Source organism: Lathyrus oleraceus, chromosome 6 (genome assembly GCF_024323335.1).
Source record: "Lathyrus oleraceus cultivar Zhongwan6 chromosome 6, CAAS_Psat_ZW6_1.0, whole genome shotgun sequence".
NCBI classification, from domain to species: domain Eukaryota; kingdom Viridiplantae; phylum Streptophyta; class Magnoliopsida; order Fabales; family Fabaceae; genus Lathyrus; species Lathyrus oleraceus.
Genome location: NC_066584.1, coordinates 23160331 through 23232419, shown reverse-complemented (window position 1 = coordinate 23232419; position 72089 = coordinate 23160331). Strand labels below are relative to the sequence as shown.

Below are 72089 nucleotides of genomic sequence, written 5' to 3'. Positions count from 1 at the left end.
GTTGCACCAAAGCAGTAATAGTATCAGGTAAACAAAGCATGGTTATCATAAAACAGGTCAGATGGGCAAAGATCAAAACAGAGCGAAAAACAGCGGCATCCATTACAACAATTCAAGGTATCCAGGCATACTTAAGTCCACATGCAAAACCTCAAATATATTTATGAATTCAATTATGGTATCACAGGTGAATTCGGAACATGAAGCGGCGATAGTAACGCAAACCTGTTTGCAATTGAATTGCAACCTTGAATCGGCCGATCGGATCGAATTGAGCGGTGCCGCCGGCTTTTCCTTCAGGGTTTCCTTTAGGGTTACTCGGAATAAGTTAAACAGTAGTCCTGAACACTCCACCACAAGCCGGTAGGATTTGTTCTTGGATTCTTCAACTAAACAACAAATTAAAACGAAGGAAATAAACTAGATCCTAACGTAAGGTTAGATCCGGTAAAAAGGTACACAATAGTTTCCGTTGTAGAAACTATTGTGCGAAAAAAAAATTAACTAAATGCTAAAAAGGAAATAGGAAATTGCAAGGGAAATAGTGTGGAACTCGTACGAAAAACAATGCCTAAGCTGCTGGAAAAGAAAATATGCAAAAGCGAAAACGGCAAAGGAAAAAATGTGGAAAAGCCCCCCCTTTAGGTTTTCAAGGTGGCTATTTATATTGGTGTCATTAAGTAACTGCCTGCTGCCAAAAGGTCTTCAACGTGGCTAATTGCATGGCGTGGATATAAGGCCCAATACTCCTCAACGTCTCTTCAAGTCTCTGAGGCGTTACTTGCGCCGCCCAAAAAGTAGGGGGATGGTGTGACGCTCGTCACACCATGTGTGACGTTCGTCACAAGGCTGTTTTGCGTGACGCTCGTCACGCCCTCTGTGACGTCCGTCACAGGCACAGCATTTGTGTCTTGCGCTTTGGGCTGGGCTTTGGCATTTGGTTCTTTTTCTCTCCTTTTTGCACCTCTTTCCCTCCATTTTTACTTGTGCTTCCAAATAAGCCACCTGAGACAAATAGGAAGACAATACCGCGTAATATCTAACAACATAAAGTGAACTGAAATAAATAATGATAAAATTTAATTGAATTAAGTCCTAAAATATGATATAATTTCATGTTATCACTAGGCAAGCGTGTAGCGAACAGGCCAGTTTGGGTCATTCGTGGGCTGGGCCTTCGTTCCTTTAAGATCAGTGTCATAAAAATGATTCGGAATGCCTTGAAAAATGTCTTGAAATATTAATGGGCAAATTTTGGGGTATGACAGCTGCCCCTGTTCAATATTCTTGAACCGAGAGAGTTTGAATGGTGTGTATGCCATTCGTGGTTTGGAGGTGGAAGATTATTGAACACTAAAATGCCCAAAAATTTGCGCTTGTCAATCACAGGTTAGTCTTGATGAAGATGGGCTTAAAGGTACCATCCAGGAAGTTTGATGATGAGAGCCTCAGAGTGCGTCATACGTTAGAAGATATCTGAAGTCATGGGTGTCACTGGGTCATACGCCAGATCGTATAGTGAGTCATTCATTAGGCCGTCGACTTCACTGGGGAGTTAGAAGGGGTCATACGCCGCTGGAGATAACAGATCAGAATGGATCATATGCTAGACCGTATCTGAGTTGCAGAACGGGCCGTTTGTTAGGCTGTATCTGACGAAAAGTAGTCGTACGCTAGACTACACCTCGGGATGTACCGTACGCTAGGTAGTATCTGAGGAATGAAGATCCGAATGGGTCGTACGCTAGACCGTATTGTTGGAGGAGTAATATGTTGGGCCGAATCAAAATAAGATAAGAATCCGAATGAGTCATACACTGCTGGGGATAAAGGATCAGAATGGATCGTACGCTAGATTGTATCTGAGTTGCGGAACGAGCCGTCCGTTAGGATGTATCGTTACTGGGGGTGAAGGATCAGAATGGATCGTATGCTAGATCATATCTGAGGACTTGAAGGTCTAATTGGGTCGTACATTAGACTGTATGTGAGCAGAATCAGCCGTCCATTAGGCTGGATCTGAGGATGAAAAGGGGGTAGTCGTACGCTAGACTACAATTCAGAAGTGTACCTGTCACTAGGTAGCATCTGAGCAGATGAAGGTCTAACTTGGTCGTACATTAAACCGTATCTGAGCGGTTGAAGGTCTAACTTGGTCGTACATTAGACTGTATTTGGGCAGAACCCGAGGACTTGACGGTCTAACTTGGTCGTACATTAGACTGTCACTGAGCAGAATCTGGTCTAACTTGATCGTACATTAGACTGTATCTGGGCAGAATCCGAGGACTTGACGGTCTAACTTGGTCGTACATTAGACTGTCACTGAGCAGAATCTGAGGGCTTGAAGGTCTAACTTGATCGTACATTAGACTGTATCTGGGCAGAATCCGAGGACTTGACGGTCTAACTTGGTCGTACATTAGACTGTCACTGAGCAGAATCTGGTCTAACTTGATCGTACATTAGACTGTATCTGAGCAGAATCCGACTTGAAGGTCTAACTTGGTCGTACATTAGACTGTATTTGCAGAATCTGACTTGAGGGTCTAACTTGGTCGTACATTAGACTGTATTTGAGCAGAGTCTGACTTGAAGGTCTAACTTGGTCGTACATTAGACTGTATTTGAGTGGCCTCTGAGGACTTGAAGGTCTAACTTGGTCGTACATTAGACTGTATTTGAGTGGTTGAAAGTCAGAATGGATCGTACGCTAGATCGTATCTGAGTTGTTGAAGGTCAGAATGGATCGTACGCTAGATCGTATCTGAGTTGTTGAAGGTCAGAATGGATCGTACGCTAGATCGTATCTGAGTTGAAGGAGTCATATGTTGAGCTGAATCAGAATGAACCGTACACTAGGCTATATCTGATAGTATTTGCATATGTTGTATTGGCAATGAATGTCTGGGATGTACTTATAGATGCCATCGTTAGGAGGATGTCAGAATGAATGTTGACATGGAGTATATCTGAAAGATGTAGTTGAATCCTGAATGTAATTGATAAAGCTGTCCGTCTGAATGGACCTTTGTTTTGATTGTATCAAGAGGATAATTAACCTGAAAAATAAAGTTAGCTTCATGCCATGTCATGATGCATGAGATGCAAATGTTGTATGCATGCGTTTGCTGTGAAATGATGTAATGAATGAATTATGCATCTGAAAAGTTCTTCCAGAGGACTCTACTGGGGAAAACAAATCTCAATCTTCTGGTTGGGAGATACTGGTATCGATGACCCTTTCTTAGCCGGGGATGCTTGATTTCTGTCTGACGATGGAAACACTCAACAGGGCCTGGCTGGGGATAGAAGAGACGACCAGTCTGTCTGGTGATGCCGACCTTTTCTGGAAAATAACTGGCTTTGCTGGGGGAATAGGATTAGCAACGAATTCATTGGAAAGCATGATTAGACCTTCTCCTCGATCCTGAAGTCTAGTAGTAATCGATCATATCCAAATGCATATATTAATTCGAATTAAATCAATGGACGTTTATGCAAACAAAACAGAGAAAGTAAAACAAAAGCATTTTTTTGAAACTAAAATTATATTGATTTCGAAAGAGGGCCTATAAACAGGCAATTTGTGTACAAGGAGACAGAAATCCTAGTAAGAGGAAATCGTCAAGAAAACAAAGAGAAAGCTATGCCGAAAACGTCCTATTGACTTTAATTCCACTACTGTCATTATGTCTTCAAGCCTCTCATCTCCCGCTGTCGGATATAAGTGATTAGCTTGTTCAGTCCTTTGAACTTGGATGAAGCTGTCTGAGAACGGGACATAGTCATACGCTTTAATCCTTAATTTTTGCCTGGACCGCCTTTTCAGGTTTTCAGTCCACCAGGATACCCCTTTTTGCCCAAGCCGCCTTTTCAGGTTTTCGACTTGCCGGGTGTACATTTTTTTTTATGTTTATCCCTAAATTTTGCCCGAACCCTTTTGGTTTGCCGGGATGCCCTTACTTTTGCCTAAGCCGTCGACCTAGCGGGTCTCTTTTATGCGTAGTATTTTTTGACTATGTCCGCGTTCACAGGATGCGGGAAATCTTCGCCGTCCATGGTAGCAAGTATCATGGCTCCACCAGAGAATATCTTCTTAACCACAAATGGCCCTTCGTATGTGGGAATCCGTTTGCCCCTGGGATCACCTTGTGGTAGAATGATACGCTTGATCACCAAGTCGCCAATTTGATATACCTGTCTCTTGACCTTTTTGTTAAATGCCTGGATCATGCGCTTCTGATATATCTGCCTATGACAAACAGCCGCGAGTCTCTTCAATAGAATTTATCTGATCGAGTCGAGTCTGAATCCGTTCATCTTCATCTAAACCCGCCTCCTTCATGATTCTTAGAGAGGGAATCTGAACTTCCACTGGTAAGATGGCTTCCATTCCATAGACTAAAGAGAAAGGGGTTGCCCCTGTCGAAGTGCGGTAACCATGAAGAGCAAAAGGTAACATCTCATACCAGTCTTTGTATGTTACTGTTATATTCTTGATATTGTTAGCAGCCTCCACGACGCCGTTCGTCTTTGGCCGGTACGGAGAAGAGTTATGGTGTTTTATTTTGAACTGCATGCAGAGTTCAGTTTAGTACCATTATCAGTGATAACTCTTTCAGGAGACAGCAGGTTTCTCGAATGTATATTTGATAAGATCCATCTTAGAAATCAATAAAGTGGTATGATTCAACATATACTGTCTTAGTCGGCGAGCAGCCCAAGCCAAAGCGCAGCAAGCTTTCTCGAGCTGTGAATATCTTGTTTCACAGTCGGTACCTTTTGCTAAGGCAGTGTATGACATGCTCTTTTCGACCAGACTCGTCATGTTGCCCCAGCACACCCTATTGAGTTTTCTAACACGGTCAAATACATAGTTAGAGGTCTTCCTTCAACTGGTAGCATCAGAATTGGAGGTTCTTGGAGATATTTCCTGATTTTGTTATTCATCATTCCATGCCATCTCTTGATTTTTCCTTTTTAGTAATTTGAAGATGGGTTTGCAGGTAGCAGTCAAGTGTGGAATGAATCGGGCAATGTAATTCAAGTGTCCCAAGAAACCTCTGACTTCTTTCTTGTCTATTTCAGTACCCAGATTTACAATTTCAATTGATTCCTCATGCGGCTGTATGGTCTTTTCTTCTTGTAGTACCGGTCTGGCAAGTTCTCCAGGGACTTCACAATCTTCCTCACTTCCATCCTCGGCTTGGTAGATCGGATTTTCAAAGTCATAATGAACAGTAGCAGAGTCATTACCAACAGGATCCAGAGTGGATATGGATCGGCAAATTGTTACGTGAGTGTGTGCAAGAAAACATAGCTTGTTTGAAAGATTACAGGAAAGATAAAGAGCGCAATATTTGAATGCAAAAAGGTCCATTGATTTATTGAATATGAATATGCTTATGAAAATGACAAAACCCTTTGAAAAATTAGCTTACTGTGCCCCGGGTATAGACACAATGCTTTAAAACACTAAAATAGCAATAACAATTACTCCTGACTAAAGGAAATCGGGATAGTGTCTTCAGCCTTCCAATTATTGAGTCCGTCGTCAATTGTTGGGAAAATCCAGCTATCCGAGTCATAATCGTTATCAGTATCTTCCACAGCATTGACAGTCTCGTCATGATTTGGCAGAGGAGCAGTGATGACATCAGGAGTCTCCGGAGGATCAGAGGTAGCCGCCTGTATTTTTCCACTTCGAATGCCGCTTTCAACATGTTCACCTGTTAATATAAGTTCAGTGAAACCCAATGAGGAACTTCTCAATAGATGGCTGTAGAATGGGCCAGTCAGTGTGCTCATGAACATGTCCACTAATTCTCGATCAGTCATAGGGGGTTTGACTCTGCCAGCCAAGTCTCTCCATTTTTGAGCATATTCTTTGAAGCTTTCTTTAGATCCCATAGTCATATTCTGCACCTGTAGCCGGGTAGGCGCTAGTTCAGAGTTATACTGGTAGTGCTTGTAGAAAGCTGTTGCTAAATCAGTCCAGGTGCGGATGTCAGAGCTCTCGAGCTGATAATACCATTCCAACTGTGTGCCAGACAGACTCTCTTGGAAGAAATGAATCCATAGTTTCCTATCAGTGGTATACGGCTGAATCTTTCTCACATAAGCTCTCAGATGCATCTGAGGACAAGATGCCCCATCGTATATAGTGAAAGTGGGGATCTTGAATTTGCGAGGAATGACCACATCGGAGACCAGTCCCAAGCTTTCGAAATCCAAACCGGGCGCCTTCTGGCCTTCCATAACTAGCATACGTTCTTCTAGCAACTTGTACTTGCCATCTCTTGGAGAGCACTGTTCATTCTCATAATCTTCATTGTCGTCCTCAGGGTTGAAGAGAACATTCTCATCTTCTGAATCTGTCGCTGTTTCCTCTTCTTGATCCTTCGGAATTCTGATTTTGACTCCTGTGGCCTGTCCTTTAAGCCTTCTTCCCGTGTTGATGTAACTCACAGGTTTCTTGTCCTTTTTCTTCTCGAGCAAAAGAGCTTTAAGTTCCTCCTGCCCCTTGGATAAGTTCAAGATCATCTCCTGGAGTTGAGCATTCTGAGCATGGAGGTCTTTGACAGTTTGTTCGAGGTCCATTTTTCTGTTTGGAGGAAAACCGTGAGAACATTGATCCCTTTAGAGTACCTGTTATGCAATGTTATGCTATGCAATGTATGAAATGTTTTCAAGGACTTTTGGAATTTAACTTTGCATAAACTACAAAAAAAAAGGAAACTTTTTTTTTTTTTTTTTTTTTTACAAAATAGAGCAAAGTTAAATCCCTAAGTCCCCGAAAGGGTTAGTTCAATGTTATGATGTCATGATGTTATGATGTTAAGATGTTATGATGTTATAACAAGCACAAGCAAGTCACACAACCATCATTCCTAGGTTTTAAGGCTTGCATGAGTTCCATAGGTAAGTACCCTCCCCACTGAAGTTTGGTTGGTTCAACCTGTCCTAGAATAGTAACCGGGTTCTAGAAGGATCTCAAATCATCGACCTTTCCTTAAGTCCACTTCAGTGCAACACCAAGTGGTTGACCGAAGCTTCCCTAAAGTCCAATCTCAAAGAGTGTAGTATCGAGTATCAACCAACCTCAGTCGGAACCGAAGCCAGTTATCTCACTACTTTCTAACGGCTAGGATGAGTCAATTAGGGTTCTAAAGGTCTGGTTAATGCTTTGACGACACCACGCGGAAGCCAAATTTTTCCTCAAGTAACATGAGGAACATCAGGACAACCAAAGTGTCACATTAACCGTAGCCATCATTTTAACCATTCCAGTATACAACGGATAGTCACGATGATCTATTGCTACTTACCTAAGGTACACTAGATCCGGGTGTAGGATCTTTCACTCAAGAATACCCAAGCAATCCCTTAAAAGTAAATCAGACAATTTTAAATAAGTGATCTTGTTTTTAAGGTAACCTCTCTTTTTAAAGTATCCCCAGCAGAGTCGCCAGTTCTGTCATACGGTGAACTGACTTGGGGTGTTTTGCTTTTTATCGCAATGTCGCGGATAGCAAGAGTCGCCACCGACTTTTCTTTTATCCAATAAGGAAAGGTGGAAAAGAACAGGAAAGACCTCAATAGATTTTGGGTTCGGGAGGTACATTATACAGAGGGAAGGTATTAGCATCCTTTGTATCCATGGTTATCCATGGGCTCTTAATTGCTGGATCACTTATATTTTTGTCTGAAAAAGTGTTGGTGAATTGCTTAAAAAAATGTTTGAAAGAGAGTTTAACTTTGTAATGATTCTCGTATGAATGTATACAAAGTATTTATCTCGTTTGATTTTGAAAATGGTTTAGAAAAATATAGCTCGGTAATGATTCTAGTATGAATGTATACCAAGTGGTGATTTTCTAGGATTTGTAAAGTGTAAAGTGTGAAGGGTGGAAAATGTTTTAGGTTATGATCCAGTAATTGAGAGTTATACCTTCCTGAGGTCGTTATGGGCATTTCCTATCCTTATGAGGGTAAAACTGTCCTTACTATTGAGAAGTCAGTAATTTTACCGTTTGGATGTTTAAGGGTCATCGTAGGGTCATCGATAGGTCATTGAAGGCAACAGTTGTAGGGCTACCTTAGCATTCGGAGGGACGATCATCATTTAACCGTAGGCTACACCGAAGGGTCATCGAGGGACAAAATCATATATTCGAAGGCAACACCCGAGGGACTATGATTTATTTTATGATGATTTAATCGAAGGGCCATTGCTAAGTGTATCCCCACGTTCGCGGGACATGACCGTAATACCGTAATATCGTAAGGCACAAGAGAGGTCCAAGATCACATATTTAAAGGCCATATTTTAAAGTTAAATAGGTGATTATGATAAATCTCCACATTAAAATCAATACATTAAAAATGATACATTAAAATTAATACATTAAAATTAATTATTAAAATTAACACATTAAAATTAATTATTAAAATTAATTAAGCCATTTAGGGCAGCTCTTCACAAGGGTATCCCACAAATAAAGTGGAATACCTAGCAAGCCACCTTCTTCGGGAGTATGTGAGCCCTTACAAAATTCCGCAAACAGGTCAGAATACCAAATGGGGTGCAATCAAGAGTTGCACCAAAGCAGTAATAGTATCAGGTAAACAAAGCATGGTTATCATAAAACAGGTCAGATGGGCAAAGATCAAAACAGAGCGAAAAATAGCGGCATCCATTACAACAATTCAAGGTATCCAGGCATACTTAAGTCCACATGCAAAACCTCAAATATATTTATGAATTCAATTATGGTATCACAGGTGAATTCGGAACATGAAGCGGCGATAGTAACGCAAACCTGTTTGCAATTGAATTGCAACCTTGAATCGGCCGATCGGATCGAATTGAGCGGTGCCGCCGGCTTTTCCTTCAGGGTTTCCTTTAGGGTTACTCGGAATAAGTTAAACAGTAGTCCTGAACACTCCACCACAAGCCGGTAGGATTTGTTCTTGGATTCTTCAACTAAACAACAAATTAAAACGAAGGAAATAAACTAGATCCTAACGTAAGGTTAGATCCGGTAAAAAGGTACACAATAGTTTCCGTTTTAGAAACTATTGTGCGAAAAAAAAATTAACTAAATGCTAAAAAGGAAATAGGAAATTGCAAGGGAAATAGTGTGGAACTCGTAGGAAAAACAATGCCTAAGCTGCTGGAAAAGAAAATATGCAAAAGCGAAAACGGCAAAGGAAAAAATGTGGAAAAGCCCCCCCTTTAGGTTTTCAAGGTGGCTATTTATATTGGTGTCATTAAGTAACTGCCTGCTGCCAAAAGGTCTTCAACGTGGCTAATTGCATGGCGTGGATATAAGGCCCAATACTCCTCAACGTCTCTTCAAGTCTCTGAGGCGTTACTTGCGCCGCCCAAAAAGTAGGGGGATGGTGTGACGTTCGTCACACCATGTATGACGTTCGTCACAAGGCTGTTTTGCGTGACGCTCGTCACGCCCTCTGTGACGTCCGTCACAGGCACAGCATTTGTGTCTTGTGTAACACCCTTCTAAATACCCCAAATAATTTAATTAAATATCAAAATACAACATCAGAGTAATTATGCCCTTTTAAGGGTGTCACACAAAATATTCACACCGTTCAACAATATAGAGGTCATGCTCTTTTATTAATTTAAAACTTGAACAATTGCATAAAACACAGCGGATATAATTTCATCAATCATGTAAAACATTACATGGAAAATGGTTCTCAACCAAGAATAAAAACATTCAAAACAAGTTAGGACAACCCATCCCGGTGTTACATCTATCAGAGCACGACCCACTACGGAGACTACACTAGACTCCAATAATTAGCTTCTACTCAACTCACTGCTTGTTACCTGAAAAGGAGTTGTAAGGGTGAGTTCCTCAATAAATATAACGAGCATTATACAACAATATGTAATGTTAAGTAAATAACGCATCAAATCACCCTAATCAGACCACATACTCAATAACAGCAGTATCAACTCAAACATCATACTTAACAATAACATATAGCATATGTATAATCTCAAACCATACTCAATGACCACACACAACAATACCGACACAAACACACGTGTAATATTGGAATACATCCATTCATATTACACGTCATACATATATTATGCAATGAGACTCCATGCATGCGGTACCGACTATGTTGTGAACATATAGTTCAACCTCACCGTCCAAATCCAGGCACGGCTACCAAGCTCACTAGTCCCACTCATTTGAGACATAGTGACTCACTCACTAATTCCTCACCATGGGAATTAGCTACCACCCCAAATGGGCCATGATATGCACGCTAATCACCTAGCATGCAAACAACAACAACAATCAACATGATTTACTCACTAATTCCTCACCATGGGAATTAGCTACCACCCCAAATGGGCCACAACATGCATGCTAATCACCTAGCAATGCAACATCAACAATAATCAAGAATAGACACATGCTCACACTCTAAGCCATAATACAGTCTATTCACACATGTATACATTCACATCATCATGTATACCATCACACATTATCAACATAATTAATCACAAAAGCATATCATATCATGCCACATAGTCAAACACAGTATTAGCACACTCTACTAATACCTACACCACTCAAAACAACGGGAATTGATCCCTACAACATCATATCCCAGCTAAGTACATCACTCAGCCTAAACAACCAAAAACTGCACAACAACAGTTCAGGAAAATCCCAACTCTGCCCATACGCGTACTGCCCATGCCATACGCGTATTGCCCAAACCTGGACAACTCCATACGCGTAATGCCCACTCTCATACGCGTATTGCGCCTTTCCTCGCTCAACTCATACGCGTATCACCTGTCTCATACGCGTATGCTACGCGTAACAATATCCCATTACGCGTACCACCAGAGACCAATTTACGTTCAAAATGTCATCTTTCTCTCCCATACGCGTAAGGCCTCCCCCCATACGCGTACCAACATCTCATACGCGTATTGCCTAGTGCCATACGCGTATGACCAGAGATCAGAGCTTGCAGATCTGCAATGGCTTTTCTGCTACGAGTTCTATCCGATCTAACCTTCCACAGTCCAATTTCGCACATAATTCCTTCCTATTGTCTAACACAACACAGATCCTATCCAATTCCACAACGTCTAACAATTTCCACGCCTAATTCCTACGAATTCTTCAATTATAATCCAATTTTCGTTCATCTCAACAGTTCAAAATTCAACATATATCATCCAAATCAGAGGTAAAACAATGGTCTATTACTACCCAGTACATATCATCCCATAATACCCGTTAATTGATGATAAACCCCCCTTACCTGAGTTAATCCGGCAGCTTCCGAGCTCCAAGCTTCTCCTCCCTTCAACCCTTGTTCTCTGGTTCTCTTTTTGCCCTTTCTCTTTCAGCCGCTTCTCTTTTCCTTTTCACGTGAAAACCTTTTTCCAAAAATTGGGACTTTTTATTAATCCAACTTATATATCCAATAATATTATTCCACTAAATAATTATCCCAATAATTATTATTCCAAAATAATAATAATAATTCAAATATTCTAATTAAATTAATAAACATATTATTAATTTAATTTAAATAAATACTTATTATTATCGGGGTGTTACAACTCTCCCCCACTAAAAGAGTTTTCGTCCTCGAAAACATACCTCAATCGAACAACTCCGGATAAGACTCCTTCATCTGGCTCTCAAGTTCCCAAGTCATATTGCCACCTGCTGGTCCTCCCCAAGCTACCTTCACTAAGGCAATCTCTTTACCCCGCAACTGCTTCAACTCTCGATCCTCGATCCTCATAGGTGATGTTTCAACAGTCAGGTTATCTCTCACCTGTACATCATCTACTTGGACTACATGCGACGGATCATGAATGTATCTCCTCAACTGAGACACATGGAAAACATCATGCAAATTCGCAAGTGACGGCGGTAAAGCGATACGATAGGCTACCTCTCCTATCCTCTCCAAAATCTGATAAGGACCCATAAATCGAGGTGTCAACTTCTTCGACTTCAAAGCTCGACCAACACCAGTTATCGGAGTAACACGAAGAAACACATGGTCTCCCTCTTGAAACTCAAGTGACTTCCTTCTCTTGTCATGATAACTTTTCTGACGACTCTGAGCAATTCTCATCTTCTCCTGAATCATCTTAATCTTTTCTGTAGTTTGTTGAACAATCTCCGGTCCAACCACAGCACTCTCACCGGACTCATACCAACACAAAGGTGTCCGACATCTCCTACCATACAAAGCTTCAAACGGTGCCATACCAATACTCGAATGAAAACTATTGTTGTAGGTAAACTCAATCAAAGGCAAGTAACAATCCCAAGCACCTCCTTTTTCCAAAACACAAGCTCTCAAAAGATCCTCTAGTGACTGAATCGTCCTCTCCGTCTGACCATCAGTCTGCGGATGATATGCAGAACTCAATCTCAGCTTAGTTCCCAAAGCCTTCTGCAAACCTTCCCAAAACTTTGATGTAAATCTAGGATCTCTGTCCGAAACAATACTAGACGGAATACCATGCAAACTCACAATCTTCTCAATATACAACTCGGCTAATCTCTCTAACGGATAATCCATTCTGATCGGAATGAAATGAGCAGACTTCGTCAATCTATCCACAATCACCCAAATAGCCTCAAAATTCTTAACTGTTCTCGGTAAACCCGAAACAAAATCCATACTGATACTGTCCCACTTCCACTCTGGAATAGCCAACGGTTGCATTAGCCCAGACGGCTTCTGATGCTCAATCTTCGACTTCTGACAAGTCAAACAGGAATACACAAAACTTGCAATTTCTCTTTTCATTCCCGGCCACCAAAATAACCTTTTCAAATCATGATACATCTTCGTAGCCCCAGGATGAATACTCAAGCCACTACGATGTCCTTCTTCCAGAATACTCTTCTTAAGCTTAGCAACATCCGGAATACACACCCGGTCACCAAATTTCAAAACACCGTTCTCATCAACTCTGAATTCACCACCTTGACCTTGATTCACTAAAGTCATCTTATCCACCAAAAGCATATCGGATTTCTGACCCTCTCTGATCTCATCCAGAATACCACTTGTTAACTTCAGCATTCCCAATTTAACACTATGGTGAGTACTCTCACACACCAAACTCAAGTCTCTAAACTGCTCAATCAGATCCAATTCCCTAACCATTAACATAGACATATGCAATGATTTCCGACTCAACGCATCAGCCACTACGTTTGCTTTACCTGGATGGTAATTCAAACCAAAATCGTAATCCTTCAAAAATTCTAACCATCTCCTCTGTCTCATATTCAGCTCTTTCTGATCAAACAAATACTTTAAACTCTTATGGTCACTGAAAACTTCAAATCTTGACCCATACAAATAATGCCTCCACAACTTCAGAACAAATACCACAGCTGCCAACTCTAAATCATGTGTCGGATAGTTCCTCTCATGAACCCTTAGTTGTCTCGAAGCATAAGCTATAACCTGCTTATTCTGCATCAACACACCACCTAAGCCCAACAATGAAGCATCACAATAAACCTCAAATAGTTCCGACGAACTCGGTAATATCAGAATAGGAGCAGTAGTCAACCTTTTCTTTAACTCTTGGAAACCTTCTTCACATTTTGAATCCCAAACAAACGCTTGTCCCTTTCTAGTCAACATTGTCAACGGTAACGCCAACTTAGAAAATCCCTCAATGAACTTCCTATAATAACCAGCCAAACCAAGGAAACTTCGAATCTCAGCTACAGACTTCGGAGCTTCCCACTTAGATACCGCTTCTATCTTAGAAGGATCAACAGCAACACCACCTCTTGAAATCACGTGGCCAAGAAAACTAACTTCTTCTAACCAAAATTCACACTTAGAGAGTTTAGCAAATAACTTCTTGTCTCTTAGAACTTCTAACACCACTCTCAAATGCTCAGCATGTTCTTCTTCAGATTTCGAATACACCAAAATGTCATCAATAAACACCACAACAAACTGATCTAGATACGGATGAAAAATCCTATTCATATATTCCATAAATACTCCAGGCGCATTAGTCACACCAAAAGGCATTACAGAATACTCATAATGTCCATACCTTGTTCTGAAAGCAGTCTTCTGAATATCCTCAGTTTTCACACGTATCTGATGATATCCCGACCTCAAATCTATTTTGCTGAACACACTTGCACCAACCAACTGATCCATCAAATCATCAATCCTCGGCAAAGGATACCGATTCTTGATCGTCACTTTATTCAGTTGCCTATAGTCCACACACAACCTCATAGTACCTTCTTTCTTTTTAACCAACAACACTGGTGCACCCCACGGTGACACACTCGGACGGATAAATTTCTTATCCAGCAAATCTTCCAACTGACTCTTCAATTCAGCTAGCTCAACAGCAGACATACGATAAGGAGCCATCGATATCGGTCTAGTACCAGGTACCAAATCAATCGAGAACTCAACTTCACGCTCTGGCGGCAATTCATTCACCTCTTCCGGAAACACATCAGGAAAATCACACACCACTGCTAGATCACCAATCACCAGTTTATCTTTAGCCTCCAAAGTCGCTAACAGCATAAACAACTCTGCCCCATCTGCCACTTCCTCATTCACCTGTCTTGCAGATAGAAATAAACTCTTTCCTTCTTCAATCTCAGGAAAAATCACAGTCTTATCAAAGCAGTTGATAGAAACTCGGTTGAACACCAACCAGTTCATACCCAGAATAACGTCAATCTGCACTAATGGAAGACACACAAGATCTATCCCAAAGGCTCTACCAAAAATATTCAAAGGACAACTCAGACAAACAGAAGTAGTAGTCACTGAACCCTTCGCAGGAGTATCAATCACCATACTACCCAACATCTCAGATATCTCTAACTTAAGTTTCACAGCACAATCCAAGGATATAAAAGAATGAGTCGCACCTGTGTCAATAATAGCTACAAGAGGAAAGCCATTAATATAACACGTACCTCGGATCAAACGATCATCTGCAGAAGTCTCAGAACCTGATAAAGCAAAAACCTTGCCTCCTGACTGATTCTCTTTCTTCGGCTTAGGACACTGTGGACTGATATGACCCAACTCTCCACAGTTGAAGCAAGTCACAGTCTTCAACCGGCAATCTGCAGCCAAATGACCACCTTTCCCACATTTGAAACACTTCTTCTCATTACTGGTACACTCATGGATACGATGTCCAGCCTGACCACACCTGTAACACTTAGCAGGAGCACTAGAATCCCCTCCACTAGGCCTCTTCATCCCACTCTGCCTCTGGAAACCTTTGCCAGCTGCATACGGTTTCCCACGATTAATCTGATTCTTACCTTTCCTATCAACCCTCTGCTGATAGCTCTCTGCTCTGGCTTTGGAATCCTGTTCAAAAATCCTGCAACAGTCAACCAAATCAGAAAACACTCTGATCCTTTGATATCCAATAGCCTGCTTGATCTCGGGACGCAACCCGTTCTCAAACTTCACACACTTTGAAAATTCCCCAGCAGCCTCAGCATAGGGAGTATAATACTTTGACAGCTCTGTGAACTTAGCAGCATACTCAGTTACAGACCTGTTACCCTGTTTCAATTCTAAAAACTCTATCTCCTTCTTTCCTCTGACATCCTCGGGAAAATACTTCCTCAGGAATCTCTCTCTGAACACTGCCCAAGAAATCTCAGCATTTCCAGCAGTTTCCAACTCAGTGCGGGTAGCAACCCACCAATCATCAGCTTCTTCTGACAGCATATGTGTACCGAACCTGACCTTCTGGTTATCAGCACACTCAGTTACTCTGAAGATTCTCTCTATCTCCTTCAACCACTTCTGAGCGCCATCTGGATCGTATGCTCCCTTGAACATTGGAGGATTGTTCTTCTGGAACTCACTCAACTGACGAGCAGCTCCCATTCCCACAACATTAGGATTTCCTCCAAGTACTCCAGCTAGCATACCCAGAGCCTCAGCAATCGCAGCATCATCTCTACCTCTTCCAGCCATCTCTATTCTGAAACCCAAACAACTAAACAATAAGTACTGATGGTGTTACACAACACCTATCCTGTACAGGGAAAACAGAAAACTACGACTCGACTCGACCGACTATGCTCTGATACCACTTATGTAACACCCTTCTAAATACCCCAAATAATTTAATTAAATATCAAAATACAACATCAGAGTAATTATGCCCTTTTAAGGGTGTCACACAAAATATTCACACCGTTCAACAATATAGAGGTCATGCTCTTTTATTAATTTAAAACTTGAACAATTGCATAAAACACAGCGGATATAATTTCATCAATCATGTAAAACATTACATGGAAAATGGTTCTCAACCAAGAATAAAAACATTCAAAACAAGTTAGGACAACCCATCCCGGTGTTACATCTATCAGAGCACGACCCACTACGGAGACTACACTAGACTCCAATAATTAGCTTCTACTCAACTCACTGCTTGTTACCTGAAAAGGAGTTGTAAGGGTGAGTTCCTCAATAAATATAACGAGCATTATACAACAATATGTAATGTTAAGTAAATAACGCATCAAATCACCCTAATCAGACCACATACTCAATAACAGCAGTATCAACTCAAACATCATACTTAACAATAACATATAGCATATGTATAATCTCAAACCATACTCAATGACCACACACAACAATACCGACACAAACACACGTGTAATATTGGAATACATCCATTCATATTACACGTCATACATATATTATGCAATGAGACTCCATGCATGCGGTACCGACTATGTTGTGAACATATAGTTCAACCTCACCGTCCAAATCCAGGCACGGCTACCAAGCTCACTAGTCCCACTCATTTGAGACATAGTGACTCACTCACTAATTCCTCACCATGGGAATTAGCTACCACCCCAAATGGGCCATGATATGCACGCTAATCACCTAGCATGCAAACAACAACAACAATCAACATGATTTACTCACTAATTCCTCACCATGGGAATTAGCTACCACCCCAAATGGGCCACAACATGCATGCTAATCACCTAGCAATGCAACATCAACAATAATCAAGAATAGACACATGCTCACACTCTAAGCCATAATACAGTCTATTCACACATGTATACATTCACATCATCATGTATACCATCACACATTATCAACATAATTAATCACAAAAGCATATCATATCATGCCACATAGTCAAACACAGTATTAGCACACTCTACTAATACCTACACCACTCAAAACAACGGGAATTGATCCCTACAACATCATATCTCAGCTAAGTACATCACTCAGCCTAAACAACCAAAAACTGCACAACAACAGTTCAGGAAAATCCCAACTCTGCCCATACGCGTACTGCCCATGCCATACGCGTATTGCCCAAACCTGGCCAACTCCATACGCGTAATGCCCACTCTCATACGCGTATTGCGCCTTTCCTCGCTCAACTCATACGCGTATCACCTGTCTCATACGCGTATGCTACGCGTAACAATATCCCATTACGCGTACCACCAGAGACCAATTTACGTTCAAAATGTCATCTTTCTCTCCCATACGCGTAAGGCCTCCCCCCATACGCGTACCAACATCTCATACGCGTATTGCCTAGTGCCATACGCGTATGACCAGAGATCAGAGCTCGCAGATCTGCAATGGCTTTTCTGCTACGAGTTCTATCCGATCTAACCTTCCACAGTCCAATTTCGCACATAATTCCTTCCTATTGTCTAACACAACACAGATCCTATCCAATTCCACAACGTCTAACAATTTCCACGCCTAATTCCTACGAATTCTTCAATTATAATCCAATTTTCGTTCATCTCAACAGTTCAAAATTCAACATATATCATCCAAATCAGAGGTAAAACAATGGTCTATTACTACCCAGTACATATCATCCCATAATACCCGTTAATTGATGATAAACCCCCCTTACCTGAGTTAATCCGGCAGCTTCCGAGCTCCAAGCTTCTCCTCCCTTCAACCCTTGTTCTCTGGTTCTCTTTTTGCCCTTTCTCTTTCAGCCGCTTCTCTTTTCCTTTTCACGTGAAAACCTTTTTCCAAAAAATTGGGACTTTTTATTAATCCAACTTATATATCCAATAATATTATTCCACTAAATAATTATCCCAATAATTATTATTCCAAAATAATAATAATAATTCAAATATTCTAATTAAATTAATAAACATATTATTAATTTAATTTAAATAAATACTTATTATTATCGGGGTGTTACATCTTGCGCTTTGGGCTGGGCTTTGGCATTTGGTTCTTTTTCTCTCCTTTTTGCACCTCTTTCCCTCCATTTTTACTTGTGCTTCCAAATAAGCCACCTGAGACAAATAGGAAGACAATACCGCGTAATATCTAACAACATAAAGTGAACTGAAATAAATAATGATAAAATTTAATTGAATTAAGTCCTAAAATATGATATAATTTCATGTTATCACTAGGCGAGCGTGTAGCGAACAGGCCAGTTTGGGTCATTCGTGGGCTGGGCCTTCGTTCCTTTAAGATCAGTGTCATAAAAATGATTCGGAATGCCTTGAAAAATATCTTGAAATATTAATGGGCAAATTTTGGGGTATGACAACATCATAAATGATGGATATTTTTCCTTAGTTCCTTTATCTGAGTAGTCACTACTTGAATCCTCATCAGTCTCCAACTCTTTAGATATATAATCTGAATCTGACAGACCCTTATCTACCATTTTTCCTTTAATGCTTTCAACAAACCCAAAATCAATTGTATTAATAATAATGTTCATAATAAACAAATTGTCCATTTGTCACCATCACACTTCCAATTTGACCCAAAATCAATTGTATTAATAATAATGTTCATATCATCAAATTGTCCCCCATGACGAAAATTAACATAAAAAACATCCATTTTGACAGAAAAGTTGTAAGTTGTAGAAATCACTAAATAATATAAGGGACCACATACAAAACCCTAGACCTCACACATATCTACCCCTAATCTATTATTTTAAATTTTAATAAGTAGTATAAGGGACCACGTATATATCTACCCATAATCCATTATTTTTATTTTTAATAAAATTAACAACTTATTTTATCTCACATATCACTATCAACACAATATCTATTGTATTTTAATAAATCATTGTCTTAAATTGATAGACAAAATCATTATTTCTAAATATTATTTTTTTTCTTTCTCCTTCTCACGATTTTTTTCTTTTTTTTTGTATGATTATTTAATACAAACAAATTTATATAATTATTGTTTATTTTTCAAATAAGTAAATCATTTCAAATTGTACATGTTTATGTAAATACATTTCATATCGTATCAAATAATTTTTTTTACCTTATGGATCATTAGCAGCACAATGTTTATTTTATTTTTAATTAACAATTTGCCTTAATTTAAAAGATAAAATTCTTATTTCAAAATATCAAAATTTCCTTTTTCTTTTCTTTCTTCTTCCCACGAGTCATTTTTTTTCTTCTTTCAACATGATTGTTTAATAGATTTAAGCTTATATAATTATTTTTTATTTTACAGTTAAGTAACTCATTTCAAATTTACATATGTAAATAAATACATTTTATATTGTATCAAATAAAATTTATATTTTACGGATTACTATCAGCATAACACCTATTTTATTTTAATCAACAATTATCTTAATTTTAAAGATAAAATCTTTATTTTCAAATATTAAATATTCATTTTTCTTTCCTTTTATGTGTCTTTTTTTATATATATTTTAATACAATTGAATTTATATAATTATTATTTATTTTAAAATTAATAGTTAATTTTAAATTTAGATACATATCTAAATACATTTTATATCGTATCAATTATTTTACCCGTGAGGGTTAATTCAAAGACGCGTCATGTTTTATTTTATTTTTCAAAAAAACATACCATCTATTTCCTCAATTTTTGTATACATCCGAGGGAAAAAATAATGCATAACGTGTTTTGAATCTCAACAAATGCAGTTTATTTTTTTTATTTTTTTTTTATTTTTTTTGTATTAATTACTATGCACTGTCAGTATAAAAAGATTTACATTGTCGATTCATTATCATCACCCGTTTGCATTATTTTATAGGTTTTCAAAATAAAAATCAAACTTATTTTAATATCCAACGTCTAAAATTAACTGACGTTGTAAAATCCTTTTACACTGTTAGTGTATTTCAATTAAATCCTTTTATTTTATATTTGTAAATTAAATGATATATTCCTTCGGTTTCTATAATAATCGAGGAATTAGATAATTAGATTTTACTCTAAAAGCAATCACTAAATAAATTTTACCATAAACCTAACTTATATATAGCCGTTTCGAACTCACACACATCATTCTTTGGGATTGATTGCAAGACAGAAAAAATCTTCAAGTTTATGTGTTGTATGTTGTTCTTCTAACACCTACCTTGAACAATGTTCTGCTTTTGCAATCTATCTCATATAATGTGATGTTGTTGAAATAACCTTCATATGTTGTCAATAAAAAACGCTTCCTACTTTATTGTTTTTCTCGGTTAACAACGTTGAGAAATTTATTTCTAAACATAATTTAAATTGCAAGCAATGTTATTGTTTAATAATACAAGACATTTGTTTGAATATTGTAGCAGACAAAGAAAGTGGCAAATGCTAAAAAAATAAAAAGGAAACAAGATATGTTACTTTCAATTTTTTTATCATTCACCATTTTTTTCAAGTAATATATTACCTCAGATATTTGATAAACCAGAGTGGGAAATCTCTATTTTATTTTATTTTTAATTAAAAAAGCAAATAGTCTTTCCCCATATTTACTCAGCTAACCAATAATAAATTTATGTCATACATTCATAAAGTAACAACACTCAAGATATTGTCAACACATCAATCCACAAGAAACTCTCTACATACAATAAGAACATAAACACCACCACTATATATCGTGTTTGCTATCTTGTGAAACTCAAATATCGATAGTGAAATTTCCATGGAAACAGTGAAAACATTGATAATGAATCTTGGAACAGATCTCTCAAATGGATTGCGAGTGCAAAAAAAATTCTAAGGTTGGTGTTCTTATATAATGTCTTATCTTTTAATTGAAATTTTATGTTATGTATCTAATTATTTTTTATGTTATCTCGGAAATTAGATGCACGCAAAATCATTGAGCTTGAAAAACATGTGCACAATGGGTATGCAAATAAATCTAGATTTATTGTTCTCCAAGAATAACAACAATGATTATGAATCTGATTTGTCAAAATCTGGATTTGTTGTTCTTTAGGAATAAGAAACTTTGTATTTAAGATTTATTGATCTGAATTTTTAAAGGTTTCTAGAAAAATTAGAAGAACCAAATGAATCTTTGAAATTTTTTGGAAAAATGATGAAGAACGGTTTGGATCTTTAAATATAGATGAAAGAAAACCAAATGACATTGAGCAAGAACAGTGAAAAATAGTGAGATATGGTGAAAAAAAGGTGAATTTATGGTGGAATTGGTGGAATATGAAGGAAACAAATGAGTTTTATATGGAAGATTTTAGGGTTGATATGAGCAGTGACTGGGAGGTTACAGAGGAGGAGAGAGCAAGTTCAAATGTTAGAGAGGCAAAAAAAATGAGAAATGAGAGTGATATCTTTCGTAATGGTTAGCTCAATCCCTGATTGATATAGATGGTGTAATCTAGATGAATCCAATGGGATGGTGACAAGTAATTGTTTTAGTGAGAAAGAGAGGATAAGGAATGAGAGTTAGAAGGACAACGTAATCTGAAGAAATTTTGATGAATGACACATTTTGATGAGAAGCATCAATGAATTGAAAATGCAGTTGTGAGATGAATTTTGAGTTCACATGTAGGGATTTTGATAAGAAAAGTAAGAAGTAAAATCTTGAGAGAGGAATTAGAGCCCGTGATATGCTCTTGATACCATATTAAGTTGTACATTATTATCATTACAACTTAAAAATAAAAGTAGATATCATTTAAAATCTGAAATAAAAAATACAGAGATGCCTTTTTATCGGAAAAATCGCAAGTGTACTATTTTGCCTTTTGTAATAATAAAGGGGAAATTCCCTGAATGTCGATCTCAAGGACTGCGCGTTAATATCGAGTTCAAATTATTGTTCAATTAAACAAAAACTAGTGTTGGGGTCTTTTAATTCAAACTTATAAAAATAAGGGAAAATAAAATAAACATTGTAAAAATAAGGGTTTCAAGGAAAAAAGGAACATGCCAGGGAATGTATATAATTTGTCACTGTAACAAATCTGAGTCACTATTGCATCAACAAATATCAATTTACTACTACCAGTTCTCAAGGGTATTTTCTACCAAGTCCTTGGTGAGAAAACTTTTAATCATTCAACCCTAATCTCTATGTCCATAGAAAATTACCAGTGAAATTAAGCCTTATTATATCAAGAATCCTTTGGTTCATATAGGGTATCCCTAGTCCTATGTGATATCTACTGTAGAGTAATCTTAAGAAAACCTCATCAATGGCAGTCCAACCTGATTGATAATCATACAACAATCTCAATTGGTCTGAAAGAGAAAACATTAAACACATCAAAAGATTACCGTAATTATGAAAAATAATATTGTTAATGCAATCGCAAACTCAAAGTCATTACAGATATAAATTAGGGGCACCCCATAGCATTGAGGGGTTTAGCTACTCATATTGTTCAAAACATATTCAAGATAAAAACTAGGCATTACAAGTAATTGAAAGACTTGGATCTTCAATTGCTTCGGCTCATGAAAATCTTCCACTCTCTGAATTCTTTGATCTCTATAATTCTTGATCGTCTGACAATTCTCCGTGCTCTGTTTTCTCCTCGACAAAAAGTCTCCTTCTTCTCTCGTGGAAACTCTTCTAAAATAGTGAAAATCCCTTTGTATTGATTGGAAATCCCCAGAATGCCCTTGCTGCTCAAGCCCGGATAAAAGCCTAAAAATTGGAATAATTTGCGCTTGGGCTGACATGGCCTGTGTCAACTGACACGAGTGGCTGTGTCAAGCCCCTGCCTTGGCCTTCATTTTCAGCTTCATCCCAGGTGGGCTGACACGGCCCGTATCAACTGACACGGGTGGTCGTTCAAGCAAAGGCATATGAATCTCTATCTTTTTAAATATTGTCATGAATTTATCAAAGTCTAACTCTCTTGGATCCTTCTTTGTCACTCTCTGAGGGTAGGGTAACTTAGTCATCGGTTTAGTCTCCTTTTTATTTTTCTCTTCAGTTGGCTTTCCAGGTGGTGTAACTTTTTCATCTATAACGGCCTTCTCACTTTTTGTCGTGATAACATTAACATTCTCGTGATTTCTTGGATTTTGAACTGTTTCACTTGGTAAAGAACCCGGTGTTTGAGAGCTTTCTATTTGTTGTGCTATCTGACCCAACTGAACTTCAATATTTTTATAGAGGCGGTGGTGTTTTTATGATTGTTTCTAGTCTCTTCTTGGAATTGCATATTGTGAGCGGCCATGTTTTCAATGGCAATCTTCTAGTCTGCTTTGTTTGGAGCTTGTTGTTGTTGATGTTGTTGATATTGAGTCTAATATTGACCTTGACCCAGTTGTGTAACATTCGCTCTCTGATCTTTCCAGAAGAAGTTTGGATGATTCTTCCAACCTGGATTATAAGTGTTGGAGTAGGGATTATTCTGCCTCAAAAATTTTATCTCCTCAATTTGTTGAGGGGTGGCAAAGCAATACACAATGTGGTAAGGTCTATTATAGATTTCACAAGTGATGGTCTGAGCAGGTTGAACTTGAGCTACCTGTTGGGTACCTATGTTCATAGTTTTCAATTTCTTTTCCACTTCAGCAACTACCGTATCTTCCAACCGGATTTTATTAGTTTCCAGCTTCAGATCAATAACTCCCTCAGGTTTGCTTGTACACCTATTATACAATTCCATATGCTCATTGGCAGTTATTGCTTCAATGATCTTTTTAATACCGGTGGTTGTTGAGAAATTTGTTAAGCCGCCGACTATTGCATCAATCAATTATTTTGTCTTTATTTTCAGCCCATTAACAAACATCTGCATTTGTTCAGTCTGATCCATATTATGAGTTGGGCAAGCTACCAGGGCCCTTTTGAATCTTTTGTATGCATCTCCCAAAGACTCACCCTCCTTCTGTTTAAAGTTTAAGATTTCATACATTTTTCTCAGAAATACCGATGCTGGAAAATACTCATTTAAGAAAGTAGTTTCCATTTTTTCACATGATGTAATATTGTCGACTGGGAGAGAGTAGAACCACTCTACCGCCTCTTTAGCTAAAGTGAACAGGAACATTCTTAACTTCTTTGCTTCATCAGTATGACCATCAATTTTTAAAGTAGTGCTCATGGTCAGAAATCTCTACAAGTGCTTGTTTGCATCTTCATTTACCTTTCCGGTGAAAGGTTTTCTTTCAAGTTAATTGATTATGCTAGGATGCAGTTGAAAATTAGTCACATTCTCTGGTTAGTTGAAAATTGTTAATCTACCACCCGGTGAATTTGCACCTCCATAATCACCAAGGAGTCTTTCTGGAGGTGGAGGTGGAACTGGAGGAACTTCAACCATATTTTCTTTTTCTGAATCTGAATCTGAGTGATCTGAGGGAACTTCTTATTTGGAATTTAGTCTAGCCAATATAGCGTGTCTGAGTCTCTAGTGAAGGGTTATCTCGATTTCTGCATCAAAAATAAATCCAGATGAGGGATCTCCTCGCATAAACAGATTAGACAGATTAGTGAATAAAAGTTGAGATAATTAAATGACAGAAATAAAATTTTAGTTGTAGAGCAATAAAATTTCAATTGAACTAAAATTAAACTCTATATTTTGGTAGTCCCTGGCAACGGCGCCAAAAACTTGATCGAAAAAATAGAAAATGTATTATTTTGCCTTTTATAGTAATAAAGAAGAAATTCCTCGAATGTCGATCTCAAGGACTGCGCGTTAATATCGAGTTCAAATCATTGTTCAATTAAACAAAAACTAGTGTTGGGGTTTTTAAATTCAAACTTAAAAAAATAAGGGCAAATAAAATAAACACAGTAAAAATAAGGGTTTCAAGGTAAAAAGGAACATGCCAGAGAAGGTGTATAATTTGTCCTTATAACAACTCTGAGTCACTATTGCATCAACAAATATCAATTTACTACTATCAGTTCTCAAGGGTATTTTCTCCCAAGTCCTTGGTGAGAAAACCTTTAATCATTCAACCCTAATCTCTATGTCCATAGAAAATTACGGGTGAAATTAAGCCTTATTATATCAAGAATCCTCTGGTTTATACATGGTATCCATAGTCCTAGGTGATATCTACTGCAGCGTAATCTTATGAAAACCTCATCAATGACGGTCCATCCTGATTGATAATCATACAACAATTGCAATTGGTCCAAAAAAGAAAGCATTAAACACATCAAAAGATTACCGTAATTATGAAAAACAATATTGTCAATGCAATCGCAAACTCAAAGTCATTACATATATAAATTAGGGACACCCCCTAGCATTTGGGGTTTAGCTACTCATATTGTTCAAAATAGATTCAAGATAAAAACTAGATATTACAAGTAATTAGATGACTTGGATCTTCAACTGCTTCCGCTCATGAAAATCTTCCGCTCTCTGAATTCCTTGATCTCTGTAATTCTTGATCATCTGACAATTCTCCGTGCTTTGTTTTCTCCTCGCCAAAAAGACTCCTTCTTCTCTCGTAGAAACTCTTATAAAATAGTGAAAATCCCTTGGTATTGATTGGAAATCTCCAGAACGCCCTTGCTGCTCAAGTCCAGATAAAAGCCCAAAAATTGGAATAATTTGCGCCTGGGCTGACACAGGTGGCTGTGTCAGGCCCCTGCATTGGCTTTCATTTTCAACTTCATCCCAGGTGGGCTGACACGGGTGGTCGTGCCAAGCCCCTACCTTGGCCTTCATCTTCAGCTCCATTAGGTCCTCATCCTGACACGACCCATGTTAGGTGACACGGGTGGCCGTGTCAGGTGACACAGGTGGTCGTGTCAAGCTTCCTGAAACTTCATAACTTCTTTCCTCGAACGTTAGAATTCTCGACTTTCTTGCACTGAGTCCGTTGGGTCTTCTACTTGGACCTAGAGGGAATAAAAACAAACAATCAAAGCATAAAATCCCGAAAACACGAAATAAAACTAAAAATTGATAAAACGATTGATTAACTTACAAAAATAAAAACTAACTTAAAAGGTGACAAAATGCGAACAAAGTATTCCAAAATCTTTGATTTCTTGTCGAATAAGTGATGAAAACACATTAAAAATGGTGACCGATCACCTTTACATAATTAGACCTTGACTTTCTAACTAACTAAGGCTAAAAAATAGGTAACTGAATTAATTAGAAAAAACTATTATAAACCTAATAATTAAGGAATCCTATATTTTATCAAATAGTATTATCTTATCCTTAAAATCAAGGGTTAAAAAGCGAGTATTTCACATGTTTTCAATAGCGAGTATAATTCTTGTTATGATAGAATTAGAATTTGACATAACTCATTCTTACAAAATCGATTTATAAGGTGAGGGATGTCACTCTATATAAACCATTTGTGAACTCTATCTTTAACCAATGTGGCATTTGGGTTTTTTCAAACACACCACATCACGTCCAACACTATTGGGTTTGGTGTGTGGATAGAAACGGCGGATGACTCAAATTATCAATATGTAAGACTCGGTTTTTTCAGTACACCCGCTTGCGCCCAACACTTTTTTGGGGGATTTGGTGCGCATGTATAAATGGTGGGTGACCCAAATCGATATAAACCCTTTGTGTCATCTATCTTTAATCAATGTGAGACTTGCGTTTTTCATAACACACTCCATCACGCCCAATACTATCCGACTTGGTGCGTGGATATACACGGTGGATGAATGACTCGAATTATCGATATGTGAGACTTGATTTTTCCAAAACACCTCGTTACGTCCACCATTTTTTTTTAGATTTGGTGCTAATGTATAAATGGTGGGTGACCCGAATCGATAGACTCGTGATACTACAATATAATTAAAGTTTGACATATATCATCTTTATAAAACTGACTTATAAAATGAGGAATGTCATTTTATATAAATCATTTACAAACTCTATCTTTAAAAATATTAAACTTGAATTTTTCCCATAGGTATGATTCTGAAATCCAAAATCAAGGAAATCATATTAGATTATGTTTGGTTATCTATCACTATCACCGTGTAAGAATCAAATTTGAAATCATCGTCCTTCCATTTATTTTGTGATATAAAATACTCATCCTATTAGAAATAATTCATTCTTAAGAATGACATTTCATTGGATATATATGTACAATACAAACATACTCCACTGTAGTTGTCCGGGTATGTAGCTCATGTTACACGACTCATGAATGAAATATGATAATAAGCAGTTATATAATGTGTGTGATTAAACCAAAATCCACGTAACATTGGTATAGAAGGATAATTCTTCACGGTTTATGTATCCCTTATCATCATAATAATCATGTATCCTTATCACGAGTCTCTGGCACTTATCAACTTGTTGCTCCAGTGGGTCTTACAAGTACGTTTTTCTGTTGTCATAATTCATTGTATACAAATGACCCCATTTTGTCTTCTTTCATACCCTCAATAAAACACATTTTTTTCCATCACAGCCAATGGACCCCTCTCTTTTGTTTCACATAAAATAAATTTATATTAGAAGAGACGTGTCTCGTGGATATGCAGAGTCGTCTATCCGACATGTAAGATGGTCTATCGCACGTGTTCAAAGTTTAAGATGACTTTATATATAAATTTACGCAGAATAATCAATTTTATAGTAGATGTACAATAAAATTTATGTAATAACTTATCAATTACAAAATTTTACATTAAAATCTAAATGACCGACGGTGTAATCCATGAGCAAAAGATATAACAATCTGGATTAGCGATAATATGTGTCGTTCGCAATTGATTACAATTAAGAGTGACAAACGGGCATGCCCACCCTGTTTAGACCCGTCCCACACAAAAGACTGCGTAAAAAGAGACGGAGTGGAGCAATCATATTTAAGGATGCGGACTTAAAACCTTATTCAACCCCACATAAAAGTGTGGACGGATGGAGCAGATCCGCGAACATTGAATCTTTTAGACCTAAAAATATAAAATTATTTGTAAAAGCCTGTATCCGCAAAAACACGTAAAAAAACAGAACAAATACATTAAAGAGTGCGGACTTAAAATATTGATCCGTCCCAAAAATAAAATGCGGACAAAACGACCCCTAATTGCAATGGAGTCATATGCCACAAAATTTTCTTTTGCATTACATATCCTCGTCAGACACATAAATTGTGTGGCTGAACATTTGAGGCTTTATTTGGTGGGTCTCACACAATCTCCTCCAAAAAAAAATGTGCTTAGAAAACAACAAACTTGAAAATAGACTATATGAGATTGACATGTTAACATAAATCATATCAACAAAATTCCACATTTTAATTCTGTTCTAGAATTTCAAATTTCACCTATAAACATTAGTTTAAAGGCTAGTTTGGCCTTATTAGCAATAGCGTTTGATTCTTCCATAACCAAGATCATCAGGCAACCTATAGAGAGTACTTACCACTGCATTTTATTAGGCCGCCACTCTATTCAAGATTTGGTAGTGATAGTTCAGTACACAGTCAATGAATCTCAATCGTTCGATGAAGATCAGATGGTTGCATTATCAACTATGACTTCATTGCAACTAAGAGCAATTCGAAAAACGAGTTATATGATCTTCGTCGAAACAGTTTGGCCACCAAAACCAAACTAAACATTGTGTTCAAAACATAAAAACGAAAGCGATCTTCAAATAAAAATGTTCGGTCTAACCATGGGAAAACTAAAATTCAATTGCTAGTATCAAAATGAAATTACAACCAAGTGATTGAAGTCCAGGAAGGAAAACTCCTTTCAACCATCATCCATTCAATCACCAATGCCGAAAATAAAACTTAAACCATAATCTTCGAAACAAAACAACCTGAACTAAAAACATAAAAACAGCATAACAGAATACACAGCTATTTCTAACTAAACCCTGATCCACCAACAATGCTTCTAACAGTCCAATGTCTATCCTTATTCTTACCTTTATATTATAACAATAGTACCCGATGAATATCAATGAATTCAATCACTCTGTGTGTGTCTCTGTCGTCCTCGGCGGAGTTGTTTCCATTGTTGGGAAGCAACTACTGGATCTACCAAGAGGTCTACAAGCAAAACTTTCCTTCTTCCTAGGAGAATCCAAAGTCCTAAAGAAAATCTGTTTCACAGCATCTATGAAGTCTTTCTTATCAGTAGCAGAAGACCTAAACTGCTGTCGAAATTTGGTGTGCCGCTTTAGAGCTTCATCCATTGTGATTAGCTTCTCCTCACTCTTTGATCTCGCTCTTTCTTCCTTCACAGCCTCGGAACACAATCCACATATCCATCTTCCACCGAATCTCTCCCTCACGCGCATAATGTATGCGAGTGTGCACTCTTCCACCAGTCCGCAGCAGCAACATTTTGCAGTGGAAACCGCGTCCACCTCCGATACTTCAGTTTCTTTCACAACTTTCCCAACGTCCGCCACTTCAGCTTCCTTCATAACCTTCCCATCCATGTCCAACCCTTCTTTGATTCTTCTGTATTCAATCACAAACAACACATTAACATAAAAATAAAAAAACAAAAACAATAACGGAAATTATAATTTATGAAACACAGACACCAGACACACCACCAAACACAGACCGTGCATCGACATGACACCAATAATAATATCAAAAGATGAGTAAATTGCAACAACATGTATCTGTGTCACTTACACAAGTCGAACACCAAATACGTCTTTACTCAAAAATGTTGGTGCTACATAAATTATAACTAACACAAACCATAGCACAAATCAATGGTTATAACTACTTATGTTTCAAAGATCATCTATTCTTTGAAAATAAAAGAATCACTATTTAGACCGCCCGACTTTGATTTTTTGTGCATATTTATCATAATTTTAATTTGTGGTCTTCAAGACCATCAGTCACATTTGTGATTATTTGACTGCAATATTAAAATTCTCATCGTAATCTCGCGCAACAGCAATTTAAAACTATAATAACTACTGTTGTGTCTGTGTCGGGTCATCTGTAACATGTGGCGATGTCATCGTCTCAGTATCAGTGCAATTGAATTTGACTGCAATTATATGTAATTACAACCATTATAATATCAAAATATAAAAATTTAAAGTCTTAAATCAATGTAAGAAGCAAAAGTGATTATGTAATACCGTGAATTACTATGGAATTGGTTTTGGGAAAAGTTAGGTTTATCGCTCTTTCTCCCACTGGATCTCTTGAACTTGAATCTCTTCTGCTTCGGAAAGGGCTGGTAATTCGAATAGCGTATAGAACATTACAGAGCCGAAAATGGCTCAATTTTCTATGAAGCTATATGATACGACGGAATAGATTGTCGTATTGAGTGATGGATCTTCTGTCTGAAGTGAAGTGAAGAGAATGAAATGAATGTGGAGCAGAGGCAGATAGAAAGATATATACAGAGAGAAAAAGAGATATAGATGCGGATCTTTATTGCTATGTTTTTTTTAATAATAAATAAAGGGAATATAAAGTTTTCTTATACTTTTATTCTTTAGAAAAATTATAAATTTAGATTAAAAAATATAATAAGGATAAATGAATAAGATTTTGTTTTTGAAAAATAATTAATTTTGTTGACCGTTTGATGCATTAAGAAAATAAATAAATGAAAAATATTATATTTTTATTAATATCTCTTCAATTTGTATTAATATATGACCTTTAATATAAATAAGAAACATTGAATTGAGAGTGATGTAAATATATTATAAGCGGATTGTGGTTTTTTTGATATCCGGTTTCAATTAAACTGTTTTTTAAATTCATTTTTATAAAAAGTAAAATAAATAAAAATTGATAAAATTTATTATAAACAAAATATATAAATTTATATATATATATATATATATATATATATATATATATATATATATATATATATATATATATATATATATATAATTGCTTTAAACATAATATTTTTTAATACTATGTTATTTTAAAAGATAGTAAATTTTTAAATACAATACTAATTGTATAAAATAAAATACAATTATTCATTAATTAAAATTAATAGAATATGAAAAAGTTGTGAATGATAATGAGAAATAATTCAATATTAATATAGAATATTTAATATAAAAAAATAAATGATAAAATAGATATACCGGAGTTGAGTGGAGTGAGACAACTCAATAAGTTAATAAGTTATTTTTAAGTCAAACAACAAAAATGTTACTAATATTTTTTAAATATTTAATTAGGGATGTTTATGGATGCGGGCTGACCCACAAATCTATTGACCTAAACCAATCTAATCCATAAATTATATAAACTCATTCATTTACGGGTATATCCAACTTAATCCATAATAATTCATATAATTTTGGTTCAGCTATCGAGTTTGAGTTTTGCAACGGGCGGACCCGTTTATTCACTTCATTGATGTGACTTTATTAACTTTTTATTATTTTTATTATTATTTTAAATAAAAATATAAAATTAATATCTCATTAGTAATCATAATTTTTTTCAGAAAAAGTTATTCTTCACAAATAATACTATTAGACAAATGATTTTTATGTAATTCTAAAATTAATTTTTTTTTTTTTATCATTTCCAATTTATGTATTTTATGAAAATAATGTGTTTTGTTGAATTTTATACTATTATAAAGTGTTATGTCATGTTGATGAATTTTATTAAATATTATATCATGTGTTTCATTGAATTTGAGTGTTACAAATAAGTATAATTGTATTGAGTTGTGTTATATTTTTTTTGTAAACTGACAAAAAAAATCATAAAAAATATATTTTTTATTTGAAACACAACTCGTGAACTTAACCCAACTCAACTCATTAATGAACTGATTGGTTCGAGTCGGTTTTGACAAGAAATTATGAATTAGACGACAGACTCAACCCATTGAAGTTTGAACGGGTTGGATAACGGGTTAGGTCAAACTCGATCCAACCAAACCCACGTACACCCCTATATTTAGTTATGTGAGTCTAACGAGCTACTCGCGTCTCATGTGCGTGGTTGCTAATGAGGTAGCATTTTTTTTACTAAGGTTAAAAAAACATTACGAGAAAATCGAGCTCTAATTTAAGTCTTAAGTCCTATTATTTACTAAGTTTAGTGGTCTCCTTATACGATTTAACTCATTTAGATAGGGTGTTCAAATCTAAAACTATTCAAATAAAAACCAAAGTCCATATATAAGTGTTTTGATTTCATTTTTTAAAAACCGCTCACATTAGATCGGATTTTGGATTATTTTTTCAAAATTAAATTAATCATTTATATATATTTTAACAATTTTGAATATTTTAATTTCTAATATATACTCTCCCTAGTTCATAATATAAGAAAAAAAAATTTAGATACATTGATTGTTGAATAAATCTAAAATAACAAAATTTTCTTATATTAAGAATCAGAGAGAACATTACATTAATCTATTATTGATTAGTTTTTAATTTTTAAATACTACTTATTAGTTTAATTTGACATATTCTTTTTGGTTCTATATATAAGAAAAAATTTATATTTTAGATACATTGAGTAACTAATGTACTTGGACAATATGAGGACCAAATCTATTATTTATTCAATGAATCTAAAAAGTATATTTTTTTCTCATAAGTATGACCAGAGGGAGTTATTTATTTACTCATTTATTTGTTTTCCTAAAATCCACATTCTGTAGTTAAATTCAACGACCCCCTATGCAACGTTCATTGACCCAATACACGTGTTACGAACGATCGCGCGTCATGGACAAAGACACCAAGGTATCATGCAACATATTCGAGAAAGAGGTGTCATACCCGAAAGAGGGGACGAACCAATAAAAGGGTGTCTTGGGAGAACGATGGGCTAATTGCATGCATTCCCCACGCCCACCATAGTATCATCCAATTACACGACTACATGGTTCCCCAATTAAGAGGGCTCGTAGAGGCCGAATTATTTTAACCCACAACCTATCTTTGGACCTTTCACCGGAGCCTAGTCGATGCTTTATACTTACCTTCAGCTCTTGAAGCTTCAAATGGACTTTCTGAATGAGGTTTAGTTGATTCTTCCTAACGAAACTTAGTTGATTTCCTCATGCGAGACTTAGTTGATTCCCTCGAGAGAGACTTAGTTGAGTCCCTCATGTGAGACTTACTATAGTCCTTAAGGAGAGACTTAGTTAAGTCCCTTTGGAGAGACTTAGTTAAGTCCCTTTGGAGAGACTTAGTTGAGCCCCTCAAACGAGACTTAGTTGAGTCCCTCAGGCGAGACTTAGTTGAGTTTGTTAGGCGCGATTTAGTTGAATCTTCCTTGAGCTTTGGAAAGATCTCCATAGTTTCTCTTAGGGAACTATGATTTTTCTATGAAAATCAAATAATTTAATTACCTCATAAGGCGACAAGGATCTTCTGTGGAAGTCCAACAATTTAATCACCATGTAGAGCGACAAGGATCTTCCTGCAGAAGTCCAACAATTTAATTACCCTATAGAGCAACAAGGATCCTCATGTGGAAGTCCAGCAATTTAATCACCCCTTAGTACAACAAAGATCTTCCTGTGGAAGTGAGACAATTTAATTACGTTGTAGGGCAGTAAAGATCTTCAAGCGGAAGTACAAGAATTTGATTACGTCGTAAGGCAACAAGGATCTTCTTGTAGAAGTCTATCAATTTAATTACCCTGTAGGGTGGCAAGGATCATCCTGTAAAAGTCTAGCAATTTAGTTACCTCATAGAGCGACAAGGATCTTCCTGTGCAAGTCCAAAAATTTAATTACCCCGTAAGGCAACAAGGATATTCCTGTAGAAGTCTAGCAAATTAATTATACAATCAAACCATAATAACTTGTCGCAACCATTAAAATATTTTATAAGAGTTTTCCTAAATAGGCAACTCTCCCTCATACCAAACAACTATAATAATATCTCAGATTGACTGAGTTCCATGTTCTTCGAGCCGTCTATTCAGTTCTTTGAGATTTTAGGCCCCACTAGGAAGCTTATGATAAATACTTTATGATCCTTCCTAGTTAGATTGTAGCTTTCCCTATTGGATGGGTCCTACGACTTGTATTAGCACTAAATCATCTTTGTGCATCTCTGTTTGGACCACAGTGGAGTTATATCTTCTAGATGCTCTTTGTTTAGCAGCAAATTCTTGAATGTATATGACATCTTTCATCTCATCAATTAGTTCAATAATGTATTTTAACCCTGCTTCTTTTTCTTCCTCATTAAACTGAGGGCGTAGCCGTGACAATGTGTCGATTTTGACTGGAAGCATGGCGTACGACCCATATACTAGTGTATAAGGGATTTCTCCGGTGGTGGAGTGAGGGTTATTGTGATACGACCATAACACTGTGTAGCTTCTCGGCCCACAATCCTTTGGTGACATCCAACTTCTTCTTGATCCCTTTCAGTATCACTTTATTTGATGATTTCTCTTGTCAGTTCATATGTGGGTGAACGACTGATACGAACTTAGTTTGTAATCCGAAGTTATTGAAAAAGTCAACCACTGTAGTACTGGTGAACTGAGTTTTTCTATGTGAGACAATGATACCTGGTAAACTGAACATGCACATAATCTTCTTCTAGTAAAAGCAATGAACTATTTCTACTGTAATCTTGGACACAACCTTTTTCTCTATCCACTTCGTGAATTAGTATACTCCGACAATCAAGAACTTTAGTTGGCCATAAGCTATAGGAAAAGGTCCCAGAATGTCAATGCCTCACTAATAAAATGGCCAAGGCGTTGTCATAAAGTGAAGGAGTTCAGCTCGCACATGGTATAGATTAGCATGTCTCTAGCATTTGTAACATCTTTTGATGAAAGTCATATTGTCCCTTATTAGAGAAGGTCATTAGTAACATGTTCTTAACAACTTGTAGACCAAGGCTCGCCCTCCAATATGATTGCCACAAACCCCTTGATGAACTTCATCTAAGACCACAATGATTTCATGTTCCCCATGCACATTAGCATGTGAGAGGATCTTCCTATTTTTTTAAAGTTTCCATTACATAAGAATAATTTTGTTGCACACTTGCGGATTTGCTTTTCTTTTGACTCATCTTGTGGTAATTTGCCTGACTACAAATAACATATCATATGGGATGTCTAACCGCCTGCCAAGGCGGTGTCCATAGTGTTTTCCTTCCCCCGCCTATATGCTAAGGATGGCGAGCATTCCTTGAATGATAGGGTAGTTGAACCCTATTATCTTTGAACTAGCAAGTTTGGACATCAGGTATGCCCTGAAATTATGTTCCATGGGCACATGCATTATCTTAAATGTTTTGAAACGCTCGGACAATTCACATACCTTCTTCAAATATTTGGTGACTTGTTGTTCCTTCGTCTGGTAATCGACGTCAACTTAATTTTCCACCATTTGAGAGTTGATCTTAACCTTTAGAATCGACACGCCTATTTCTAGGGCGAGGGACATATCGGCTATGAGAGCTTCATACTTGACCTAATTATTTCTAGCATTGAATTCAAACCACAATAACTTCTCAATCAATAGGTAATTTGGTCCTTCAAGCACTATCCCAACACCACTCCCTTTCATGTTAGAGGCCAATTTCATTAAAAGGATCCAAGGGGGAAATATCCTTGCAAATTGGCATGCTGAACTCTTCTAGAAAGTATGGAAGTACTTGTAACTTGATTTTTCCCCTGGAAATGTACTAGATGTCATATTCAAACAACTATACTTCCTAAGATACCATTCTATCTGCTAGATATGGCTTCTTGAGGACCTAACACATGGGATAGTCAGTTTTTACTAATATTTGGTGTCCTTGAAAATAAGGCATGATCTTTCTTACGGTCACTACTACCGCTAATGTGAGCCTTTCTATCTTCTGATATTGAGTCTCAACACCTCTAAACAATTTTCTCATGAAATATACATGTCATTCCAATTTATTTGTCTCTTAGATGAGTACTAAGCTCAGCGTCTGGTCAGTAATGGAAAGGTAGAGATATATAGGTAAACCTTATGTCGTGCATCACGGGATGAACGGTGATGCTAGGAACACCTTTAACTTTGAGAACGCTTGCTCACATTAATTCGTTGATTTGAACCTCTCCTTTTTTAACGTGGCAAAGAAGTGGAAAGTCGTGTCACCTGCACAAGAAATAAAATAATAATGATGGCTAAATGTTTGGTTAGTTGTTGAACCTCCTTAACATTGGAAGGATTCCTCATGCCTATGATGTATTGGAACTTTTATGGGTTCACCTTTATGCCTCTTTTGGTGATCATGAAACCTAATGATTTAAGTTCTTGTATGAAAATGAGAACATGTTCGAAGTCAGGCGTAAGTTGTAATTCCTAACTGACCCTATGATATCTTCTAAATTTGTTGCATGGTTGTCCCCCTATAATGTCTTAAATATCATATCATCAATGTAAACCTCCAAGTTTTTCCCTATTTTCTTTGAGAACACCACATCCATGAGCCTCTAATAGGTAGCATTAACATTCTTAAACCTAAAAGGCATTAAGTTGTAGTAGTAATTACCATGGCTAAAGATGAACTCTATCTTGGGTGCATATATGGGATTCATCTTAATATAGTTGTACCCTAAATAGATGTCCATGAAACTCAACATCTTGTAACCCGAAGATCTATCACTTAGGTGACATATTTTGGGAAGAGGATATGTATCTTTGGGACAAGCAACATTGAGGTCGGTGAAATCAATACACATATGAAAATTGTTATATGCCTTTCTTACAAAGACCACATAGCCAAACATGAAGGGTATTTGACCCTTACTCTTGAACCGATACTTGTCTGCTTTTTTACTTCTTCATAAAAATTTGTTCTCGTCTCCTCACAAACCTTGCACTTTATTTAAGATATTGGCTTAACTAAGGGTTCTATGACGAGGCGATGACATACCACCATGGTATCTATGTCGAGCATATCTGAGGGCGCCCATGCGAACATGTAAATGTTCTTACTAAGTAGGGTGATCACATAGCCAAACACGATGGGTATTTGACCTTTACTCTTGAACATATACTTGTCTGCTTTTTTACTTCTTCATAAAAAGTTGTTCTCGTCTCCTCACAAACCTTGCACTTTATTTAAGATATTGGCTTAACTAAGGGTTCTATGATGAGGCGATGACATACCACTATGGTATCTATGTCGAGCATATCTGAGGGTGCCCATGCGAACATGTAAATGTTCTTACTCAGTGACTTGTTGGTCCAGAGGCCCAATTTAGACCTCTTCCAAATCTTATGTCTGGGTGAGGCTTTCACTTTTTGCCCCAATCTTTAGGTCCCAACTTGATGTATTAACATTATTCATTTCTGGAAAAAGGATGGCCCTTAGGTGAGAGTGAGGGGTACCTTTATTAATTTCAATCAACTCTAGTAGAATTATTGGGTGATTGCCTAATCCCCCCTGACCGTACCCACATGTCTTTTAGGTAGGGGATATTTTTGGATTAAATGGAGGTTGCATAAGACCGCCCCTAACAGATTGAGAGAGGATCTTACTATGATGATGTTGTTGGGGGTGTAGTGTCTACTATAAGATATTTCACCTCAATGGTTCTAGCACTCTCTCCTAATTAAAATGTTATTTCTAGGGTAATTTTGCCCTTGACTTCCACATGTTCGCCCGAAAGGGCGACTAGATACCGTTGAAAAGCTCCATGCTATTGGGATCTAGTTGGATCCTCTAGAAGGTGCTATAGAATAAGATGTTTTCTAATCTCCCATGGTCCATTAATACTCACTTCACATGTGAGTTGGCATACTTAATCATGATGAACATGTGATAATTATTATAGGGAGTACATTGTTTGTGTCTTCTCTCAAAAAGGTGATTATGGGCTCTTAGTTATTATTGAAGACACTGAGAGCTTTTACGGGTGTAATGTTTTCTATTAACACCTGTTGGCGTACCTTCTTCGAGAGGATCTAGATTCTCCCTCCCCGCACTGAAAAACCTCCAACAATGGTGTTGGTAGTCTTCTTGGAACTTTGCTCGAACATTCTCACAAGAGTATGGAAAAGGCAACTGTGAGTACATGATGTGTGTGGCCTATGTTAGTTTTATCGAGCCCCCACGGTGGATGCCAATTGTACTTGAAAAAAGTAGAAATGTGTGACAACCCTAGTGATTAAGGGCTATCACGGGCTTTAGGTTGTTATGAGCCTTAGAGTTAACTCATGTAGGGTGAGAAGCTAATATACGTGTGTATTTTTTGTATGGTCGTTCATATATTTTATCACGATACTGAGGTATTTATAGTCCCTTGGGCCTGGATCTAAGTCTTCCTAACATATAACAAGCATTCTAGAAATGGGCAGTTGATTCCCTACAAAATTCAAGGAGCACAGTTAAACCCCACGACCCCTTATGCAACGTTCGTTGACCCAATGCACATTTTACACATGATCTCACATTATGGACAAGACACCAAGGTCCCCGGGAAGCGTATCTGAAAAAGGGACATCCTACCCGAAAGATGGGTGATCTAACTAGTAAAGGCAACTTGGGAAGAAAGACGGGCTAACTGTGTGCCCTTATTCCTTCCCCTACAGTCTCTTTTAATTACACCACTACAAAGATGAAGAAGGCAAAATCTTGATTCATGAAAATGAGATAAAGGTTAGGTGGAAGAAGTATTGTTATAATTTATTTAATGAATGACATGAAATCATACTGGACTTTAACAAACTTGATATAGTGAAGATCAAAACTATAATTACTACCATCATATTCAAAAATAAAAGGTAAAAGAAGTGTTTACAAGGATGAGTAACAATAAGACAGTTATTCCAAAAAACATACCTATTCAAGAATGAAAAATTCTTGGAGATAGAGGCATTGAGTAGCTCGCCAACCACTTTAATGAAATTATGAAGAAAAAAAACACTTTAGTTTCAATCTATAAGAACAATGAGGATATACAAAATTGTGCAAATTATAGGAGGTTTAAACTTATGAGTCATACCATGAAGTTATGGGAAATTATTGAACGGAGACTAATAAAAGATACTCAAGTTACTAAGAATCAATTTGGTTTTATGTTTGGGGGTCGACCATGAAAGTGATCTTTCTACTACAACGTGTGATGGAGCAATATCGAATGGACCAAAAAGACTTGCTCTTAATTTTCATTGACTTGTAGAAAGCGTGTGATAGAGTGCCTAGAGAGGTTTTGTGGAAAGAGAGAAGAAAAGGGTTATGATTGCCTATATTTGAGTTATCTAAGATATGTACGAAAGGATATAGCCTAATGTGCAGACACAAGATGGAGATACAAGCAATTTCACAATTATTAGGATTTTACAAGGTTCAACCATAAGCCCCTGGATTTTTACTTTAATTTTAGATGTACTCATTGCATACATCTAAGAGCTAGCATCGAGATGTATGCTTTCTACAAATGATATACTCTACTTGAATAGTCAAAGGCGTATTTAAATGAGAGATCGGAGACTTGGTGATGAGGCTTAGAAACACATGGTTCTTGCATAAGAAGAAGTAAGATGGAATTTATGAAATGTAAGTTCGGGAGAAAAAGAAGTGTTTCTAACATAGAAGTAAAAGTTAGGGGATGGGGCATATTGTCCCATATGTCACATGGTTTAATTATCTTAGGTCTATAATACAAAAGGCTGGAGAAATATAAGAATATATAAACTATAAAATTCTAGTTGGATGAGTGAAATGGATGATGGTCTATGGGGTTTTATGTGACACAAAATCACCACTCAAGTTGAAGAAATGTTTTTAACGGGCATCGCAAAGATTGCGATGTTATATGAGATAAACGGTTGGACAGTTAAGAATCAACACGAAAATAAAATAAGTGTAGTCAAGATGAAGATGTTGTGTTGGATGTGTCATAAGATTAGACGAGATAAGATTAGAAATGACAATATTAGAGAGAGTGTTAGGGTATCAACTATAGTATAAAAGGTGGTGAAAAATAGGCTTAGGTAGTTTGGACATGTAGAGAGAAGACTAATAGATTTTATTGTAAGAAGAGTAAATCAGATGGAGAGGAGTCAAACAACTAATGATGTTGTTGTCAGTGTAGTGTTTATATGTTTCAAATATAATCCATCATTCTATAATATAAAATTTTAAAATATTTAAGTTATATTTTATTTCTAACATATTTTTCTACTGCATCTTTAGAATATTAATACTAATAACAAAAAATAATTTATAACTATTTAAAAACCGATTTAAATTAAGGAGCATTAAATTGGATAATTTTTTTAACTAAAAATTCAAAACTGTAGGTGTTTAATTGGCTGCATTATATGGTAAAACACTAGATGGTTACTAATGTCCTGACTGATGTCATGACATGTATGTGTGACCACATTGTAGTTACTGCAGGACTAGCTAACACAGGATTTATTGAATGTCAAACTGGATGTTGTGACATTCATACCTGTCAACAGATACTAAGGAATAGAACAACAGGTGTTCTGTTAGAACTTAGTATTTATTTCCAGTCTGGTTATCAAGGAAAGACCAGACCTGGCATAAGGCCTACTGACTGAATATCAAACTGGATGTTATGACATTCATCATTGACAGCAGCTACTGAACATTAGACAGAGTGGTGTTCTGCTATAATTCAGCATATAACTTAGTTTGTTCTTCAAGAGAATAACAAAACTAACTTAAGGCCAAATGTGTAAATGTTAAGTTGGACACTTTGACATTTATTAATGTAAGCTGTCACTGTAGTATGGTCATTTTGATCATGTACAGGTCAACAAAATTGTACAGTCTGTTTTCTGGAAAAACAGACTCAGCATATGGACCTTGATGTCAAGCTGAATGTCGTGACATTCATGCCTGACAGCATATGCTATATTGTAGGTTGTTCAGTTTTCTGTTTCAGCTTTTTCTCAGGCTATTCTTCAGGAAGTCAACAGCTTAGAGAAAAACCAGGAAATCAACAACCAAGCTACATTCAATGAACCTAACAAATAGCCTATTTGTTAGTAACCTAAATGTTGAATTTATGGGAACTCGCGTGACCTTAAATTCAGGAGAATACAGGTGCAAAAGCCCAGGGTACTGCAATATAAAAAGGAAGGCGTTCCTTCATTCAGTTTCAGGGATTTTGAGGCGTGAAGATTTTGTGTGTCCATCATACTTCACTGCTGTATTTTTGTGAGTCTTGTATTAGACGTATCTTGTAAGCCAAGTCATTATCAAGTAGATGATAGCTTTGGCATAGGGTGTTCATTGAGTTGTAAGTGTTGTGTCACTCAAAGCTTTTAAGCGTGAGTGCTGTGTATCTTGATTAAAGCTGTGAAGCACAATCAAGAGTTGTTTGAAGTGTGACTTCAACTTGTCTTTAATATTGTTTAAAGATAGTAATCACTGAGGTGATTGAGGGGGAGTGAGTAGGAACTCTGATCTTAGGTTAAGATTGAAATTGCATTGGGTAGGGATTAAGTGATAAGTTGTAAACGGGTGAGTTTAGCTTTGAATTGATACTACTAATAGTGGATTTCCTCCCTGGCTTGGTAGCCCCCAGATGTAGGTCATGTTGGACTGAACTGGGTGAACAATTACTTGTGTTATTTACTGCATTTACTGTTAAGTTCTGCATAATCCCTGTCTGTGCAGAATTGGATGTCATAACAACCAGTGTGACATCCAAAGTCTGATAACTAGAATTTCAATTGGCATCAGAGCAGGCACCCTGCCTGTGATTTTCTGGGTGAGATCTAGGGAAGTTACTTTCTAGTACCATGGACAAGGATTTAGGACACTCAAACAAACCACCCATGTTGGATGGCTCTAATTATGATGACTGGAAGCCTCGTATGATAGCCTTCTTAAGGTCTCTAGACAACAAAGTCTGGAGAGCTGTCAACAAAGGATGGGAACATCCAATGAGGACAGGTGAAGATGGAGTCAGTGTGCAGATTCCTGAAGAAGAGTGGGACAAGGAGCAAGAGGCATTAGCTCTTGGAAATTCCAAGGCCTTGAATGCATTGTTCAATGGAATCAGCAAGAACATCTTCAGGCTGGTACACCACTGTGAACTAGCTAAGGAAGTTTGGGATACCCTCAAGGTAACTCATGAAGGTACCTCCAAGGTGAAGATGTCCAAACTTCAGATGCTGACCACCAAGTTTGAAAATCTGAGGATGAAAGAGGATGAGACTATTCATGACTTTCACATGAATATTCTTGAAATTGCAAACACCTCTGGTGGACTAGGTGAGAAAATGGCTGAAGAGAAACTTGTAAGAAAGATTCTCAGGTCCTTGCCTAAGAGGTTTGCTATGAAGGTCACAGCCATAGAGGAGGCGCAGGACATCTGCAACATGAAGGTGGATGAGCTCATTGGTTCCCTCCAAACCTTTGAAATGGGCTTGGGTGAGTATGCTGAGAAGAAGAACAAAAGCATAGCTTTTGTATCTAATGCTGAAGAGGAGTCAGAAGCAGGATATACTGGAGGTGATGAAAGTATATCAGAAGTCTTAGCCATGCTTGGGAGACAGTTCAACAAGTTCGTGAAGAAGATTGATCAAAGAGGTAGACCCAATGTCAAGAACATCCCGTCTGACATTAAGAAAAGATCAACTTTTGATGAGAAGTTCAATCACGGCAAGGGAATCCAGTGTCATGGTTGTGAAGGGTATGGACACGTCAGAGCTGAATGCCCTACTTACCTCAAATTGCAAAATAAGGGGTTAGCTATCACATGGTCTGAAGGAGACTCTGAAAGTGAATCTGAAGGAGAATCTGCCAAACATGTCACTGCACTAACCAGTGTTTGTGCCTCTGAAGATGACTCAAGTGCAGATGAACTGACCTTTGATGAACTTGCTGCAGCCTATAAGAAGTTGTGTTCCACCAGTGCAGAAGTGCGTGCACAAGGAGAAAAGCAAAAGAAACTCATCAAGGAACTGGAAGATGAGAGACAGAAGCAACTGTCTGTCATAAAGGGTCTAAATGGTGAGATAACCCTGCTGACCTCCAAGCTGAATCAGATGACTAAATCCATCAGAATGATGAATAAGGGAACTGACACCTTGGAAGAGATTCTAAAGGTGGGACAGCAGTCTGGAACCAAATCTGGCCTTGGATTTGGGAAAAGATCCTCAACTGAACACAAACGCCCAAAGGCTAAAGTTCAGAAGTTCAAGCGGAAGTCAAAGCCAATGTCTCAACATCGAGGAACTAGGATGAATGATCATCAGAAGAGGAAATACCAGGAGTGGAGGTGTCACCACTGTGGTAGGCTTGGTCATATAAAAGCCTTCTGCTACTGGATTCATGGTTTCCCTAACCAAGCCTTGCATGTTAAGCCTAAGCATAAAACACATAAGCGCTATGTTCCCATTAAGAAGCAACAATGGTATGCTAGGATAGCACACACTGCTCTAAGGGCTTCTACCAGAGAAGACTGGTACTTTGACAGTGGATGCTCAAGACATATGACTGGTATGGAAAATCTACTGGTAGATATTCAACCTCACACTACCAGCTATGTGACCTTTGGTGATGGTGCCAAAGGAAAAATAAAAGGTGTGGGCAAACTGGACTGTTCTGGAGTGCCAAAACTGAATAATGTGCTGTTAGTAAGAGGACTAACTGCAAACCTCATCAGCATAAGTCAGCTGTGTGATCAAGGGTTTCATGTTCAATTTACTAAGGAGCTATGCATTGTGACAAATGGTGACAATCAGGAAGTTATGAGAGGAACCAGGTCCAAAGATAACTGCTACCTGTGGGAACCTGAAGTCTCTAACTTTTCCACAACATGCTCCTCAGCCAAGGAAGAACATGATGTGAAGCTGTGGCATAGACGTCTTGGACATCTCCACTTACGGGGAATGAAGAAGATTATATCCAAGGAAGCAGTCAGAGGAATTCCAAAGCTTCTGATTGATGAAGGAAGAGTCTGTGGAGAATGCCAGGTGGGCAAGCAAACCAAGATGTCACATCCGAAGCTGGGACATCCCACAACCTCCAGAGTTCTGGAACTGTTGCACATGGACCTAATGGGACCTATGCAGGTTGAAAGTCTTGGTGGGAAGAAATATGCATACGTGGTGGTGGATGACCATTCCAGATACACGTGGATAAGCTTCATCAGAGAGAAGTCAGATACATTTGAGGTCTTCAAAGACCTGTGCATAAGACTTCAAAGGGAAAAGGACAGTTGTGTGGTCCGAATTAGAAGTGATCATGGTACGGAGTTCAAGAATTCCAAGTTTGATGAGTTCTGCTCGTCTGAAGGAATAAGTCATGAGTTCTCCTCCCCTATAACTCCTCAGCAGAATGGAATAGTTGAAAGAAAAAATAGAACTATTCAAGAATCTGCCAGAGCAATGATTCATGCAAAGAAGCTCCCCATGCACTTCTGGGCTGAAGCAATGAATACCGCATGCTATGTTCACAACAGAGTCACCTTGAGAAAAGGAACCTCCTCCACTCTATATGAAATATGGAAAGGCAGAAAACCCACTGTGAAGTACTTTCATATCTTTGGAAGTAAATGCTACATTCTCACAGATCGTGAACAGAGAAGGAAGCTAGATCCCAAAAGTGATGAAGGTATATTTCTGGGATACTCCACTAACAGCAGAGCCTACAGAGTGTTCAACTACAGGACCAATGTCCTGATGGAATCCATAAATGTCATTGTGGACGATAAAGAGGAAGGAACCGATGTCATGGAGGATGTTGAAACATTCCTTGACAGTTCAACTGACAGTCCAGTCAAGTCTGAAGAAGTACAGGAACCTCCTCCTGAATGTGAAGTAGATGCAACCACCAAAGTGCCATCTATCAGAATTCAGAAAGACCACCCTAAGGATCTTATCATAGGGGATCCCACCAGTGGTGTAACTACCAGGTCAAGAGGAATAAACTCAAATTCCTGCTTTGTATCCAAGGTTGAACCAAAGAATGTGAAAGAAGCCCTGACTGATGAATACTGGATCACTGCCATGCAAGAGGAACTTGAGCAGTTCAAAAGGAATGAAGTCTGGGAGCTAGTTCCAAGACCTGAAGGGACCAACATCATTGGTACCAAGTGGATCTACAAAAACAAATCTGATGAGAAAGGAGTAATTACTAGGAATAAAGCAAGACTAGTAGCTCAAGGATACACTCAAGTTGAAGGGGTAGATTTTGATGAGACATTTGCTCCTGTGGCTAGGCTTGAGTCCATCAGATTGCTGTTGGGGGTAGCATGCATCCTGAAGTTTAAGCTATTCCAAATGGATGTGAAGAGTGCATTCTTGAATGGCTACCTGAATGAGGAAGTCTATGTGGAACAACCTAAAGGGTTCTGTGATCCTAACCAATCTGAACACGTATACAAGTTGAGGAAAGCCTTGTATGGGTTGAAACAAGCTCCTAGAGCATGGTATGAAAGGTTAACCGAATTTCTAACCTCAAATGGATACAGAAAGGGTGGCATAGATAAAACCTTGTTTGTGAAGGATGAAGAAGGCAAAATCATGATAGCTCAAATCTATGTTGATGATATAGTCTTTGGTGGAATGTCAGAACAAATGGTTCAAAAATTTGTTCAACAGATGCAGTCTGAGTTTGAAATGAGTCTAGTGGGAGAACTGACCTATTTCCTTGGAATTCAAGTAAACCAAATGGAGGACTCTATGTTTCTCTCCCAAAGCAAGTATGCCAAGAATATAGTTAAGAAGTTTGGTATGGATAATGCCAGGCACAAGAGGACTCCTGCTCCCACTCATCTAAAGTTGACCAAAGATGATGGAGGGCCTAGTGTGGATCAATGCTTGTATAGAAGCATGATAGGTAGTCTGCTGTACCTAACTGCAAGTAGACCTGCCATTTCTTATGCAGTTGGAGTGTGTGCCAGATATCAAGCAGAGCCTAAGGTGAGCCACTTGAATCAAGTCAAACGGATTCTCAAGTACATCAATGGGACCTGTGACTATGGGATGCTGTATTCACATGGGTCTGAGCCTGTCCTATCTGGGTACTGTGATGCTAACTGGGCTGGGAGTGCTGATGACAGAAAAAGCACATCAGGTGGATGCTTCTTCTTAGGAGACAACCTCATATCTTGGTTCAGCAAGAAGCAAAATTGTGTTTCTCTGTCCACTGCAGAGGCTGAATATATAGCTGCTGGAAGCAGTTGTTCCCAACTGGTTTGGATGAAACAGATGCTCACTGAGTACAATGTCACTCAAAATGTCATGACATTGTTCTGTGATAATCTCAGTGCCATCAATATCTCCAAGAATCCCATCCAACACAGCAGGACCAAGCATATTGACATTAGGCACCACTTCATCAGAGATCTGGTGGAAGACAAGGTGATCACTTTGGAACATGTAGTCACGGATCTTCAACTGGCTGACATATTTACAAAGGCTCTGGATGCTACTCAGTTTGAAAACTTAAGGAGAAAACTCGGAATATGTCTCTCTGAGACCTTATAGCAACCACTGATGCTTGGGATAAATTGTTTAATATCTCTGCCTATTAAACAATTTGTACTAGGCTATGATTGGTCACCAGATCATAGCTATGCTACCTGCAACAAGGGTGGATACAAGAGGGTAAGGAGACACCCTACTGTGAGAAGGCCAATGTATCTGCAGGAGTTCAAGGATGCTGTTCATGCAGGAGTGGTTCTGGATGTCAGAAACAACATCATGGCATCTGATATGGTGGTACCTACTGTAAAGCAAAAGTGGGTGATTACTTGATCGAAGCTGTGAAGCAAGATCAAGTGGATGGTAACTTGGTTGAAACTGTGGAGTAAAACCAAGTCTGTAACTCTGTCGTTATTCTCTGGTTATGTTGTTGGCTTTGGCAACATTTTTGACAAAAAGGGGGAGTAACCCCTGAACAAACAGAGTGGGTGTCTCTACAACAGACTCTCAGGACGACAGATTCCTCCCCTGCAGCAATTGTGTGTGAAGTTTTTATTTAACTTCCATGTGTGTGAGTGTGTTGCCACTCTGAGTGTATTAGCTAGTATTATTTCCTGCTAGGTATGTGTTTCCGCTGCTATGAACTCTGTTATGGGGATCAAAGTGTTTTAGCCAAAAATTTGCCAAAGGGGGAGTTTGTAGGTGTTTAATTGGCTGCATTATATGGTAAAACACTAAATGGTTACTAATGTCCTGACTGATGTCATGACATGTATGTGTGACCACATTGTAGTTACTGCAGGACTAGCTAACACAGGATTTATTGAATGTCAAACTGGATGTTGTGACATTCATACCTGTCAACAGATACTAAGGAATAGAACAACAGGTGTTCTGTTAGAACTTAGTATTTATTTCCAGTCTGGTTATCAAGGAAAGACCAGACCTGGCATAAGGCCTACTGACTGAATGTCAAACTGGATGTTATGACATTCATCATTGACAGCAGCTACTGAACATTAGACAGAGTGGTGTTCTGCTATAATTCAGCATATAACTTAGTTTGTTCTTCAAGAGAATAACAGAACTAACTTAAGGCCAAATGTGTAAATGTTAAGTTGGACACTTTGACATTTATTAATGTAAGTTGTCACTGTAGTATGGTCATTTTGATCATGTACAGGTCAGCAAAATTGTACAGTCTGTTTTCTGGAAAAACAGACTCAGCATATGGACCTTGATGTCAAGCTGAATGTCGTGACATTCATGCCTGACAGCATATGCTATATTGTAGGTTGTTCAGTTTTCTGTTTCAGCTTTTTCTCAGGCTATTCTTCAGGAAGTCAACAGCTTAGAGAAAAACCAGGAAATCAACAACCAAGCTACATTCAATGAACCTAACAAATAGCCTATTTGTTAGTAACCTAAATGTTGAATTTATGGGAACTCGCGTGACCTTAAATTCAGGAGAATACAGGTGCAAAAGCCCAGGGTACTGCAATATAAAAAGGAAGGCGTTCCTTCATTCAGTTTCAGGGATTTTGAGGCGTGAAGATTTTGTGTGTCCATCATACTTCACTGCTGTATTTTTGTGAGTCTTGTATTAGACGTATCTTGTAAGCCAAGTCATTATCAAGTAGATGATAGCTTTGGCATAGGGTGTTCATTGAGTTGTAAGTGTTGTGTCACTCAAAGCTTTTAAGCGTGAGTGCTGTGTATCTTGATTAAAGCTGTGAAGCACAATCAAGAGTTGTTTGAAGTGTGACTTCAACTTGTCTTTAATATTGTTTAAAGATAGTAATCACTGAGGTGATTGAGGGGGAGTGAGTAGGAACTCTGATCTTAGGTTAAGATTGAAATTGCATTGGGTAGGGATTAAGTGATAAGTTGTAAACGGGTGAGTTTAGCTTTGAATTGATACTACTAATAGTGGATTTCCTCCCTGGCTTGGTAGCCCCCAGATGTAGGTCATGTTGGACTGAACTGGGTGAACAATTACTTGTGTTATTTACTGCACTTACTGTTAAGTTCTGCATAATCCCTGTCTGTGCAGAATTGGATGTCATAACAACCAGTGTGACATCCAAAGTCTGATAACTAGAATTTCAAAAACTAAAAAAAACGGTGTAATATTTTATTTTAATTATTTCTTTAATTCATCCAATTCTTCTTGAGACATTCTATAAGGCACCATCGATACAGGTCTGGTGCCTGACACTAGATCAATAGAAAACTCAACTTCTCTCTCGGGCGGTAGATCAATAATATCTTCTGGAAATTCTTTCACCACGGGTAGATCAACCATTCATGTCTTACTTCCTATTTGTAAAGAAGCAAACACTTGGCTTCATCTTTCAATAATTCTCTCATATGACTGGCTGATATGAATATAGGATCTTTCTCTTCCACGAACTCAAGAAATAACATTGCCTTGGAATAACAATTGATATAGATACAGTTGAACTCTAGCCAGTTCATCTCCAAAATAACATCAAGTTGACTCAACAATAAGTAGACTAAGCTGATACCAAAGTCCCTACCAAATATTGTCAGAGGAGAATTCAAATCAACCGAATAATTAGTCACTGACCCATTAGCTAGAGTATCAACTATCATACCTCTACCCATAGGAGACACAATGAGAATTAATCTTTTCAGACAATAAACAGATATAAAAGAATGAGTAGCACTCGTATTAATGATAGTAATAAAAGAAATACCATTTATAAAGCATGTACCTCATATAAGATTATCAGACTTCGAGGCCTCTACACCACTGAGAGCAAAAAAATTTCCACCAGCTTTGACATTCTGCATATTCTTAGATTTTTAACAATTAATACTAATGTGACCAGCCCCTCCATAATTATAACAAACTACTCCAGCACTTTTACATTAATTAGCTTTTGATAAGTGCCAATTTATGGTGAATTTGTACATGAAAACTTGACACTTATTAACTTGTTTCATAAGATTATAGTAGCAAAACCTCAATTTTGATGTAAATATCTAGCTTTAATAGTTTATCATGTAAATAGTATGAAGTTTGCTTAATTGCACCCCTTTTGTAGGTATGCTTGCACGGAAGGAGCTTTGGTCATAAAAAGGCATAAAATTGGCTCAACATGCATTTTTGGGAGAAAATCACATCAGCAGGACCGTGCTAAGCACGCTCAAAACATCATTTTCCAGGGAGCTCCACGTTGAGCGCCATTTGTGCGGGTTGAGCACCATCTTGCCTAGGAATCCGTGTTGAGCGCCATTTGGCCGCGCTAAGCACATTTTATGGCGCTCAATACTAGATTAGTTGAATACTTATGAAAAAGGTTAATGAAACCCAATCTTGAGATGTTTTCTCTACTTGTTAGTTTCGTAGCATTTATTGTTGTTTTAGCTTGTTACAAATCGTGACTTTCTACAATCAAAACTCTTGTGAAACTTTCCTTAAAATCGTATTAACTGTTGAACAACAATGATATCACACTAATTCCTATTGAGACGATACAAAATACTTACCCCTCAAAAAGTGGTTTTTATCAGCCTTATGCCTAACTTTCCCATATTTATAACATGTCACCGCATTACACTCTAATGCACGATGACCAAGTACATCATATTTGAAGCACTTGATCGGATTAGCAACACCTCCCCCACTTTGACTTTTCCCATTATTATTATTCTGCTGAAATATTTTTTTACCCTTACCATCTGGAACAACATAAGGCTTTCCGAGATTCTGGTTACCATTCTTCGTATTAATAACATTTGTGTAATAGGCAGATCTTGCACGATTGTCCTTATCATAAATACGAAACTTGTTAACTAGCACTGGAAATTGGCGGATCTCCTAGTATCCGATAAACTGCTTAATCTCTGGGCAAAGTCCACTCTCAAACTTGATACATATGGATTCTTCAGCATTAACTCCATTGTAATATGGGTAGATTCTGATCATCTCTTCAAATTTGGCAGCACTATTTGCGACCCACATATTCCCCTATTTTAGATTCAGAAACTCAATCTCCTTTTATTACGGACATCTGCAGGAAAGTATTTCTCCATAAATGTAACTTTAAATACAACCTAAGTCATAATGGTACATGCAGCCTGAAACCTCTATCATGCATTATCCCACAAGTACCTTGCTTCCTTGGTTAATATATGAGTCCTATAAAGAACCTACTGAGCATCAATACAAGCCATAACCATGAATATCTTTTTAATTTCCTACAATCAAGTTCACACACCTTATGAATCATAACTCCCTTTAAAGGTCGGAGGACTATTCCTCTGGAATCTACTCAGCCCACGACCCTCACCATATTTAGCCTAATTGTTCTGTTAAGCCTGCAAAGCATGTTTTGTCTGCCCCATCACCTAAGCCATAGCTTATAGAGCCTCAACAATATCACAACCGTTTCTCCTAGTCATTCCTATGTATATCAACAAACAACTGTTAGAAGAAACATTGTATCGACAATGTTCAAACACTCGTCGCACACTAGGAAGTAACATAGTCAACAAAACCTAACCGGATGGACCGACCTGCTCTGATACCACTATGTAACCCCCTAAACCCCATAATTTATTTTTAATGAAAAATTCATGCATATGATGTTACTTCGTCAAATCTCTCATACATAAACATGCAACTAAATAATTCACAGTTGAAGATAAAATAAAAACATATAATAAGTCTAAATAAAACATTTCTGAAAACTCTATAAAAGAGAGTCACAACTCAATACATGAAAATACAAGCGCCCAAATCCCTGATGTTACATACCAGAGCATTTATTCGAATAAATGAAAAAAAAAATGCTAAGAGGGAGTCACAAACATCTCATAATCATCACAATCTATTACTCCTGCTAATTACCTGTATAACATTGCAAAAGGTCAATCCAACAAAATGAAGAAGGGGTGAGAATACACTTACAAATAATAACGGTGAAAATTAGCAATACGATGACAAATGAATATAACAATAATACTAGTACGCAAACACATACACAAATACAAGCACAAATATAATTCTCAACATATACAATGTTATTACGCACTAACTCCTCGCCTATATACATGTGGTACCAAGATTTTTTATGGATATTAGAGGTATGTTTTTGATTTATTCCACGATCTCTGATCCCTCACCTGAATCGACGATCCCCATCAAATAGATCTAAGACCCGCCTCTGGTCTCTCAAATAGACTAACGATCCCACCAAATGGATCTAAGGTCACCGAATAGACTGAAGTCCCACCTAACTCCAATATATATGCATGCATGAGAATGTTAGTAGTTAAACAATACAGTTCACCCAAACAAGTATAAATCATCCAAAGATATTTAAATAATTATCCACCAAAAATAGGTCTTGAGTATGAACCATATACCGTCAATAAAGGCCTCCAAAGAGAATCATTGTTTCAATGATATTTCAATTTAAAATTATCTCAATTTTATTACTCACAAAGTCATCCATTTTTCTCCTTCTATCATATTTTCAAACGAAAATTATAAAATTTTATTTTATTCAAAAATGAATTTAATCTGCTAAGAAGGTTGCAATCATTTCCAGTATTATACGAAAGTCCAAGAAGAGGCTTCATAACTTAAAAATGCTAAAAAGCAGGGTCGACCCTGTGCAAGTGCAGCATGTGCTGCAGCACAGGGCCCCAAATTTTAGAGGGCCCCAAATTTTAAAACTTTCAATTTTTTTCATAAATATTTATAAAAATAAATAAAATGTTATTAAAAAAACTCAATAATTGAAAGAAATGTTATGATAAAAACTCAATACATACAAAAATCAAGATTTTCATCAAAACTCAAAATAATTATAATTAAATTTATTTTTAATTAATACATAATTGTATTTTTGATATATATATATATATATATATATATATATATATATATATATATATATATATATATATATATTTTATTATTATTATTATTGTATTTTTAAAAAAAATTATGCCCATTTATGAAATTAGAACGGGGTCTCCGATATGATTGGGCCGACCCTGCCAAAAAGGATCGAAAATACTCAAAACTTCCCTAACTCGCCAGATCGCCGCCGCCGTCTGCTGCACCACATCGTCCGCCTAATTTTCAGATTTCTGATTTTTCAAATTTTCTTGATTTTATTTTTATTTTTGATTTTCGACTTTTCTCGATTTTTCTCGATTTGTTGACTTTTTCCAATTTTCGACTTTTCTCTAACCAAAAATCAAATTTGTTTTGGAAAACAAAACGTGATTTTTAAGAAAACGTGATTCCAACTTTTGGTATTAAAATTTTTTTTCCCTATAATCATCAACAATTTATAGCAATATTAACATCAATTTCAGTGTATAGTGACCAAAAGAGATTTTTGTCAAATCTCATTTGGTCGCCCAAATTACATATCGATATACTTACAGGGTTAAACCAACAAAAAAACACTTGGCGCTGATGAAAGGGTAAGGAAACTCTTATCATCCTGCTACCTAATAGTAAGTAATTCTCTCTCCATTCCCAAAGCTCTCCTCTTCATCTCTCAGATATGTCACTTCTCATATATTTGAGATTTTCTATCATGACTTAGCTCCCACCTTCATTTTAATATTTATAGTTCTAATTAATCTTATTTTAATATTTTACCCCCTTCTTACTCCCACCCCTAAATGTTAACGTTAACATTTCTAACGTTAAAATATGTTCTTCTTTTATTACTAATAAAATAATTTTAATTAAATAATTATTTTAAAATATTCCAATTAAATAAATATTTCTATTTGAAGCTATGCAAAAAATACTTGAGCACATCACACACTCAAAGATACAACAGAGTCGCCATCGAACTTTATTTATTCATGAAGGAAAGGAAAAATATCGATAAAACCCGGGGGAAGAGAAAATGGGTAAGAAATTCGATTATGCAAGGGGAAGATATTAACCCCCCTCACATCTGTTGTACTCAACGGGAACCGTTTTGATTATTCTATGCTCAAATGGGTGTTACTATCTAAAGGTTACTTGCAAATGATAAGGGCAAAAAAGAAAAGAATAATTAGGGTGCTCACTGAGGATTGGAGGCCTCGTGGCTATGTATCCTTATAGTGCAATAAGGAAATCAGAAATCCATAGCTAATGGAGCTAAACCGACAAAGAAAGGAAGACTTGATAAAATTGGTGTTTAAACCTGACAAGAGACATGACTGGTGTTTGAACCAAAGAGAAAAGGGGAAAGATATGAAGTTGGTTGAAGTGAAAAAGTGGTGTAAAGTGGTAGGGAACTGACTGATATGGGAAAATGGTGTTTGAACCGGATAATGGTGTTTAAATCGAAAAGAAACTTGAAGTGGTGTTTAAACCAAATAAGTGTTGGAGTGTGATGGCAACTTGGTTGATGTGGTGTTTAAACCAAAAGGTAAATTGGTTATGGTGTTTAAACCAAGGGGTAACTATATTTTAGTGTTTAAACCAAATGAGGTTTATGCCAATGCAATGGTAATGGAGCCCAACCAAAGCAATGGTAATGGTGTTTAAACCAGGAATGATGTTTAAACCTGAAAAATGGTGTTTAAACCAAAGGATGATGTTTAAACCTGAAAAGTGGTGTTTAAATCAAACAGTCAGTGTTTAAACCGGAAAGGTGGCAAAATGGTGTTTAAACCAAATGGAAAAGACAATGATGATGTTTAAACCAATAAAAGATACAAGTGTGGTGTTTAAACCAATAAAAGATACAAGAGTGTTGTTTAAACCGAAAAAATGGTGTTTAAATCGAAAGGGTAATAGGAATGGTGTTTAAACCAGATATAAATAAAAAAGAGAAAGCGGTGTTTAAATCGAAAAGTGGTATTTAAACTAAAGAAACACAAAAGTAGACTAGATGAGCAATGTTGCTTGTTTTAGTGTTGAGTAGTTAATGTACTTTCCTGAAGAAGACTTGTTAGTTACTGGATTCGAATCGCACTAAAGTCTATGAATATAGGTGAATACTCTGAGAAACTGGTTCATTCGTCCCATACCTAAAGATATTCAGAATGAGGATAAAAATGTCCCCTTTCACCTTTTCTCTACTGCTTAAGGCTCGTGTCATATAATCCTTATCATAACTGACAACTTGCTGAAGAAGATTCTTGCTTGTGGATCTTGATGATGCAATGTTGCTTCTGAAGAAAGAGACTTGGCAATAATTTGATTCAAATAGTACTAAAGTCTATGAATAGAGGTGAATACTCTGAGAAATTGGGTCATTCATCCCGTACCCAAAGATATTCAGAATGAGGATATGAATGCCCCCTCTCACCCCTTATCTACTGCTTAAGGCTCGTGTCGTGTAATCCTCATCATAACTGACAAGTTACTGAAGAATATTCCTGCTTGTGGATCTTGATGATGTAGTGTTGCTTGTGAAGAAAGAGACTTGACAATCATTTGATTCGAATAATACTAAAGTCTATGAATAGAGGTGAATACTCTGAGAAACTGGGTCATTCCTCCCGTACCCAAAGATATTCAAAATGAGGATATGAATGCTAACTCTCACCCCTTCTCTACTACTTAAGGCTCATGGGTCACAATTCAAAATGTGATTGATAAGTGTTGATATTAGCCCTTTGTTGTGTGTTGAACATTGCTCCAGTCTTTAAAGTTTGAGTGTGTCTTGTACTGAAAATGAACTAGAGGGATAGACAAAGATGCAATCCTATCAAATGACCAAAAATCACTTGACTTGATAGGGATTCAAATAGAAGTGAAATGATAGACTAACCAAAAATTTATTTTGGTTAATTCATCAGGGCATGTTATAAGGATGTGAGCATGTGAATGGTGTGGAGTTTCTAGAACCTAAGGACAAAAGAGTCAACATGCAATGTGGATCAATTTCTAAAATCCTAAGTTGCAAATTAACATCAAAACCTAATTAAATTCTAATTAAATACTAATTAGATATACATTTATATGATCAAAAGAATTAAAAACAAACTAAACAAATTAAGTATTAATTTCTACAAATCAATTGCATGCAAAAAAAAATGTGCAAATCAAATCAAATTCTATTAACAATCATTTTAATTTTTTTTTAAAAAGAATGAAAATAACACAAAATAACAAAACAAAGTAGGCAAGGGGTGCATGGAGCAGGTCCGGGGTGCAGGGATGAAAGGACTAATTCACTTGAGACAAAAAAAAAGAGGGATTATGATTGAAAATTCAAAGGATCAGCGCACCAACCATTCAAACACACCTCCTCCGTCTCCGCCGCGCCGGAAATCTCCTCAGGCGGAGGCGGAGATCATATCATAAATCTGGTTACATAATCAGAATCGTGATTCCAACCTCAACCTTAAAATCAACTCAATTCCATCCAACTTCCAAACATCACTTCAGAAATCAGAATCAGAGTGAAGAACCCTAGGATTTATACTCAAAATTACATGACGGTTGTTTATGGATTCGAACTGAGTTTAGGGCTAATGATCCCCATGGTGTAAGTGACCCAGTGGTGAAGAGATTGAGAAGAAATGAGAAGAAGAAGAATACATCTAAAGTGGAGGTTCGCTCCGGCGAGTCATTGCAGTGAGGAAGAAGCTTGCAGCGAGGGAATCACTTGAAATCATGTATGTCCTTGCTCCCATCTTCTTCTTCTTTCTTCTATTTCTCCTCTTCTTCTTACACCTTCTGAATTTTTCATGTGAGTGAGATCCGAGAAATTGCAGAGAAAGAGGATTCTGAGTGTTGCTCTGAAATTTGTGAGAGTATGAGAGTGTTAAGATTATGAGATTTGTGAGAGTGAGTGAAAACGCGTACTGAATTGTGGTTGATGGTGGCTATTTATGGAGGTTGGATTTAACAGAGTTTGATTTATGTTAAATCATGATGGTGAGAGTTGGTTAGAGATCTCATCTGTTAGTTGACTCTGTTAGGAAAGTTAGTTAGTTAGTGAAGTAGATTTGATTTTGTGAGTTATCATAACTGTTATGAACTGTTAGTTATTGATTGGGTTAGTTGGGTAAAAAAAGTCAGCTGTTAAATGTTGGGTTAGTAGAGTGAAGAGTTGTTAATTGAAACAATCAGTTAGTGAAAAATCAACTGTTAGGTTTCATTAGTTGGAATGTTATTTGGTGGTGATGATGTATGAATACTGATGCAGTTAGATGGTTTATTAGGCCTGAAACTGATGCCCTGTTGCAGGTTTTTTGGTTGGTGTAAGTGGATACATTTTCAACTTTCTATCATGGCCTGCTTTGTGTTCATCTGTTAATTGCTTATTCAGTTTGTTATGCAATGTAAGAATTATGTTAGTTTAGCTAAAACTGTATGGAGTTGTTATATGGTATGATGATGCAAGGCAAAATGGTTGGCATGGAAATGATATGCATCCTGTTGCAATGTCACAAACAGGTCTACCATGCATGTACATGGACTGTATAATGATGCAATGTTGGATGATGCAGGTCTGCTTATGATACCATGTGATTTTGAGGTTTGCAGGGCAATGATATGAAGTTGTTTGCAATGTATGTTGCAGGCCTGTCATGCATGTTTGGGAATTTATTCAAAACTTTGCTTGATGCACGATAAAATATTTTTGTTGGAGGAATATTGGTAACTTATTCAAAATTTTATGGCTTGTTCATGTGTTTGGTTGATTTTGTTTATGATGAATGAATGTGAATGCATTGCCTAATTGCTTTGTATGCTTTATGTTACATGTTGGATGATGTATTGTGTATGCTTGTTGGGACAAATGTTGAATTAAGTATGTTTGAATATTGCCTAAAATCATGAATGTGTAATGTTTGTTTATTGATTTATTGGATTCTATGGCATGTTGTGATTCTATGGCATGTTGTGAATGCAGGGCTGCTGGCTTGGTCATTGTTTCAAGGCAAGGTTTCAAGGCATGGCACTTGATTGCGAACACAAGGCTTGGTGCAAAATATGGTAACTTGTTCATGAAGAAATTTGGCCATGGAATCAAATGGGAAGATAGGAAGAATATGGACTTCAAGTAGAGATTAAGGTTAGGTCTTTAGGATAGGTCATTTGATTTTTTTTCAACCGGTTGACCAAAAAGTTAATAGTTGACCAAAAGTCAATTATAGGTCAACTTTGTATTTTTTTTTGCCTTTTTCTTGTATGGACAATGTAAATGACAATTGAATGAATGGACAAGTTTTTGAATGGAAATGGTCTTTTGGACTCAAATGAAATAATGCCTTACTTTTCAAGTTATGTTTTTCCTCCAAAAGTCCATGTTTGAAAACTCTTGAAATCATGCTAATCTATGTACTTAGGAAACCATGAATGCAATACGATCTTGAGGTCAAGGGATATTTAAGACATCTTGAATCAATGAACTTTAATGCAAGCTTGAATCATGACACATTAATGAAACATGAGATCATAGGCTAGTGATGCACTAATGAGACCATGAAAAAATGAATGAAAATGTGAATGTAATAAGACTTTGGATCAAATGGATCATGAGACCATGAAATCATTTACCATGAATGCAACAAGGCCTTGGACCAAAGAAACATCAAGCATATAACAAACCATGACCCACAGATTAACAAGAATGACATGATGCAAATCACAATGATCAGATGCCCTAAACTATGAATTAGGGTTGTAGTTAGGTCAAGATCAAGATACAATTAAAAATCAAGGACCTAAGACCAAAGATCAAGGCTTCAACACAAGTGGTTCACCAAATACATGAACCAAAATTAGGGTTTACAATACCCTAATGCAAGTCACATGATTCATGATCCTCAAATATCAAGAAACTATGGTTTAGGGTTGAGTGAACACCATGATGCAATCTCCAAGGTCTCAAGCACCTATAATTAGGGTTTAGTACCTTGGTCCATATGATGAGCTTTCCTCAATGACTGTACAATCTATAGGGCTTGATTCTCAAGCAAACTCTAGTTCTTGTTAGGTATAAGCAACCACAAACTTTGAATATATGATGATTGTTTGAAAGTGATAATGTGAATGAATGATGCAGATGTATTTGACCATGAATGAGTGTAGATGAATCTCAAGCTAAAGGTCAGGTGACAAGTGAAAAGGCGAGGGTAAATTTTGGGGTATGATACCATTAAATAAATATTTAACTAAAGCATTATAATTAATTTCTAAAACTCTAATTATTTCTATTACTAATAAATATCTTTAAATTAACTAATTATGACCAATAATTCAAATAACTCTAATTTTTAAACCTCACGCTCTCAACACAACTATTTCAGTAATTATTAAATTACTAAAATATCCTTATAACACCCATATCACCAAAAATAATATCATCAATCAAAATAAATCATACAACATGCAAATTCAAATATCCTAATATTTAATTAAAATATTAAAATAAATTATGGATGTTACATTAAAGCTTCCACTAAAAATATGTGACTTGTTTAGGGATGAGGTGGATTCTTGTATATTGATGAATATGAGCTCATATCGACACCGATACACTTGGAGAGTGTTGAATTGTAATTCCTTGTGTCGAAGCAGGTTGCTCGACAGAGCAAGGAAGTGTTGAACCACCTAGTGTGTTGAGTTGTGTGTCGAAGTGTCGAAGCATGTTGCTTCACACAGAATTTTGACTTAGACCTATTTTAGTAGTGTTAGCTATTTTGGGCTTTTATAGTTTTGAGTTTTGCTTTGAGGTCCAAGTTAACCTAAATCTATAAATAGAGGGAGTAAATCTTATTTTTGTAATGAAGTGAATAAAGTATTCATAACATTGTACTCACAGTATTTTGCAGTTGCAAAGTGAATCAGAAGTTTTCCACAGTTTGTGGAGAGAGAGAAACTCTACAAAATTTTATTACTCTTCTCCTTCATCGTCCTTTACTTTTTTTCTCCATTGTTCTTTTCTTTTATTGTCATTGTGTGGGTAATAACAATCTTGTTCATCAAGATTGATTGAAATTCTCCATAGATTTTGGGGGATTTCCAGCATCTTGTATCAAGAGCTCCGGATAATCGATTTGTGGGAAAAAAATCACCATGGCAACGAATCATCCAAACGGACATTTTTCAGCAAATCTTCCGATTCTCAAGAACAACAATTATGAGAATTGGTGCAAGCAGATAAATGTTGTGTTATGTTATCAAGATCTTTGGGATCTTGTGAAGGAAGGAGTAACAACGCTTGCAGAAGCCGCGACAGATCAAGAAAAGGCTGCACATAAAGAATTGAAGAAGAAAGATCATAAAGCTCTCTTTATAATCCATCAATGTGTTGATGTAGATAACTTTGAAAAGGTTAGTGATGTAGAGTCATCGAAAGAAGCATGGGAAATTCTGGAGAAATAGATGGAAGACAATGAAAGCATAACTGATTTCTTCACCAAGGTTACGAAACTGGTGAATTAAATCAAGGTATGTGGAGAAGTGTTGACATCAAGATCTGTTGTTGGAAAGATCTTGAGGTCGTTGGCTCCAAAGTTTGACCACGTGGTAGTAGCCATAGAAGAGTCGAAAGATTTGTCAAAATTGACAAAGGAAAAGCTTCAATGGACGCTTGAATCTCATGAACAAAGAATGGTTGGAAGAGTTGCAGGAAAGTCGGAGAGTGATATGGCTTTGCATGCTCAATCAGCGAAAGAAAGAAAAGGCAAAGGAAGTTGGAATGGCAACAAAGGCATAAGAGGCTACAACAATTCGACTGGTCGAAATCAGCAAGAAGGAAACTGGTCGAATCAGAGAAAACCCTAGAACCAAGGCAACCAAAGAGATGGTGTTGCAGGTAGAGGAAAAGGTGGTGGTCAAAAGGCAGACAAGAGTCACATTTAGTGTTACAATTGTCAAAGGTATGGTCACTATTCTAGTGATTGTCCAGAAAAGCAGAAGAATCAAGAAACTTATGCAAAGCTGGCGAAACATGAAGAAGAAGAGACGTTGTTGATGGTTACAACAAGAGAATAAGAGAGATTCAAGGACCAGTGGTACTTGGATTCAGGATACTCATCACACATGTCTGGAAGAAAAGATTGGTTTGTCAACATAAAACCCTCAATGAAGAACATGGTGAAATTTGCAAATGACAACACCCTAGCAGCTGAAGGTGTTGGTGATGTTCTGATTATGAGGAAAGATGGAAAGAGGTCGGTAATTTCAAATGTGTTGTACATACCAGGCATGAAGAGTAATTTGCTCAGCATAAGGCAGTTGGTCAAAAAGAACTACAAGGTGTCGATCGAAGACAAGATGATGAGAGTTCTCAACTCAAATGGAAGGTTGATCTTGAAGCCTCCAATGTCTGAGAATAGAACCTTCAAGATTGAGCTTAATATGATGGAGCATAAGTGCCTTGCAACAGCAGCCAGCAAAGATGAATGGATATGGCATTACAGACTTGGTCATCTCAATTTCAAAGACATCAGAGATTTGAAGAGAAGAAATATGGTTTCAGGATTACCAGAAATCGATATTCCAAACGAAGTGTGTGAAGAACGTGTGCAGGCAAAGCAGCATAAGAACAACTTCAGTAAGGATGCAGGAAGCAGGCCGAAGCCAATTCTTGAAGTCATATACTATGATGTATGTGGTCCTCTCCAGGTGGATTCGATTGGAGATAACAAATACTTTGTTACATTCATAGATGATTTTAGTCAAAAATTGTGGTCTTACCTGATCCAGAAGAAAAGTGAAGTGATTGAGGCATTTTTCAAGTTTAAATCTATGGTCGAAAGACAGAGCGGTCAAAAGATCAAGATTTTGAGAACTGATGGTGGTGGAGAATATGTATCGAAAGACTTCGATGCATTATGTATGAAAGAAGGGACTGTGCTTGAGGTGGGGCCACCCTACACTCCACAACAGAATGGAGTCGCAGAGAGGAAGAATAGAACCATTATGAATATGGTTAGTAGTATGTTGAAAGGCAAGCATCTACCCAAAGAATTATGGGGAGAAGCTGTGTCGACTGCGACATATATCCTTAACAGATGTCCGGCGAAGAAGCTAGAAGGAATCACACCAGAAGAATGTTGGTCTGGTGTCAAGCCTAGCTTGAGTCATCTGAAGGTGTTTGGATCTATAGCACATAGACATGTGCCAGGTCAGTTGAGAAGAAAACTTGATGAAAAGTCAAGTCAGATGATCCTGATAGGATATTATTCGATTGGAGGATACAAGTTGTTCGATCCAGTGAATAAGAAAGTGGTGATCAACAAGGACGTGATCATAGATGAGCTTAGAGAATGGGATTGGACTGAGAATGCAAGATTGCAACCCAACTTCGACTCCAGCTGAGCTCAGATTACAATTGTCGAAAGATTCAGATTCAGATAATGCCGATCCAACCCAATACAAAAGACTTATTGGGTCACTTCGATACCTTTGTCATACAAGACCTGACTTAGCATACAATGTAGGTATGTTGAGTAGGTTCATGCAGAAGCCAAAGGTATCATCTAGCAGCAGCAAAGAGGATACTAAGGTATCTAAAAGAAACTATCGACTATGACATTTTGTTTCCTGAAGGAAAATAATGCAAATTAGTGGGATACACCGACTCAAGTTAGTGTATTGATGCTAAGGATCGAAGATCCACAATTGGCTATGTATTTATGCTAGGTGGTGCACCAGTTGCTTGGAGTTCGAGAAAAGAGTCAGTAGTGGCATTATCATCGTGCGGAGTAGAATACATAATTGCTTCTCTTTGTGCATGTCAAGATACATGGATGGTGAATCTGGTCGAAGAGATGACAACAAAGAGTCATGGAGCAATTATCATGAAGATTGACAACATGTCAGCTATCAATCTGGCAAAGAATCCGATAGCACATGGTTGAAGCAAGCACATCGAAATGAGGTTCCATTATCTTCGAGAGCAGATAGCAGATGGGAAGATGAATGTGGAACACTGCATAACTGAGAATTAGATTGCAGACATCAGACGAAGGGAGTGCAGGTTGAAGTGTTCAGAAGACTAAGAGCTATGATGAATGTAGATAGCTTAGACACAATAAATTAGGTGGTGTGTTGAATTGTAATTCCTTGTGTCGAAGCAGGTTGCTCGACAGAGTAAGGAAGTGTCGAACCACCTAGTGTGTTGAGTTTTGTGTCGAAGTGTCAAAGCATGTTGCTTCACACAGAATTTTGACTTAGGCATATTTTAGTAGTGTTAGCTGATTTGGGCTTTTATAGTTTTGAGCTTTGGTTTGAGGTCCAAGTTAACCTAAATCTATAAATAGAGGGAGCAACCCTTATTTTTGTAATGAAGTGAATAGAGTATTCATAATATTGTATTCACAGTATTTTACAGTTGCAAAGTGAATCAGAAGTTTTCCACAGTTTGTGGACAAAGAGAAACTCTGCAGAATTTTATTACTCTTCTCTTTCATCGTTCTTTACTTTCTTTCTCCATTGTTCTTTTTTATTGTCATTGTGTGGGTAATAACAATCTTGTTCATTAAGATTGATTGAAATTCTCCATAGATTTTCAGAGATTTCCAACAGAGAGGACCCATCTATCAAGGATGAGTTTAAAATTTATGAAAGACTCAATAGAGTCTTGTGCAATGATTTTTGGAGGATCTAATTTCTAAATGTGTATATCAAGGTTTTAACTAGAATGGAGTTCTCAGATCATCATCCATTTCTCATTTCACTAAAAGAGGAAGAGATATGCATAAGCAATAGGAGATTCCATTTTGAGAATGTGTGGCTGTTGGAGGATAATTATGAAGGGTGGATTAAAGAGGCGTGGAAGGAGGATTGCACTATTAAATTGAATCTAGAGCAATTCAAATCTTAGATTGTATCTTGGAAGAAACTGATGCTTAGAAGAAAAAGGAGTTTTTAGGAAGAATTAAAGGTATTCAGAGAGCCATTCATGAAGGCAGAGATTACGAGGGCCTTAATAAACTAAAGAATAAGTTACAACAAGACATGTCGAAGATTCTTCACAAAGAGGAACTTCTTTAGCTCCAAAGTTCTAGGGTAAAATAGGTAGTTAATGGCGATAGAAACACGTGCTATTATCACATTTAAGTTGTTCAATGACACAGGAAGAATACAATTACGATGATTAAAAATGGCAGAGGAGTTTGGATTGAGGACCCAAGACATTTTCAAAGTTTGTTTAAATCATTCTACATTAACTTGTATACTACTGATATTAAGATAAGTAAAAGGAAACCTGCTTGATTCTCTTTTCCTAAATTAAGCTCGTATGATTGTAACAAGCTGCAAGAAGATCTTAGTTTCACTGAAATCAAGCGGGCCATCTTCAAAATGGCTCCTTAGAAAGATCCAGGTCCATACGATTTCCCTACTAGTTTTTCGAGAAGTCGTGGACTACTATTTGTGATAATATGTGCAAAGACATCATCAGAATATGGAACAAATTTGAGAAGATTAAGGAATTGAATCAAACTGAGATTTACCTAATCCCAAAAGTGTCAAATCCAACAGGTGCGCAACAATTAAGACTTATCTCCCTCTCTAGTACCATTTATAAGGTACCGAGCAAAGTTATTGTGAATAAATTGAAATATTTGATAAACGGAGTCATTGGTCCCTATTAAATGGGTTTTATCCCAAGGATAAATATTTAAGAGAACATTGTAGTCTCCCAGGAGATGATGCACAACATGAATATAATCAAAGGTAGGCATTGTTTCTTTGTGGTGAAGGTGGATTTAGCTATGGCATATGATAAACTTTGTTTGAGTTTTGTGCGTAAAGTGTTATAGGAGATTGGATTTTCGGGGAAGTTAGTCCAGGTCATTATGGCTCCGATAAGCTCAACAAGTATGAGTATTATGTGGAATGGACAAGGCACCAACCTCTTCCAACCCAAAAAAAGGCTTAAGACATGGCAATCCTATGTCCCAGTATCTATTTATGTTATGTATGGATAAACTCTCACATATGATTTATGAAGCAGTGGACAGAGGTAAATGGGTTAGCATCAAATCAAGAAGAAGAGGCCCGGTCATATCTCACTTAATGTTTTGAGAAAGCAACTAGAAAGCAAATGGATTGTATGAATAATGTCCTCACCACTTTCTGCTAGAGATCAAGTTAACGAATTAACATTGTTCTAAAAAAACACTCATGTGTCAGTCAAGAGAAAGTTTCTACAGATGTCAGGTTTCAAGGAAACATATGAGTTAGGAAGAATACCTGGGTGTGCCTCTAACGGGTAATTTTCCCACAAAATGGAAAATGTTAAAGCCAAGCTCACAAACTGGAAATTCATGAACGGGGGAGACTATGCTTTGCGAGACTATGTTGCTGCTAAAACTATTTGGCTCTCTTTTGTTAGAGAAGCGTACTGGAATATTTTCTTTGATGCAGGTTTGCAAGATTGGATAAAGATAAGCTTGGAGACCAATCTTGGCTACAGACCTGAAAAAAATTCAATAGTTTCTTCTATCTCAAATCTCATTTTAATATGGTGCTTCTTAATCTTTTTATTTTCTTTTATTATAATTAATTGTCATTAATTTTTCTTCATTTTCTCCTTAAAATACAAATAAAAAAAATACAAATTCAAATAAGATCGGATTCTTGCCTTTATTCTTCAATCAAGAAAAAAATCATTTATATTTTTACTATTATGCAAAATAAGAATTCATGATATTGATTTTGTAAACAAGAACAAATGACTTTTTCTTCGTATCTCCAACACCTTCTTTTTTCTTTTCGAGTATCAGCTCCACTTTGCATGGAGGAGGCTAAATAGAAAACAAATGTTGGCGTATGAATTAGGTCAGAAAAATCTGTGTTTGCGCTCCTTTTTCTACTTCTTCTGAATTATAGTACTTCAGAGCATCACCATTAAATCTATTAAATTTTGCATTTTTTACAAAGTATTTTAGAAAATTAGTATTTTTTATAATTATTTTAGATTAAATAAAAAAATAGTGACATATAAAAAAGAATGACACAACGGTGTCCACGTCAGTTCAAGTTTGCCAACTATTTTAAAATACATGATTTTTAAGTAAAAAAACTCTGATTTTCAAAAATATTAAAAACCCAGTTTAAAGTCCATTTCTTTTTTACTTTTTTGTTTGTTAATGCAAATCACTTATGAAAAGGTATAACATGATCTATTGTAATGTTTACGGATTCCCATAGTTTTTTATAAATTAATATAATTCCCTAATGGGAAATTAACTTTTAATAGAAGAATTAACTAATTGTTTTTAGAATTTAATACACTATAAGAGGATTTTATACCGTCAGTTAATCATAGACGTTGAATATTAAAATAAATTTGATTTTTATTTTAAAAATCTATAAAGTAATGTAAACGAGTGATAGACCATGTAAATTTTTTTATACTGACAGTATATAGTAATTAATCTCTTGTTTTTAATGCACATGTAACATATATATTTATACGATAATAATAATTATATTGTAATATTTAATGTATCTTAATTTGATTTTTTTTTTCAAAATAACCATTTTTTTAATTTTTTTTCGAAAATAACCAATTATTCAAAAAAATTACAAAAATAACCGTGTTTTGAAGAGGATGCGCCAGATGAATTGGCGCATCCCCAATGCATGAAGAGGAGGCGCCAATAGCATTGGCGCATGCATTGGGCTCCTCATGAGGAGGCGTCAATGCTAGTGGCGCCTACATTGGGCCCTCATGAGGAGGCGCCAATGCTAGTGGTGCCTGTGTGTATTTGGTTGGTGTATGCGCCAATTCATCTGGCGCATACACCCCCTGCTATTTTTTTTTTATAAATTTTTTTAAATTTTTTAGTTTTTTATTTTTTTTTAATTATTAATTATCATTATTTAATAAATAAGAAATAGTAATGGAAAAAAATAAATTCATTGATGATGTAATAATTGGTTACATTGGACTGACAATAAACTAATGACCGACCCGATTATAACGTCCCCCTATTCCACATCCTGGTGCGTTAGTTTGTCTCCGAGGTCTCCCACGATTTTCTTGAGGTGTTTGGGGTCTTTGTGTGGTGACCTGATTGAGCGACGGCTGGTTGGAAGGTCCGACGGAAGTTCCAGCGGTATTTGACAAATGTGTCATCATTTGCTCCCAATATCCAGAGGGGCTCTGGCCAACGGCGCTTCCGTAATGGAGTTCGGTGTCCATGTCATCGTAGTTAGGTCGTTGGGGTTGGGTGAATTGGGGACGGTATAGTTGCCCAAATTGGGCCATTGAGTCGTTTTGGAAACGAAGCAATGGTTCCTGGGGCGTACCATAGTTAAACAATGGTTGGGTGTTATGTTGATGGGATGTTTGGGTGGTCATTGGTGGGGGGCTACAATGAAGTGACCCATATGAATCATCTGGGCTATAGACGGCTATGGTTGCGGGGTTTGATTCTTGGTTTTGTGTTTGGGTGGGTGGTATGAATGGATTGCGACGTTGGATGGTTGGTTGTTGGGTGGTTGGCATGAATGGGTTGCGATGTTGGGTGTTTGGTTGTTGTGTGTATGTGGTTGGTTGATGTTGTGTGGTTGGTTGTTGGGTTTGGGTGGATTCACATTGGTGTTGGGTGGTGAATTGTTGTGGGGCGTACGATGACGAAGCAAGTTGGCGTGGATCTATCAAATACCGCGGCTCAGATATAAATTACTGAGTTGTTACCGACCTAAACCATGTCATATATTATTGAGTCGGTCTTGCACCATGGATGACTGGTTCGTTCAAGATGTGTTGTCGTCGATTCCTCCATTGACAACACATCTCTTTTGCGAAGTCTCTCCAGTCAGAATAATCCCATTGTGCATCAACCCTTTTTTGATGCTAATTCCCCAAACACGTGGGAGATTCTGGAATCTGTTGTAGCATTCCGAATTGCAGTTTGACCCGATCACTCTGGTGCATTTCCACCGTAGTGAATCGGATAATCGGTGTCTTCGCTGTCCAAACTGCAGCATCGTCATGGTTCACATCATGATCCAGACCCAAATATGGCCTCCAGACAAACTGTAAAACAATACGAAACGATTATATGGAAAATAATTTGAGAAGTCTTTTTAAATTAAAATATAGTTGGGTAGGATTATTACATCGTCATGTCCAATGTGGTCCAATAGATTGCGATAGACTACAATAGCGTATTTCGGACACCTATTGTAGTTCATTCCCCTTACTGACCACCTAAGATAAAAAAAAAGTGAAAAATATTATTTACTGTTAATTATAATATAAAATATAATTAACTAAATCGTAAATGGTAAAGTGTTAGACTTACTTGGTTGCAAACGGGAACACGAATGAGCGCTCATTTATCGGGGCGAGCGACGGCAATCTTGACCAACCCCAAGCTTGAAGCAAGTACGCACATGAAAGAAAAGTACATGTATTCTTTTTTCCAGTTCTACACATTGCACTATATAGATGGGTCAACATAGCTGAACCCCAACTATAAGTGTTTACCTTATTAATGTTGCGTAATAAAGGTAAATACATTATATTTACAGAATCACCTGTACTTTTTGAAAACAAAAATTATCAAATAAAATCATAAATAACACCGAGCTTTTATTATTTTCTCATACTCGGTTGAATCGTCAGACAATACTATACTGGCATAATATTGTTTAAGGTATTTTAAATTTATACCTTGCCCCATTGCTTGACCAGATGTGTCTCCCTCAGTTTCGTCGTCTAACAAAGGGGCACCCAATAATTCATTGTAGATATTATTGTCTTGGTTAACTCTACCATTCAATGCCTTTCCATCTATACGGAGACCCAACAACATGTACACGTCCTCAAGTGTGACGGTACAAAGTTTATTGTCCGAATGAGCACTGCCTTTTAAGAAATTCCACATGCAACTATCAGCTGATTTCAGAGTTGACAGAACTAACGCATCGAGGTATAAAGTTTATTGTCCGAATGAGCACTGCCTTTTTAGGTTGTCAGCTTCGTACCGGAAGAGGAGCGAGTCTTGGGAGATTGGATCAATGGGTCCAGATCACACATGCATGCTGACAAACCCAATACAGGATCATCGTAAATTAAGCTCTCAGCTAATATGCGATGAAATATTGTCTGTCATTGGCGACAATCCGTTGTTAAAGGTGAGTACAATAATCTCGCATATTAGGGCAGAGTACGAGTATACTCCATCATATAGGAAGACATGGATAGCTAGGACAAAAGATGTTGAAAAAGTGTTTGGCAATTGGGAGGAGTCTTACAAACAACTTCCAAAATACCTGTTGGCTCTAAAACAATATGCTGCCGGGACAATTGTCAAGATGGAAACATTGCCCGCCTATACACCAGATGGTACGTGTGCTGTTGGAAATAGAATATTTCACCGTCTATTCTGGGCATATCAACCATGTATCATAGGTTTTTCTTTCTGTAAACCAATTATACAAATTGATGGTACATGGTTGTATGGAAAATACAAAGGAACGTTACTGATGGCAGTGACACAAGATGGGAACAACAATATTTTTCCAATCACCTTTGCCCTAGTTGAAGGGGAGACTGCTAAGGGATGGAGTTTTTCCCCAAGAAATCTCCGATTGCACGTTGCACCTCAGCCTAACTTATGTTTGATCTCCGACAGACACCCTTCAATCATCAGTGCATATAATAACATTGATAACAACTGGCAAAGTCCTCCTTCGACGCATGTGTTTTGTATTAGACATATTGCTCATAATTTCATGCGGGAAATTAAAGATAAGACGTTGCGGAAGAAGGTTGTCAATGCAGGTTACACATTATCAGAACATTCTTTCAAACACTACAGTGGGGAAATAAGATTGTCGAACGAAGATGCGGTACGGTGGATCAATAGTATTCCATTGAAGAAGTGTACTAGGGCATATGACAACGGTCAGCGTTGGGGCCACATGACAATAAATCTTGTGGAATCAATGAACTATGTCTTCAAAGGCATCTGTAACCTACCAATAACCGCTTTGGTGTAGGCTACATATTTCAGGCTAGGGGCGTTGTTTGAAACCAGACGCTCAAAATGGAGTTCGGTGTTGCAATCTGGACAATTGTTCAATGATGCTTCAATGAAATTCATCAGACATGAAGCTGGCAAAGCAAACACACACGTGGTTACGGTCTTTGACCGAACTAAAGGTTGGTTTAGTGTTGCCGAGTCCATGGATCACAATGAGGGCATGCCGATGGGACAATACAGAGTCGAACTAGATAGAGGTTGGTGCGACTGTGAAAAGTTCCAAGCCTTTCGTACCCCCTGCTCCCATGTAATTGCGACATGCTCAAAGGTTCGAAGAGATCCATCCTACTTGCTATCTGAAGTTTACAAAGTCGCCAGCCTTTCAAATGTTTATAAAAATAGTTTTTCCGTAGTGGCAAAAGAGGATTATTGGTCAGAATATCAAGGGGACATCGTCTGGCACACCGAAGTTATGCGAAGGAAGAAAAAGGGTCGCCCAAATAGCACACAGATTCGAACCGAAATGGATACGGCGAACAAAATGGTTAGACTATGTAGTTCATGCCGTCAGCCAGGTTACAATCGTAATAACTGTCCTAGTGTTGGAACGAGCACAATCAGATAAATTTACATGTACCTCTATTGAAATATATTGAAAACTAAATTTATTTCATATTAGACGTCTGTGACGAAAGTACCATTACATAAACAGTAACACAAATAATTATAACAAATACAATACAAGAACTATGCAATTACAACCATCAAAACAGTTTTGAACATGTAATGCATCATCCTACGAGTGTCTTGGTCGGTCTTAATATCCACCCATTCACGTACTTCTCCATTTTGGTTGAACATGGACATAAGCCATTGTATTCTTCTAATCCGTTCACCCTCTCCAATTTCTCCCTCTAACCAACTGTACACCATTTGATTAAGACGTTCAAACGTATCTGTGTTCCAAAGTCGAATATATATCGGAGCCGCAACGACGGAAAATATTACATCAGCATTTCGTTTCTGAATGTATGCAGACATTGTTGAAACAGAGAAAATTGAAATTGATGGTGTTTGAACTAGACAAATTATGGTATTAGAAGATGAGTTTGAGTGAAAAATATTGTATCCAAGGCGTGGTATTTATAGAGACGGAACATCAATTGTACAAAACACGTGGGCGCCTGAGGGATTGGCGCCCACACAACCAAGCACACATAGGCGCCAAATGAATTGGCGCCCACACAACCAAACACACACAGGCACCACTAGCATTGGCGCCTCCTCATGAGGGTCCAATGCAGGCACCACTAACATTGACGTTTCCTCATGAGGAGCCCAATGCATGCGCCAATGCTATTGGCGCCTCCTCTTCATGCATTGGGGATGCGTCAATTCATCTGGCGCATCCTCTTCAAAACCCGGTTATTTTGGTTTTTTTTTTTGAATAATTGGTTATTTTCTATTTTTTTTTTAAAATGATTGTTTTGAAAAAAAAAAATCTCTTAATTTTTTATTCATTTATTTATATATTTATACCATTGACCTATTTTTTTTTTATAAATTATACGGAGTCTATTTATAACCACAAATTTCATATAACATGTATCAAATAAGAGGATTGGAAAAATTTGTCTTTACACATAAAAACATTGCACCATAATAAATAATGATATTAATTAGAAGTAAAAAGAATGGATTTTTTTAATATTCAATGTAATTAAATTGAATTTAATTTTCTAATAATTTGTGGTTTCACAAAATTTTCTAAGTATGGCTAATGTGAGGAACTAGTCAATGGAAGGATATTAAGAGTGATAATCTCAAGTTTAAGCAAGATGATATGCTTAGAGCTTAATTGAGCTAGTAAAAGTCATTAGTAAATTGAAATTGGAACCAAGGGCAAAATCGTTTTTTGGTATGGATTCTATATATGCATTGTTAATACCAATTCTCATCATTCTTCACATGTTTTTCCCTTCTAACAAATTAGAATTAGAAAGAAATATAGATAAAGAAAGATAGGGAGATACGAAATTGGGAGGATAAGAGAGGAAGAAGTTCTTGAGCTCATCATCCTCAATCTTCAATGCATGAGAGAGATATTAAAGCAATCTTGAGGAAATCAAGGTCAAAGCATAGATTCTGCAGCAGCAACATCTTTTTACCATCTCTTCAAATTCAAAATTTAGAATCAATAAAAGTTTAATAAAAATTTGAAGGAGTCACTTTCTTCATGAGGAGTTCTTAAAGAATTGGTAAAAAATCATCAAGTTGACCATCAATCTTCGTCATCTCATCATTCCAATCAGAATTTCAGGTTTTTTATAAGGTGGGGTTCATGGTTAGAGTCAAGTTTCCATAGATTGGGGAATTGCATGTGGGAATCAAGGGTTTGAGTACTATGCTGAAATGTTTAACTAATATAAATTATGTTTGATTTCATGCTATAATTTGTTTTATAATGTGATGACTTTGTTATATCCTTAATATGTGCCTTTAACATGT

The 72089-nt window shown here is 37.0% G+C and overlaps 1 protein-coding gene and 1 long non-coding RNA gene across 6 annotated transcripts; both read right to left on the bottom strand.

Moving 5' to 3' along the window:
• Positions 1–28977: 28977 nt before the first annotated feature.
• On the bottom strand, positions 28978–30711 carry LOC127093888 (uncharacterized). 4 transcript variants are annotated; one of them, XM_051032782.1, is made up of 3 exons: positions 30423–30711; positions 30256–30328; positions 28978–29775 (listed from the first exon to the last, which is right to left on the bottom strand). In XM_051032782.1, exons 2-3 carry the CDS (start codon positions 30297–30299, stop codon positions 29280–29282), a joined length of 540 nt encoding a protein of 179 aa, XP_050888739.1. In that variant the 5' UTR covers positions 30300–30328; positions 30423–30711; the 3' UTR covers positions 28978–29279. The 4 variants fall into 4 exon arrangements, with proteins under 4 accessions (XP_050888739.1, XP_050888740.1, XP_050888742.1 ...); XM_051032783.1 differs by having other exon boundaries at positions 28978–29772; XM_051032785.1 differs by lacking the exon at positions 30256–30328 and having other exon boundaries at positions 30423–30709.
• Positions 30712–51361: 20650 nt separating this feature from the next.
• LOC127093887 (uncharacterized) lies at positions 51362–65334 on the bottom strand. 2 transcript variants are annotated; one of them, XR_007792606.1, is made up of 3 exons: positions 64831–65096; positions 51822–51931; positions 51362–51546 (listed from the first exon to the last, which is right to left on the bottom strand). It is a non-coding gene; the product is annotated as an uncharacterized LOC127093887 (long non-coding RNA). The 2 variants fall into 2 exon arrangements; XR_007792605.1 differs by lacking the exon at positions 51822–51931 and having other exon boundaries at positions 64831–65334.
• Between the last annotated feature and the right edge of the window lie 6755 nt (positions 65335–72089).

Bases quoted from the DNA above. Each gene is read 5' to 3' on its own strand.
- LOC127093888 (XM_051032782.1), bottom strand. From the start codon at position 30,299: ATGACATCGCCACATGTTACAGATGACCCGACACAGACACAACA. The intron at 29,776-30,255 runs GTAGTTATTATA...GATTGAATACAG, and splicing joins GACCCGACACAGACACAACA to AAGAATCAAAGAAGGGTTGG.